General features: G+C 37.9%; 1 non-coding gene and 2 pseudogenes across 1 annotated transcript; all 3 read left to right on the top strand.

Moving 5' to 3' along the window:
* The first annotated feature begins 24403 nt into the window (after positions 1–24403).
* LOC149004870 (amino acid transporter AVT1I-like) lies at positions 24404–60577 on the top strand (annotated as a pseudogene).
* A 2498-nt stretch (positions 60578–63075) lies between these two features.
* LOC149004871 (carboxylesterase 1 pseudogene) overlaps positions 63076–67492 on the top strand; it is a 14259-nt pseudogene continuing 9842 nt past the window's right edge.
* On the top strand, positions 63621–63693 carry TRNAV-UAC (transfer RNA valine (anticodon UAC)). Its single transcript has one exon. It is a non-coding gene; the product is annotated as a tRNA-Val (tRNA).

Consider the following 67492-nt stretch of genomic DNA (forward strand, 5'->3'; position numbering starts at 1 on the left):
ATATATGGATTAAAAAAGAAGAAGCAGAAGAAGCGGCCTCACAGGTCAGTCGTATGGCACATTCAGAGAAAATCACATGTGATATTGGCATAAAAAACCTAGTTAAAATAGGGATATAGAAAATTGAGTTTATTGGGATTTTCTAACCTCAGAAAACCTGAACCAAGTAAGATAATATTTGAATTGGTTGGCGGTTTCTAGGTAATACAGAACAAAAGAGGGGGGAGAGGGGGATAGAAAGAAAAGGGGGTCATCACTTTAATTTTGGGTTTTGATTGGTATAATCTAAAAGAGAAATGGGGTCTTTTATTTGACACAAGGCCAACATGTTTAACTTTTCCATAGAATCTTACCCTCTTCTCCCAACCCTTTTTTATTTTTTGCCCAAATGAAAATAGTTACCCTACGTTATTAGTAGTGGGTCACATCCTTTTATCTTTCTCACCATTTTTTCTCTAGCAAACAGTCTAGGGATTATGAGTTTATTTCTTTTGAACAAAAATAAGCTTCATAATGGATACTAAAAGCTGCAAGAAGAGAGAATGAAAAATGATGCCCAGAAGGTTCATAGAATAGAGTAGTTACTCTTCTTCTTTTGTTTATTTCATAAAAAAAATGAAGAGCTTTTGAAAGCTCTTCTTTTATTTATCAAATACTCATAGGCTTAATGAGTCACTTGCTACATGTGTGGTTAGCTTCGTCATATTGTCGTTGACTGAGGTTAATACTCTTCATGCCTCCTTTCACAGCGTTGTTGGCATTGTTGTTGCTGACGTGGATCTCTCTCTTGTTGTTGGCAATGTCTCTCACACAGCTGGTATTCTCTACAACGATCTCGTTGGCATTGGTTGTTTTCATAAAATCGCTTGCTTTCTTCAAATCTTTCCTTGCAACATCTTTGACATTGTTTTTGCTGCATTGGATCTCTCTCTTACTACTGGCACTGCCTCTTGCATTGTTGATGTCGTCTATGAGGATCACGCTGGTTGTCTTCATCTTCATCCCAACTTCTCCCCTTAGATCTCTCCTCACAACGTCGTCTGCATTGTACTTGTTGTCTTGGATTTCTCTCTTGTTGTTGGCACTACCACCTACACTGTTGGTATTTTCTGCGAGGATCAACCTGATTGTTTATCTCATTCCAACCCCAATCTTCATGTTTCTCCTCACAATGTCTCTTGCATTGTTGTTGCTGCCTCAGATCCTATTTTTGGTGCTGGCAGTGCATCTTGCATTGTTGGCATTATCTATGAGAATGTTTTGGTTATCCTCATATTCATTCAAAATCGTTTCCTCACATTGTCTCATGCCTTGTCATTGTTGTCTGGAGTCTCTTTCTTGCTTTTGGTAACTTATCAAACATGGTGGTATTGCTGTTGAGGATCATGTTGATTATCTACTTCATTCTGACCCCGCTTCTCATATTACTCCTCACAATTCTTGGCATTATTGTTGCTGCCGTGGCTCTCTCTCTTGCTCTTGACAATGCCTTTCACATTGTTGGTGTTGTATATAAGGTTCATGTCTGTTAGTTTCATCATCATATTTACCCCACTCCCCATATCTCTCCTCACAACGTCTCCTACATTGTTGTTGTTAGCATGGGTCTCTACCATGCAATTGGCAATGCCTTTCGCATGATTGGTGTTGTCTTTGAGGATCGAGTTGATTATATTCATCCTTATCCCAACCTTGTTCCTCGGATCTTTCCTCGCAATGACTCCTACACTGTCGTAGTTGGCGTGACTCACCCTCCATGTGAAATCCCCCAGTATCCTAACCCAAAAGTCTGTGTTGTAGGTCCAAGAACTTGGAGTGCTGGTAGAAGGCAATTGTGGGCTATCCAAATAGAGACCATTGGGTTGGAGTCTGAACCAATGGAAATGGATAGGGATAGTAGTGATGTGGGGATAGGAGTATTGTTGGAATTTGGAAGGAGAACTTATTCGAAAGTTGACGGATTCGGAAGTTGGATCAAGAGTTCATTGACGACATGTTTGGAAGGTCCCAAAGATTAGGCAAGACCCTACTGGAATGAGGTTTAGCACCTAGAGCAGAGCCAAAGGGCTAAACCCTCTTGAAACTACTCCTGGAATGAAGTTCCATCGGTGGGTCAATTGGCCTGGTCGCCCTAGTTTACCAACCCAAGCAACCCACTTGGTGCCGTGATGAAAGGGCAGTTTTTGTATCTTGATTTTTGGACTCCTATAAATATGTTTTTCGACCCTAAACATGTCATATGCTCTGTAGCCGTCAGAGGACGTCAGTAAGAGTCAGGGAATGCTTTGTGATGGTGAAGGGTAACGTCAAGATCATCCGTAAGGCTTTCTATGCAGCATTTGCGATATTTTGAGGTTAGTACTCTTCCCCGTCGACCTAGTCATTGTCCGTGCTTATTTACTTCACTACTATTAGACCTTGTAGAGGGTTTCCTAGTACTGTAAAACTTTATTCCTTTATTCCTTGTATTTTTTAGTGAATCCCCACTCACTCAATGTCATCCGTTTTCTTTCCGAATTGATTCAAAAAAGATCTATTATCAATTTATTAGGTTTCTTGTTCCTCTTGAGTTTTTGAATGCCTATTATGTTAGATCATATTCTCTATTAATTTTATAATTTTCTATATGCTTCAAAAGTAGTATAGAGCCCAATCACGTAGCTACCTGATGATCAAAAGTGATCTGTCTGTACTCGAGCATGGGTTGATTAGCCTGGTCTCCAAGGATGACCCAGGCTTGGTACCGTTCAGCCAACCACCCCTAGTCGATTGGCCTAGTCTCCCTAACGGACCCACCTCCGATAGTGTTAGTTTTTTATCCTAATCCGAGGTGGGTCTTTTAGGGTTATTTCTAACTTTTCGCCAACATGTAAATAGGACTATTTTGGGAAGTGTGAAATCGTCCTATGATTCTCTTTGGAAAGTGCAAACTTAATCATGAGGTGAGGATGTTCACATGCATATAATCGTTGTTAAATTCTTGATTAACATAGAACTTGCATATAGATTTGTATGTTGTTGTTTAAGGATTTTACCCTCATCATAATGTTCTGAAACTACAAAATGTTATTGTTTGAATATGATACTTGTGAGTTGGATAGTCTTATGTGAATTTGGACTTGAACTGACGTTGTGGCTTTGCTATTACCTAGGAACCTTAGTGTTGAACATGTAACTTTATTTGCATGTTAGGACATCTATTTGCATGGTTAGGATTACCCCCAAAGTAGATGACTATGCATTGGGATAGGTAATACCCTGACACACGCCAATACTCAAAACAATGGTGTGGTGAGAGAGTGGTGACCTAAACCCTAACCATGGTGATGATCCAAGAGGGACAACCTTACCTCTTACCCGAGATCTAAGATCGGTACCCAACCCCTGAGAGATCAAAGTGACGAGACCTACCTAGAGGAGGCTGGTGTCTTATATAATGCATGTCCACCTTAGAGACTTGGATCAGTTAAAGTATAGGAGCATTCATTCATTGCATTTCATACTATAACATGTTAACTATATATGGATTGTGAATTGAATGACGGATAAATGTATACAAACTACTTGCTGAGTTATTCTGAACTCATTCCTCGTGGATGTTGTTGTTTTTTTTTTTTTTAGATTTTATTGCAGATTTCAATGCTGTGTTTCAAGGTAACAAAATATAGTTGTCCGATCCGTACAATGTACATGATTACGCGGATAACGACTTACATAGTGATGAGTGTGCCGATCACGATTGTGCATACCAGAATTAGTTTGACACATGAGAAGATTGAAACCTTTTGTGATACCGAGACCTCTGAAATACTCTTTTATCATTTGATGAAAGATACCTATATAATGTAACTTTAGGGAGTTTTGACTTAACTTTCTTTCCATCTTGATTATTACTATTTGACTTTGCTTCTGCATTGGTTTTGGTTTTGAGATCCGTTATTATATGATATCTTTCTTTAATTAATAATTGACTTTGATTTATTCTCGCTCATGATTGTACTATTTTGTGGAATGGTGTGTCGATTTGCCTAAAACCTAATTATGTGGTTGTGGATCACTCCCTCGAGTATTTGGGTTGATGGATACCGGATGGGTGGATGTGACAGAGTGATATCAGAGCCTTGGTTTCACAGAAATCCTACCCGCGAAACACAATGGTGGAGCATCATTGAGTCATGATCCGGAAGTGACTCAGCTACACGAGTGAATAATAGGTACATTGAAGAAATAGTTATCAAACCAAACTGAGGCATAAAACACTAAACCTGATAATATACTTTAAGTATGGTGAAACAATGTGCACATTACATAAAAAGGAAAGAAATTCATAACACATAATAAATAAAGCGAGACAAGTACAATAATGACTTTCATTAATCAATTAGGAAATTTTTGGATGTTGCCATAAGTTAAACAAAAATAAAAAATAAAAATTACATCTGATGTCAGTCTAAGTCAAAATCCTCCATTTTGCAATCTATCGTGGCTGATGCTCCTATAATTATGCACTCTACTAATATTCTGTGTGTGTGTAGCTCGGACCTTCTCCTCGACTCGAGCTAGGTGAGCATCCATCTGAGTCAAGCAAGCCCCCATCTCAACCTACTGAGACTTGATCCTCTCCAATGTAGTAAAGAGTCTAGACCAATATGTAGAATCTGTGGGCTGATCTAGAAATGTCTGATGTGATGGACCAGCTACCTCTACCTGTCAAGTCGGGACATCATCTTCCTCCTCCTCCTCCTCTTGCTTATCAACCTGAACCTCATCATCTGCATGAGCACCCTCATCATCCTACTCACCTTAATCATCTATATGGTCCGGTGATGCTACATGTCCCTAAAGGCCCATCATGGAAATCAAACGCCTCCCGATGATCTCACCCAGACTGCGATGTAATACCTCGGTGTCCTCTAAGCTGAAATCAAAGTGATGGAAGATGCGAGTGAGAAGTCGCCCGAACGCAAATGGTGTCAACAACAATGGATTTCCTTCATCTGTTGCTATTGGGGAATGTGAACCCCTCCAACTACTCCTCAAGTTGTGATTGTACAGGATGTTCTGAATATCATGGGGAATATGATACAATGGCAGAACAACCAATTTGATCAGATGATGAATGGGCTCATGACTATGCATGATGCCAACCGTGCTGCTTAAGTGAACCCTAATGGAGCTTGCATATCTGCTGCAGGTGGGAATCCAATCTAACCTCATGCCAAGATGATGAAAATTTTCTTAAAACTTCATGTGCCAAACTTCACTGGTGTGATTAATGATATTTTATTTCCTAATAAGTGGCTTCAGGAAATGGAGAAGACTTTTTGGAATTTGCAATGTTTGGAAGCTCAGATGATCATCTGCAAAGCAGAAGCTTCAACATGAAGCAGATGCATGGTGGAACGCAACCCGACTAGTTTTAGAGGCCTTACATTATAATAACATTACTTGGGATGTGTTCAAAGATGCATTTGTAAGAACTACTTCCTTGAAGCAGTGAAGAATGCCAAAGAATCTGAGTTTATGGCGCTTGTCCAGGGACCCATGAAGTAGTGGAGTACCAACAAAAATTCCAAAAGTATTCTATTTTGCTCCGGAATCAATGAAGGTGGATAGGGAGAAAGCAAAGATATTCTACAAAGGACTCTGACCTTCAATGAAGACATATCTTATGTGCAACCTAGGATTGTGCCATGTGGCATTTAAGTAATCCAAAGGTTACCTAACAAATTAGAGTTTAAATAAAATTCAAATTTATGGGTGGGTTTAAATAAAATTCAATTTTAGTTTAAATTGGATAACCATTGGATTACTTAAATGCCACATGGCACAATCCTATGATGGAATTACAGGGAATTGCAGGGAAAGGAATTACAAAGGATGTGAATCCGAATCTAAGTGCACGGTTGTGAAAAATATTTTTTAAACATTGTTTATTATAAAAATATTTTTTAAAATAAAGAGTGACTTAACTGTTTTTTATGATAAATTTGTCAACAAACAGGATCCTAACACTCTAATCAACTGACTCAAACTTTAAGAAAAAAATTAGAGACCTCAAAATCAAGGTTAGTTGAAGAGAAAATAATAATAATTAAGACAAAATATAGAATAAATACTAGTCAAAATTATATGTACTTCGAATTTGACGTATTCACCTAAATGGGAGACAAAATAATTTAGGAGACAAAATATGCGATTTCAATGGTTACCAGAAAATTTTAAAAAAGCTATTTCTATTTATTTTTATAAAATTGAGAAACCAAATAAATAAAGACCACCACATTCATAACCAACACTTCCAATCAATTTAGCCCTTCATAAAAACAAGATAAGCATCTCAAGATCAACAAATACAAAGAAATAAAAGGAGTCCAAAATCAATGTAAGAAAACTATTCAAAATTTTTAAGAGGTTATGAATGAGAGTTAAGACATTATCTACCAATAATGGCACGTCTCTCCTGTAAAGATTTCAAAGTCAAACCCATCTAGAACTTTAAAATTTCAGTTTTCAGTTGACTTGTCATGTTTTTTGAACTAATATTACAGGAAAAAACTGCGAAATTATTATCCAAACCAATTACCACTACTTTCTCTTCCAAATATTTTACATTGTTAGTTTTGAGGGAAAAGCGATATTGGATATGGGAATGATGATATTAAACCAAACCAATTATCCAAGGAAATAAAATAGAATCATAAATAAATTTCTGTATAGGTATTGAATCTATGATGGTGTTGCAACAAAACGATCAAGGTGTTGATCAAGGTTCCAACACTAAGGCATTCACCCTTTGACAACCTATAAAATTCATTGAAAGAACAGATTAGTTTTCACCCCCTCTTAAAATAATAATCTAAGGATAAATGATTGAAGGAACTAATAATACTGGCATACATATTTCTTTTATTTTATTAAACCTAGTGCTGCAAACTGGCAGGGCTGAAAATGTCAACGATAGCTCCAACCACTGATTTTGCATAAAATTTTTATATTATAAAGAAAATAAAATAAAATAATTAAGTTCTTATTCCAATAATATCAATTCAAAGTTCATAGATTTTTTTTTTATAAATTTGAACAAATTAAATGAAGTTTTGTAAAATTAAAAAAATTTATATTTCTTTCAACTATCAGTAATTTTAAATTCAAAGTTAATAGTTTTTGAGTTTTTTTGTAATGTTCCAAGTTCACTGGATCGAACAATATGTAATATTAGACACTCAAGTGGGCAAATAAGAATTTGGGAACTTAAGTGAAAAAAAAAAAAACTTTTAATTATTGGAATAAAAAAGAGAAAAACACAATGGACTTAAAAGAGGGAGTTACAATAAAACCCTATGTATAAAACACATTTGTTAAGGAATACCTTCAACAAAATTCAACTGCTGTCCAAAACCTATTAGGGCCGACTTTAGGCCTTTGTCAGGTAACAACCCATATAATTGCAATAACTTTGATAGAATATATAGGAAAAAAACCACATTGGGGATAAAAATATATAACATCCCTATAATAAACTGAATAAATAATATATATATATAAATATATATATATATACAAACCTATATATATATATGGTAAAAGAATGAGACTGAAACTATATTTGAATGTTTTACATTTTCGATAATGTCATCATATATACTTTCACGGGGTGAAATCTAAGCAGATAAAAGAGAATTTATAAAAAGAAAAAAAATTGTCAAATATTGATAGATATTTTCTGAGAAATACATGATAAAAAAATGAAGATATTATATGAGATAGAAATTCAAAGATTTATAATAAAAACATCCACATACCAAACAATTTTTTTGTAGTAGGTTGGTTTCTTCCACTGTCTTAGTCTATAGCATTATTGAAGTTAATTATTATAATTCTTGCTTGTATTTCAATATCGCTTATATAGATAGATAAAAGCACTAAAAAATAATGTATGAAATACAGAGAATTAAGGAGCAATTTATATTTATATAAACAATATCGCACCAATAAAGTACACTAATTTAGTGTGTGCTCAATTCATACTTAATACATGCCATACTCACAATAAAATGATGTATGGGTACGAATTTCTTGCTTAATGACAAGGAACTAAATAGTTGGATCTAGTGTACCCCTAATAAAGTTGAGAGTAACGGTAGAAGAGATACAAGTTTGGATCTAATGGTTCAAACTTGCCCTGAACCCGAACTTGGGTTCATGATTATGGGCTTGAGGGCAGATCTAAGGCCTGAACAAGATTGAGTGTTTAACTAGGACCGATCCTAACTTACCCTACTCAAACTTGTCACGCAAAATGGTCACCTTACTCCTATGATAAAGTGGAAATGTGAAAGTTTTTATTTTTGTTAAATCTCAGTTTCAGCCCATCCCATACCTTAGGTATTAAAACTCAAAATCAAGAATAAGGAACGTAAGCCATTTTCTGATGAAATCAAATCCAAAATGGGTCCAATTCAAGATGGTTTATGCTCTAAAGATTATAACTAGGAAATGAATCAATATAAGTTCTAACCTAAAGGACTGAAATCTTTTTTACGAAATAACTTTAAATCAGTAATGGACTGTGGAAATCAAAATCGGTGTCGGTTGATTCATCAATCTTGAATTTTGAGATGTTGTCAATAACCGGAATCCTAACATTCTAATTGACTAACCCAAACTTCCACTTCTACATAGGGGTGTAAATGGATAACCGAAATCCGCTTCCGAATTCGCATCCGCATCTGTTTAGGGGTATCCGAATCCGTCCGATTATTAATAGGATGCGGATATGGTATACCCCTTTCTTACCCAATATTATCCGTCCGATAAAATTATCCGATTAAGTTACTTATTTAGATTTATTATTCTTTTTTTTTTTTTTATATAAATTTTACCTATGATATGTGACTATTTTTCTAGATTTTCTACTAAAATAGCTACCAAAGTTGTTAAATTCTTAAATTTCAAACCTAGCCCTCACAAATAAAAAGATAAAAATGAAAACAGGTAGTCAAAAACTTGTATTCAATCTATATTCATGTTCTTTTAGAAGAATCTACTTAAGAAAATAACTATCCGATTATCATCCGAATCCGACAGAATCCGTCCGAATATAATAGGATGCGGATATGGATATACCACTATCCGATCCGAATCCGGTCCATTTACACCCCTACTTCTACAAGCTAGTGAAGACAAGTTCTGGGATTTAGAGCCCAGAACAACTTTAGGAAATGCGAAATCAGGATTGTGTTGGATTTCAATCTTGATAGATGATAAAATTTTGAATTAATTTAGAGGTGTACTTTTTCAAGTTACTACTCTCATCTTAGATTTTGACTGAAATTACTGAAGAGGTAATATTTTTGAATTTTTTGAAAACCTTACAATAATTCCGAGAACAAAAGAAAAGTTTTGAATCAAAAACCTATATCCCATGAACTAACCACAACAAAATATTAAACAAGTAACAAGAAATACCTTTAATCAGAATTTAACGGATAGAATATGTAAACTTGAAAATCAAAATCTATGATTTGAGAACACTCTTAACACTGAAATTAATTGTTATTTCTCATCATTTTTTGACCATAAAATGATTGAATTCAAAAACTCTTAAATCTGGCCATATGTGCATTTGCACATACATGTTTTACTAATGTACACAGAGAAAATACATAATTCTTGTTTCTTAGTTACTTATTCGTAAATCTATCCAAATGTTAAAATCATCCCATTTAGGTGACCTCTTTAGCATAAATTCTTAAATTCGTTTAAATGTCTGTTGCAACCGCAAAATGCTTCTCCTCTTAACTCGTATAGTTATGATCTCCTTATAACAACGCCATATCAGTTCTTAACCTTAGTTTATAACATTTAACTTTCTTCATCATGATTCTCGTTCGTATTTCAACATCGCATCTGTAGATAGACAAAAGCAGAAAAAAATAATATATAAAGTATAGTGAATTAAGGAATAATTATTTATATAAACAGATATTACAAGTATGTTGGTTTCCTCCAATGCCTTAGTCTATAGCATTGAACTTTGTCCATCATGATTCTCGTTTGTATTTTAGCATGGCATCTATAGATAGATAAAAACAGAAAAAAAATAATATATAAAGTATAGTGAATTAAGGAGTAATTATTTATATAAACAGATATCACACCAATTAAATATTTGCGTAATTCATATTAAATGCATGCCTCACTCAATAAAATGGTCTATGGGTATGAGCTTCATACAACCAACTATTTTTCGAAAGACAAAAAAAGAAAAAGAAAAAAAAAAGATAGATAGGCAATTAAATAGGTGGGTCTAGCTTTTCTCTACAAAAATTGAGTGTAATGGTAGTAGGGGTGCAACTTTGGCCTTGATGATTCAAACTTGCCCTAAGTCCTAAGCCCAAAGCCCAAACCTAGGTTCATAATTCTAGGCTTGAGTGTAGGTCATGGCCGGATCAAGATTGAGTGTTTAAATAAGTCTGGGTTGGATCCTCCACCTTCTACATGGGAAGGAAAAATTTCAATCGCGGTTGGATGTTTGACATGTGTCAAATCTAAATTAAAAATCATCACTTTTAGGAAACTTCAAAAAATATAAAAATCCAAATCTTCTCTCTCATTTCTTAAGAAAAATGACTTTGTATTTAGATTAGATACATGTCAAGCATTCAAGCATGTAGATTGAAAATTTTCCACTCCATGTGAGTAGAAGATCCGGACTCACCCTAACTTCCAATCAATTTAGCGCTTCACAAAAACAGGACCAGCGTCTCAAGATCAACAACTACAAAGAAATAAAAGGAAGCCCTAAATCAGCGTAAAGATATTCCTCAAGATTTTAAGGACGGTCCTAAATGAGATAATACATTATCTACCAATAGCGGCATGTATCTTCCCATGAAGATTTCAAAATCAAACACATCTGGTACTTTAATTTTTCAGTTGATTTACCACACTAGTGGAACTAATATTACATGAAAAAACTTTATCTTCCAAATACTTCACATTGTCAGCTTTGACGGGAGAGTGATCCTGTATATGGGATAATGATACTAAACCAAACCAGTTATCCAAGAAAAGAGATTGGGATCAACTAAAAGATACAAAAAAATAAATAGAATCAAAATAAATTTCTGTGTAAGTATGCTGGTGTTACAACAAAACGATCAAGGTTCCAACACCCAAGCATTCGCTCTTTGACAACCTATAAAATTCATTAAGTGCCTGTTTGGTTACTTGAGTCAGAAGATTTCAAAATTTAAAGATTTCAAATCTATAAATTTCAAATCTATGGAGTCATGGTTCATAAAATTAACTGTTTGATTAGTTTGAATCGTTAGAATGAAATCTATAGATTCATCCTTAAAAAACATTTATGAAGTCATGGTTCAAATGTTTAACATTTTTATAGTAGAGATGAAATCTCTGGATTTCACCTTATACCCATAAATCTTCACGTTTTTAGTGTAAAAATGTAAATCTCTAGATTTCATGAATCTAGAAATTCACACAACCATTTGTGAATCCATAGATTTGAAATCTCTAAATTCATGTAATCAAACAGGCCCTAAAGGAGCGGATTAGTTTTTACCACCTCTTAAAATAATAATTGATTGGAAAAGAATGAACTAATAATACTGGCATACATATTTCTTTTTACTTTATTGAACCTAATGCTGCAATTAGTGGGATGAAAATATCAATAATAGCTCCAAGCACTGATTTTGCATAAAAGATTTATATTTCATAAATAAAATAAAATAAAACAAATAAAATCTTATTCTAATAATATCAATTCCAAACATTAAGCAATATTGTTTCTTTACTTATTTAGTGTTCCTACCGTTTTTTTTTTCTTTTTTTTTCTCTTACAAATTTCCTTTGTTGTCATTATTTTGGATGAAATATAATGCTTCATTTTTTATCACATAATTTTATAAGCAAGTTAGTTCATTTGATTGCATTTTAGTAAATATATTACAATTATTTTATTCAAAACTGGATAATTTATTTTTCTACTTTGGGTATACTGCCAAACGACAAATGATAAAAAGTGTTACTGTACTCAACAAATGGGTATTGAGAAGGACACAGTCCCCAATATTTTGTGACCAGTTATGCATCTCTAGTTATCTACCTAATGTTGATTAACCATTGCTAAAATTGACACATGATTAATGATAAGATTACATATGTGTGTATGTTTCTAATGCCTATTTTATTTGATCTTCATGTATTAATAGTATCCTAAGGATATGAAAGACCAAAAAAAAATGAATTACAGGATTCATTTCCATACTATTTTTTCTTAGTGGAGAGGTCATGGGTTTGACTATTGCGGACAACAAAGCTCTCTTTAAGGATGTAGCAAGGTGCGTGCAAGTTAGCATGGATGAACCTCAGACATAAAAAAAATAAAAATAAAATAAAAAGTCCCCTAAAATAAATTAATTTGATTATTGTTTTTTGAAATTATTAAGGTTTCTATTGTAATTTTAGTAGTCTTACTTGAAAATCCAAAAAAAATTAATGTTGCTAGAGGTTGAGTCTTTTCCTAAAAGGCACCTACATGGTCAATGGGTATCTCTTTTGAAAGGCAAGTTTTGGTGGCTAACAAACGTGTCTTAAGGGAAGAGATATATCCTTTGGAGACAACCTTTAATGGTGTCTTTTACTCTCCTATATAAAGGTGCGCATGATTTGTTATTCTTGGCCAAATATTTTTGAGAAGTATTAGTTTTCTTTAAATTGTGTCATATAAAATGGATTGGTGAACGCAACTTTATGAATCCTTTAGTCCTCAATTACGGAGTGTACCATCTGCGATGGAGGGGTGACTAATTTTGGGGTGAAAACGCATTAAGGACTCGTGTGCACTATTTGGAACGTTTAAATATGTCACAAAAAGTACCGACTATTACCAACATGTTTCAACTCCGCTACTTTTTCGTGTATCATTAGATGGATATGCAATTATGTTTTCAACAAAGAGATCATTCATGCTATTTGAAACGAATTAAGTTTTCATACTTATGATTTTCTTTATTTGTCTTATAAAATCAAGGAATTCCGCGATCGAACTACCAAAATAGCCTAAAAATCCGAATCCTAAGTGATTCTTTTTGGGTTGAAAGGTTAAGACTTCATGGTTTTTATAGACCTAATTCATTGAAATTCCATCCAGTTAAACGGAAGAATTATAAATCTCCAAAATAATACATATGAATATCACAAATAGAGCCATTGCGACATCCATCAAAAGGGCAGTTCCTCACCCAGGAGCTACTTTACCATTTTCTGAATTCAATGGTTTCAATCAGAGAACGAAGCTTCGATGGTTTCGCTTGGTTCGCCGCCCGGCGAACTGAGCGAAATGGCGAATAATCGGCGAGATCTCGGCGAGATCTCGGAGGCGAGAAGTTTTCAGTTTGTTCGGGATTTCTTTCCCTTTCTCTCTTTCTTCTTCTTCTCCGGCAAAACATATCAGATCGGTCTCTTTATCTGTCTCTCTTTCTTCATCTTCTTCTTCTCCGGCAGAAATAGCAGCGGAGCCTGCTATCCACGACTCAAAGAGCAGTAGAAAGAAAGAAAGAAAAAAATTTCTGAAGTTTGGCCGGAAAATCGTCGATTTTCAGGCGAAATTTGGAAGTTCCGCCAGAAAATCGTCGATTTTCCGGCGAAATATTGTAATATCGGGTTTCGACCGCATTTTTGTTTCCCCCTTTGGCGAAACTGGCGAATTTCGCCGAAATTTCTTTCCATGGTTTCAATAACCCCAAACCTGTTTGCTTTGGGCGAGCTTTAGAACTACTCTCAACGCTTTGTGTAGTCATAAATCCTATTGCATTGGTTGAGATCTGTTGACTTTGTATATCATTCCGTTGTATGATTTTCTTTATTTATCCTAGACGATTGCCCATAATATCATTATATTTCCAGCAGTTTCATCCTCTAATGGATTGAAGGATTATTCTTTATCTCATCAATAAAAATATAATTTGTAAAAATTTAATTGAGAGATCGATGATAATCATATACCACATATGTTGGTATCCGCCAATGCCTTATTCTTTTTATTTTGAACTTTCACCATCATAATTTCTTTTTCTTTTTTCATATGAACAACACAAATGTAGGTTAAAGGTTAAAAGCAAAGAGGAAAAAATAGCATATGGATTATAGTAAATACCTAATGATGATGGGTTGTTAATAAGTACCATGCTAGTAAATTATAATGTTGTGTGTCTTTGATTCATTATGAATGCATGCCTTTGTTCACAATAAAATGGTGTGGGAAGGAGCCTTTACTTCGATGACAAGCTACTAAATAGTTAGGTCTCACCAAATGGTTGATTCAGTTAGCAATGATCAAATGTTAAATTTTTATTCTTTTAACTTTAAAATTCAGTTGGAAAAGTTATTCTATTTGAGAGTCCTACCATTGAGGCATGAGATCCATGCATGATTTCAAATATGAAATTTTTATTCATTTGTGATGTGGAGCTATTCCCTTTCTCCCTCCCTTGGTAACTTATTGAAGAAAAAATATGCAAGCTATCGAACTAATAAAATAATGTCGCAGCCATGTAGGCTAAAAATTCAGGTCTACCGTTCACAATATAATGATCGTAAACTTTGTGGACACCATTTTATTGTGAATGAAAACATCATATTATTATGAGTGAAAGACATACTAAATCACCATGGATACATTATTGGAATGATAGTTATTTACATAACTCATTACCTCTTAATTCATTCTAGTCTGTCACTTTATTTTCTACTCTTACCATCTGTATACGAATTGCTAGAATAATGGAAGAATTATGGTGATAAAATCAATGCAATAAGACTGAAGCATTGCAGGACGAAATAATGTACGATAAAAATTAGGGATAATTACTGTTGCCTTCCTGTAGTTTGATTTTATTACTAATAAAACCCTGTTCTTTATGAAATTATTATTGCCCCCTTCCTTATAACGGTGTTAAGTTGCCTTTAAGTTTGAATATGTAATGTCTAATTTGCCCTTCATTAAAATTAAGAAATCAAAAGACAATTCTACCCCATTTATATAACCAGATTAAATGTCAATTTTACCCTAAACTTCATTTATTTTGAATTAATGAAATGGGCAAAATCCAAATCCGATTTGGTTTCCCACCTTCACAAAACTTCATCTATTTTGAATTAAAGAAATGAGCAAAATCCAAATCGGATTTGGTTTCCCACCTTCACTAAACTTCATTTATTTTGAATTAAAGAAATGAACAAAATTCAAATCCAATTTGGTTTCCCACCCTCACTAAACTTCATTTATTTTGAAAATTTTTTTAGGTGATATTCAGTTTCCAATTTGAGTTGAATTCGATTTTCCTTCCTCTTCGGTTTCTAATTGAGTTTTATTCAATCATTCTTCTTCTTTCTTTCTTTCTTTTTTTTTTTTTCTTTTGTTTTTTTTTTTTTTTTTTTTTTTTTTTTTTTTAGAATAAAATGGATTATAGTTATTTTTTCGTCCATAGTTAATTAAGGGTACTATTGTAACTTGACAAAAGGGTAAATAAGTAAAGAGATAAGTATAAGGGTATTTTGGGGGTTTTTGAGAAAATATAAAGATGCCAAATCATCAGTTAACTAATGGAACTTAACGGTAGGGGGGCAATAGTAATTATAGACAAAGTTGAAGGTTGGATTAGTAATTTTGAAAAGTACAGGGGATACAATAGTAATAAAATCAAAGTACAGGGGGCCACTAGTAATTATCCCTAAAAATTAATATGGTAAGTTAATAGTTTTATTATTGATCATTAAATTTTTTATTTTATATGTTACAAATTGTTGTTCCATTGGCCTAAAATGAAGGTGTTGTCATTGTTGGCAACTTAAGTGGGCTTTGATATGGTACAGCAACACACAAAAAGGTTCCAAGAGAAAGGATCCAATTCAAATAAAGAAAACTCAAGAATCCCGTTTTTGAGGGTCTCTGTCCAGTTTTGATCAACGTCTTCATCGGATGGTCATCCAGTGTCCGATTAAGCCTATTTTTGGAGGAGAGCTTCACGACTTCTTGATTTTCAAATCCAACGGTGGGATTGTTCATTGGAGATCTCTAAGTTAGTCCGATTTGTACGTCAAAACACTCCTTGGTTAAGTCAGATAGGAACTTTGAGTTTGATTCAAACTCTGAGTTTAATTAATTTATAAAAGGAAAGCAAACTCCAGCAGAAGAAGATGAAGTTTTGAGAAGCTTGGGAAGAGCGTGGAGGTCGAACCAGAAGACGTTGGTTGGCTTTGGAGATCTGAAGCTTGGGAATAAGAAGTCTTTTGTTTTGCTGAACAAGAAAGAAAGTGAAAGAAAAGGAAGAAGAAGCAGCAGAAGAAAAGAAGGGAACATGGTTGTAGTTACTTACTTTCAAGAAAGATAAAGGGATATTGTTAGCCTGTCTAAAAAGTGCAGCGGAAGCGTGGTGGGCCCATAACCCAAGAGAAACAAGTATTGTTACCATGCATCTTACACAAGTTGAGGTAACCCGTATTCACAAGTTATTGTCTATTATTTTCTAGGTTATGGTTAATGATGAAGAACCTAGATCATGAATGCAATTTGAGGAACTTGAATTATTGGTTTACATTGTGACCTAGCAAGTTGGAGCTTGTTTAGGGGGTTGGGGTTGGTGCCCTTGTCTGAATTGCATTTTAGACTATAGCAAAGATTGGTGTTCCTGGACTGTTGTAGCAGTCAAAATATCTAGGAGTGTATTGAGTAATATACGAAACCCTAGGTAGGGTATTACTCCGTGGATGTAGGCAATTTGGCCGAACCACGTAAAATCTGGTGCATTGCGTTTTTGGTTTATTTTTTCTTTGTTGCACATATTGGAGTGCCTTGATTGCAGAGTGGTGGTACACTGTCTGGTAGACCCAGCCACATTGTGGTGTGTGATGGACGTGTCCTTGTGCAGTTGATAGCTACGAGAATGTTCTAATTAATCTTGTTTCGAGATTAAAGAAGCTTCACATTGAAGTGAATTTTTGAAGACACTGATTCACCCCCCTCTCAGTGTCAATCTGGGAATAACAATTGGTATCAAAACAAGGTTCCCATGAAGTGTAACCACTTCGGGATTTGATCGGAGAGTTTGTAAGAATGGCCACAAGTGAAGGCAGCTCCAAAGATTTTGGGAAAGTTCTTATTTTTGATGGTACAAGATATGTTTTTTGGAAAAGAAGAATGCAGATATACATTGGATATCTAGAGTATGATGTATGGCAGTCTGTGATTAATGGCTATGAAGAACCAGTAGCTCCGCTTATAGAGAATGAGGCAAAAATGGCTTATGCCACAATCTCAGGGCGTTAAATGCTATCATGTCTGGGCTGAATGAAGAACTCATGGCTAAAGTAATGGACTGTGATACAGCTAAAGAAGTCTGGGACAGGTTGATAAGCATCTATGAAGGGGACATCAAAGTTAAGAAAGCCAAACTGCAAATCTTCAGAGCACAATTTGAAAGTCTTAAGATGATTGAAGAAGAAGACATAGACAGCTACATGGTCAAAGTAAATGAGGTTGTAAACTCCATCAGAGGAGTTGGAGAAAAAATTAAAAATTCTGTGATATGTCAGAAGATTCTCCGATCTGTGCTTCCCAAAAATGACTCCAAAGTCTCGGCCATTGAAGAAGCCAAAGACTTGGATACAATCACTCTTGATGAAGTACATGGAACACTTAAAACCTATGAGATGAGAACTGAAAAGGGAAAGTTCACAGAGAAGGAAGCAGCATTCAAAGCAATGAAGAAGCTAAAGGTCAAAGAAGAAAAAGAATCTGAAGACTCTGATGATGAACTTATATCTTACTTAGCTAGAAAGTTTAAGAAATGAACAGGTAAACACAAGGGAAAAGCACATTTTAAGTGCTTCAGTTGTGGTGGAATATGACACTTTGCCTCTAAATGTCCTAAGAGAGGAAACATAGATGAAGAGGAAGAGAGAAATGATAGGAAGGGAAAGAAAAAATTCTTACCAAAGAAAAAGAAAAGTCATTTTAAAAGGAGAAGTGTAAAATCCAGCTTTTACCTAGCCTTGACCCGACCCGGTCATTGTTATGTTTGTAGGTCCAAAGACCCGAAGTGGTGGTAGGAGGGACTTATGGGCCCTACTGGTTGATGACGTAATGTTCGGATTCCGGTTATGGACATTGATGATGCTGCTCCTTCCTTGAGCACATTACCGGTGCTAAGTTAGAATCTGCGCACCGATGAAGAGCGAGACGTTGAAATAGCAAACGGACTCCGTGCATAATCCGAAGGTACTCCCGAAACTAGCCTCTTGAGTGACGTAGGAGAAACCCCATGCATTGCCTTGATAGCCCTCCAAGTCCGCCCTAAAGTTGCGCTTTCGATTCTGCGAGTTGTTTTGGTCGATCTTGGTCGTACCATCGCCAAAGGTATCGCCAACAAGTCCGACGTAAGATTCTTGGAATATTCTTTTCTATTTATTTATTCCTCGAGCGGAGCCCTATTATCGCGTTTTAACATCCGGGCGTGAGAGGCCTCCCAAGACTCCTCCTTGGTGTGGTGAGCATCTTCTTCATCAATCATTGCCAACCACTCATTCCTACTTTCTTGTTCCACTTAAAGGTATGACTCTCTCTCCTAATCACTTTCTCACTCATCTTTCTCTATTTACTGTTGGCCATGGCCAAGGTGCGCAACCTTGCATACACCTTGCCATGAACCTTCTAAACCCCATACAATGATGTTTTCACCGATATGACTATGATTGATTCACCTCATGATCATTGACTACACATTTCCATGATTTATTGCTTACCAACTTGCTTTATTTACCAAAACTGAGATGAAGCTCATGATTAACCTAATCTATACCTTGCATATGTGCTCCATGTTACTTCTAACGATTCCCTACCTAATCCCCCATGTTTTCCCCTAATTTGCATTGAGATATAGCCAATGCCATGATCTACAACTCTTAACCTTAATATGTCAATTTGGGGATTTCCAAATGGACCATTGGATTATGAAAGTTTCTTGATGATTAGTGTCCCCATGTTGTGCTTAGATTATCCTCCAAGTTTCATGTCAATCCGAGACCCGAAGACCAAATCCGGGCAAGAATCCGGGCCGCTTGCGTCCGGTTGATTTGGTCGATACTGTTGGTCGATACTATCGACCAAATGTATCGACCAATAGGTTCTGTCGCCTTTGCCCGCTTCGATTCGTTTGATCTCCGTTGTTCGATTTCTTCTCTACCTTTCATATTGCTTGTTTAGGACTTTAAGACTATTTGGGCCACGCTCTGATCTTGGACCATTCTCTTCTCCGATTCAAGGTAAGGATAGTTATCGATGTAATTACCTAGGATATGGAAATCTTGACTTGGTATTCCTAACCTGTAAATATAGTTTCTATTTCATATTCTTATCGTGTTAGACTTGCTACATATGTCTTTACGGCTTTGTGTTTACATTATATTACTTCAATGTTTTATCATGTTTATCAATTTCAATATATGATGACTTATGTCAATGTCATGAATTGAATGTTTATTATGACGTTGTATCTTGTGAACTGATATGATGAACTTGGGCATGTGATTGCTTAAGTATAACTTGGGATTGAGGGGTACCCTACGGTGCTTCTCGTCCTTGGCATCGGAGGGAATAGTATGGGATGTTCTCCGAAGGTGTCCATTGGCGCTTTCCCGGGTTATTGAATGACATGCATAGGATTTGTCTAGATGTTGGCTGGATGTCCTTATCATATCGGACCCGATTCGGAGGGTATTGAGACCGAATAACCCGTGGTAGTAGTGTGGTTTGTGGGCGCTCAAGACCGGTATCCACTCCGTGAGAGGACATAATTGCATTACGGTTCCCGAAGGGGCCATTTATTGGTAGGGTTACAAATGGCTAGACTTGGGCTCCGGGCACTCAAGACCGGTGAAATGATCCGTGAGAGGGCGTGAGAGCTTCCCGTTTACCATTTGTGGATGACCAATAGGGTTGATGAGTCCGGTGAGTAATATCCGTGACTCTAGTGTGAAGGATACCGGAAAGGATCCCGAGAGGGGAGGAATGGAAGTATCTGGAACTGGCATGATATGATTAAGTAGATGACTTGCATTGGGCTAGGCTATCCCCGACATGCGCCAATACTTAGACCAACGGTGATGTGAGAGAGCGGTGACCGAAACCCCAACCATGGATTTGTCCGAGAGGGATGCGGGACCCAATTCCCCCGGTGGTGGGAGACTACCTAAAGAGTATGGTGCTTGACTTAAGCATGTCTACCATAGATGACCAGCATACTTAGAATAAAGTCATATTGCATTATATGCCTCATATCATCTGCATCATTTTATGATTATCTTGTGGTTTATGTGTGGTGGGATAACTTCCTTGCGAGTTCTTTTGAACTCATTCCTTTCCGTTGCAATATTTTGTTAGGCTATTCTCGGTGGATTACTCCGTGGCACCCTCCCCGGGCGGCCCGGATACCTCATACTACCATCCGGAGGCTGGCTCGTTGAGCTTCGGTGACCATCCGAAGAAGATTACCGGCGTCCGGGGTTGCCCCGGGTTGTATGGGGCGTCATGTTGGGTCTCCATGGTCCTCAACTTTGAAGAAGATATTTTATTATGGAGGAGACTTATGAGTAGTTACCCCTTCTTTGTGACAGGATCTTAGAAGAATTGTAATAACTTTAACTTACCTTTATAACTTGAGACTTGTACTTAACTAAATTTTGACCTCACTTCCGTTTGGTGAAGGAGTGGTTCCGCCCGCCTTCTTAATTTATCCGATTTGATATTTATTTCCGCCTCGATTATGTCGCACCTTATTTCGAATTCCATGTCATTCATTGTTGTTTGTTATTATCTGCTCATGTTGTATTATCGTCGTGTGGATTTGTGGTCCCGAACTATGGATCTTGGGGGGGGGCGGGGCGCGGGGGGCGGGGGGGGGGGGGGGGGGGGGGGGGGGGGGGGGGTGTTTGTGGAGGGGGGGGGGTTGCCCCTCCGGGGGGGAGGGGGGGGGGGGGGGGGGGGCTGGGGGGGTTGTGTTTTTTGTTTGTTGTTGGGGGGGGGGGACCCCCCCCCCCACAAAGATATGATGATTGTGAAGGCAGTTGGGGGGGGGGTGTTTGTTTTTGTTGTGTGTTTTGTTTTTTTTTTTTTTCCCCCAAAGGGAGGGGGGGGGAAAGAGGGGAGGAGGAAGAACCTTTTAAATTTTGGGGACCCCACCCAAGGGGTTGTTTTGTCACAATTAATGAATTGGAACATGTTATAAATGACTCATCATCTTACCTCTCTCTCAAGTGTGAAGAGTGTGAAGAACTTGAGAAAGAAGTTGGAAGGTTAAGATCAGAACTTGAAGGAGAACAAAAGAGGAGTTATTTAGAAGCTACCACATCATCCACTCCAGTTACATTGAACTTTAAGGACAAGACAGTTGAAAATCAAGTGACAGGGACTACTCACTTTACTTCTACTTGGGGAAGAGATAAGGTACTAGATGAGATCTTAAGTGTTCAGAGGTCACCTCATATTAAAATTGGTCTTGGATACTCAAAGGGGGAATGTTCAAATGTAAATAAGATCAATGGAAATAGAAATACAACAAATCCAATGAGTCTTGATGAGGAGCACCAAAAGAATCCATATATTGGGAAGACCAAGCCAAAGATGAGTAAAGAAGGCTATACTGGAGCTTATCATAAAACATTTAATGGTCAAGGCTTTAATGGGTATTGTTATGGATGCAATAGCTTTGGACATAAAGTGGCAAACTGTAGAAGACAAAACAAGGTTGTGGCATTCAACAACATAAATAGATTTGCTCAATTGGATAAGGTTAAAATAGAATGCTTCAGGTGTTTCAAGTTGGGACATATTGCAAGGTATTGTTGGACTGCTCTTCCTTCACAGAAGGAAATAAACCTTCCCCAAAAGCTAGCTCAAAGACATGCACAAACAATTCAAAGAAAATCGAGGGAACCTATTGATGTATCAGATAAAGTAGTTTGGGTTGAGAAAGGACAAAAAGGAAAAATGATAAATTCCTTGGTAGTTCAAACAGCTTTCAAGACTCATAGTAGTGAGGCACCTTGAATTCTTGATAGTGGGTGTTCCGCACATATGACAGGTGACAAGAATAGGTTCTCAAGCCTTGATGTAGTGAAAGGTGGTTCAGTGAGATTTGGCAACAATGATATGGCCAAGATTGAAGGTAGAGGCTCAGTTAAGCTGGATGAAGGAAAGTTAAAATCTAATAATGTTCTATATGTGAGTGGGCTCAAACACAATCTTCTTAGTGTGAGCCAAATCTGTGATGGTGGATATGAAGTTCTTTTCACTAAAGAAGGTTGTGAAATCAAAAAGCCAAAAAATGGCAAAGCAATGGCTTTAGGAACCAGAACAACTGGAAACTTATATGTCTTATCAAACACTAGTGAAGACAGGTGCATGGTGAGTCAAGAGGATGAAAGCTTGTTATGGCATAGGAGATTGGGGCATATAAATTTCAGGAATCTTGCTAAGCTCAGTAAAAAGGAAGTTGTGAGAGATCTTCCAAAGATTAAAAGACCTTGAAATCATGTATGTGGTCCATGTCAAAAAGGGAAGCAAACTAGAGCCACTTACAAGCCCAAGGAGTATCACATATGTAGCTCCCTTGATTTAATTCACACTGACTTATGTGGTCCTATGAGAATAGAAGCTTTTGGAGGAGAAAGGTACTTCATGCTTTTCATTGATGAATGCACAAGAATGACTTGGGTATCCTTTCTAAAAGAGAAGACACAGGCATTGGACAACTTTATAGCTTTCAAGAAGCTAGTTGAAAATGAAACAGGGAAGACTATAAAATGCCTAAGATCAGATCAAGGTAAGGAATATACATGGAGAAAATTTTCAGAATTTTGTAGTGAGCATGGCATAAAAATCCGACATTCAACTGCTAGGACTCCACAACAAAATGGAGTAGTGGAAAGAAAGAATCGAACTGTTCAAGAAATGGCAAGAACAATGCTCTCTGAAAGTAATATATCAAAAATGTTTTGGAGAGAAGGAGTCTACAGTTCAGTCTACATCTTAAACAGGTGCATGGTGGGACCAAATAAATCAAAAACTCCATATGAAATGTGGTACAGCAGGAAGCCAACTGTGAAGCATTTTAGAGTTTTTGGGTCCAAATGTTTCATCAAGAGAAAGGAAGAAAATTTGGGAAAGTTTGATGACATGGCTGATGCCCAAGAGTATCTTTTTGGGGTATTCTTCTAAGAGCAAGGCATAAGGTGCTTCAACAAAAGACTTCAAAAAGTTGTAGAAAGCTCAGATGTGAAGATAGATGAAAATCTACCTCAGCCCAAATTTGTTACAACTGAGGACTCAACCTTGGACAATGTTGAAGACAATGAAGAGTTTGAAAATGAGACTCCACATGGAGTAGAGTCCGATGAACATGAGTCTGATGTTGAACCAGAAAGAGATGGAAGACCAAAGGATAACAAATGGAACAAAGTGCATCCTCCTGATCAAATCATTGGCACACTAGATGAAGGGATACAAACAAGAAAGCTAAAGAAAAAGAAGACTACTTTCTCACTGATATCTCAAGAAGAGCCCAAGTCAATCCATGAAGCTTGTAAAGATGAAAATTGGGTGAAAGCAATGAATGAAGAGCTTGACCAAACTGAAAAGAACAACATTTGGGAACTAGTTCCTAGACCAACTGATAAGAATGTTATTGGCACCAAGTGGGTATTGAGAAATAAAATGAATGAAGAAGGGCAAGTTGTCAGAAACAAGGCCAGATTGGTGTGTAAAGGATATGCTCAAGTAGAAGGGATAAATTTTGATGAAACTTTTGCTCCAGTGGCAAGGTTGGAATCTATTAGAATGTTCCTAGCTTTGGCAGCCTTTAAGGAGTTTAAAGTTTATCAAATGGATGTTAAATCAGTCTTTCTAAATGGTGATTTAGAAGAACAAGTCTACATTGAGCAGCCGGATGGATTTGAAATAGGTGATGATTCAAATATGGTATGCAAACTCAAGAAAGCATTATATGGTTTGAAACAAGCTCCAAGAGCTTGGTATTCACGACTTGACACTTACTTGCTACAATTAGGTTTAAGGAAAGGAACCGTGGACAACAACCTCTATGTCATGGCTGAAGATTGTAGTAAATTGGTAATTGTTGTGTATGTGGATGACATCATCTTTGGAGGTCACTGTGATGAAGTCTGTCAAGGTTTTGCAAGGAAGATGAGTACAGAATTTGAAATGTCCATGCTTGGAGAGTTATCCTACTTCTTGGGTTTACAAGTAAATCAAATGGCAAGTGGCATATTCATATCTCAAATAAATTATGTTAAGGAAATGTTAAAGAAATTCATGATGGAAGATTGCAAACCAGTGGGAACTCCTATGGTAGTTGGATGCAAGTTGAGCTCAAGTGATGAGTCCCCTTCAGTTGATCAAACTCACTATAGATCTATGATTGGGAGTCTCTTATATCTAATAGCATCAAGACCAGACATTTTACAAGCAGTGTGTCTTGTGTCAAGGTTTCAAGCAAACCCAAAGGAGACTCATCAACAAGCAGTGAAAAGGATTTCCAGGCACTTAAAAGGGTCTATGGAATATGGGTTATGGTATCCTAAGTCTAAAGACTTCACACTTGCAGTCTTCTCAGATGCAGATTGGGCCGGAAGCATTGATGACAGAAATAGCACTAGTGGAGGTGCATTCTACTTGGGGAAAAATTTGGTTGCTTGGTATAGTAAGAAGCAAGATTCTATATCTTTGTCTACAGCAGAAGCTGAATATATAGTAGCTGGAACCAGCTGTACTCAAGTGATTTGGATGAATAGACAAATTTCTGATTTTGGCATCAAACGTGATAAAGTTATAGCTATCAAGTGTGATAACATGAGTGCTATCAATATCTCCAAGAATCCAGTGCAACATTCTAGGACCAAGCATATTGATATAAGATATCACTTTTTGAAAGAAAAAGTGATAAAAGGTGAAGTGAGCTTGGAGTTTGTTCCCACAGAAAATCAAGTGGCTAATATCTTCACAAAACCACTGTCCAAACATAGTTTTGAGAGATTAAGAGTAAAGCTTGGGGTTGTGGCTCAAGGGGGAGTAAGTGAGAAAATACATAGAACATCATCTCTCCATAGGTACATAGAACATCATCTCTCCATAGGATAGGAAGGTGCGGTGGGCACTCCTATGGAAGAGTCTATGTAGGGGGAGCTCTATGGTAGGGGGAGCACAAAGCACCCTTTGTACTTGTTGTCAAAGGGGGAGAGAAAAGAGAAAAGGAGGTTGAGTTGCCAACAATCCCAAAGGGGGAGATTGTTGTTCCATTGGCCTAAAATGAAGGTGTTGTCATTGTTGGTAACTTAAGTGGGCTTTGATATGGTACAGCAACACACAAAAAGGTTCCAAGAGAAAGGATCCAATTCAAATAAAGAAAACTCAAGAATCCCGTTTTTGAGGGTCTCTGTCCATTTTTGATCAACCTTTTCATCGGATGGTCATTCAGTGTCCGATTGAGCCGATTTTTGGAGGAGAGCTTCATGGCTTCTTGATTTTCAAATCCAACGGTGGGATTGTTCATTGGAGATCTCTAAGTTAGTCCAATTTGTACGTCAAAACACTCCTTGGTTAAGTCAAATAAAAACTCTGAGTTTGATTCAAACTCTGAGTTTAATTAATCTATAAAAGGAGAGCAAACTCCAGCAGAAGAAGATGGACGTTTTGAGGAGCTTGGGAAGAGCGTGGAGGTCGAACCAGAAGACGTTGGTTGGCTTTGGAGATCTGAAGCTTGGGAATAAGAAGTCTTTTGTTTTGTTGAACAAGAAAGAAAGTGAAAGAGAAGGAAGAAGAAGCAGTAGAAGAAAAGAAGGGAACATGGTTGTAGTTACTTACTTTCAAGAAAGATAAAGGGCTGTTGTTAGCCTGTCTAAAAAGTGCAGCGGAAGCGTGGTGGGCCCATAACCCAAGAGAAACAAGTATTGTTACCATGCATCTTACACAAGTTGAGGTAACCCGTATTCACAAGTTATTGTCTATTATTTTCTAGGTTATGGTTAATGATGAAGAACCTAGATCATGAATGTAATTTGAGGAACTTGAATTATTGGTTTACATTGTGACCTAGCAAGTTGGAGCTTGTCTAGGGGGTTGGGGTTGGTGCCTTTGTCTGAATTGCATTTTAGACTATAGCAAGGATTGGTGTTCCTGGACTGTTGTAGCAGTCAAAATATCTAGGAGTGTATTGAGTAATATACGAAACCCTAGGTAGGGTATTACTCCGTGGATGTAGGCAATTTGGCCGAACCACGTAAACTCTGGTGCATTGCGTTTTTGGTTTATTTTTTCTTTGTTAAACATATTGGAGTGCCTTGATTGCAGAGTGGTGGTACACTGTCTAGTAGACTCAGCCACATTGTGGTGTGTGGTGGACGTGTCCTTGTGCAGTTGATAGCTACGAGAATGTTCTAATTAATCTTGTTTCGAGATTAAAGAAGCTTTACATTGAAGTGAATTTTTGAAGACACTGATTCACCCCCCCTCTCAGTGTCAATCTGGGAATAACACAAATCATATTTGTTTTTCATCAAGTATTTTTGTTGATTTGAAGGACAATTTAAGAAACAATCAATTTATCATTTCTTAAATTTAAATGATTTTATTATATCGTGATTCAAAAACATGATTCTATTCAAATAGAGGTGGATTTCATTGCTATATGTGTGGCAAAAAGAACATAATAATTATCCTCTACAATCTGATCGCATTTTCTTTTTGCACCCCTTTCTCTCCATGCTAGTTATTCGCAATGCAATCACCTCCCTCCATGCCCAACTCCCATCTTTTTTTTTTTTTTTGTTTTTTTCTTTTTCGTTAGTTGATTTTTTAATTTTTTTAGTAAAGAAGACTTGGTTAATGGCCATTTAAGATTAGAGACAAGGGTTGGAGGGACTGGCTAGTGGTCGGGGTGTTTGCTTGAGTTCAAGTGAGAGAGTTAGGTGATTAGGGTTGGTTGCCAGTTAATTAATGGCAAGGGAGGGACGTAGGTGAGAGTACGAGGTAGGTGTTTTATGTATTGTTTATGGTATGTTTGATTTTTCTAAAATTTTTAATTGCCTCTAATATTTCTAATTGGAGACAAGAGCAAAGAACAATTTTTCCAGAGAAAGCTGTATGGTGAGACACATAAATATGAAGTAGTTAAGTCCTACTCTTAATGTTTTCAACTTGCACAAATACTTTATAGATCAAAATTGAAAATCATAGAGCAATTGTCATTTGCTTGCTTGTCATTGATCTAGAAACTCATTCATATGCATAACTTCATTGTGAAGGAAGGGCCACATTGCATTTATTGTGAGTGATCAAATAAAAAATTATTTTATTTTTAATCCTTATCCCATAATCAATGGGGTGACAGCAAGTTTTGGTATGTTCGGAGATATTATTATTGTTGAACCCAATGCCTACATTGCATTTTCAGGTAAAAGAGCAATTGAACAAACATTGAATAAGACAATACCTTATGGTTCACAAGCACCTGAGTATTTATTCCAAAAGGGCTTATGCGATCCAATTGTACCACCTAATATTTTAAAAGGAGTTATGATCAGTGAGTTATTTAGCTCCATGGTTTCTTTCCCATAAATCAAACTTCAATCAATCAAGTAGAGCATTAGTCCAGTTTATTTATTTTGGCAAAAAATTATTTAGTTTATCAAAATGATAAAATCATAAGAAGAATATGATTTTCTTTGGTGACAAAAAATCAAATTCTAAGAATAAATTTCGAATGATTCCCTTTTCTTACAGATTTTTTTTAATCTATATTCATGATTAGTATTCGGAAACCTTAACCTTTCCTTACATCAAATTAGGAATATAAAAGAATTTCACGCTACCTTCGTGCGTATTTCTTACTCATCTATAGAATACAAAGACTAGAATTAAGAAGATATAAAATAGGAATATACAGAACATAAGTATTACATATTTCTAAGTCTCCCAAGAGCCTCATTTTGACTTTATCAAGAATCCTGCTGGATCGAATTGTAATGAATCATTCGAGAATTCATAAGAAAGAACTCCCTTCACCTACCTAAGGATTGGGTGTGGATAGCAAAGGGCATTTAAGTAATTTTATTATCCATTTAACAACATAATCTAACTATGGATAACTTGTCATTATGCATGTGGGTGTCATGTAATTTTTTAGATAATAGTAGTTGGTCATTAGTTTTATCTAAAAAATAGTGGGTGGTGTATAATTTTCTCTTGTTTTTATGAAAACCTTATCTCCTTTTTCTCAATCCCAAACTTCAATGATCTATTCTCAATTTTCATTATTTTTTAATAACTTTTTATTTTGTTATACCAAACTTATTTTTCATTTCATAATTTATTTTGGACAAAAAGTTTCAAAATATTATTCATTTTTTACCCAAATGAATTATTTTATTTATTTGTTCTAATTAGGCAAAATAGAAAATGAAAATTGATACCTTACATTGTAAGCATATTTCTATCTAAGATCGCATAGATCGACTAAAAACACCTTAGTATGATAATGACGCAAAATGATGATGAACATACTTTATTTAGGATCCATTGGAGATGAAGCGCAACGGAATATCTTCTGTTGTCTCCCACTAGGAATGAACTTGAGGTGGAAGTTGATTCTATGATCAACTTGATGTTAGATCTTCTCCTCTAAAATCCTCCCTATTCATTGGCTTGATGGTATATCCTTTCTAACTAATCAGATGTGATTATGATTGGTTAGGGTTAGAGGAGGGACCTAGCATCTATAAATTCGTTAGATCGTCCATCAAGATCTAACTGTCCCTATTAGCTCACATCAATCAATCTATATAAGAGTTTTAGTAACCATATATTACCCATATCAGACCAATAAGAAACCAAATCAAAGTGTAACACAATTGATAAAGCTCATCTTATGTGGAATATTTAATTAATATTCTAACATAAATAAGAAATTTTTTATATGTAGGAGATAGAGACATTATATATATGTCATAGGCAAGAGTCGAACTCACAACCTCTTCACTAAGAGATATTGATCTTAACAATCGAGCAACCCTGACTTGGCCAACTGTATTTTTCAAGTCATTCACAGGGTTCTGATTAGCTGATTCAACAACGAGACGTCCAATGCTCCACGAAATAGCATGCAAGAGAGCCTCCCTGACGCCAATGATTCACAGGGCTGGAAGTTGATACTGCAACAATAATGGAATTGTCATGGGCCCTAACAACAAATCTCAGGCCTGCTAATCCATTTTAAAGGCTAGTATTAGTATTAGCTTTAAAGAAAGGGAACGGTGGGCTCACTTCAAAGGGATAAGCTGGGCTATTGGTACTGCTGAAACTGATACTTATCCCATGAACAGAGGCCGTGCATCAGACAAGGAAAATGATGCATAATGAGTTTGCAAGTTATCAAACAAAATGGCAAACCTTCAACAAAAAATGCACGTACAGGTGGGTATAGGCTCCACCTGTTGTTATGAGACTCATCTCTGGTGTGATGGATCCTTATCTTCTTTGAAATTTGTAACATTAGCTCCTCTAGACATTATCTTCTTATGTTTGAGATGTTTGAGAATTGATACTAAAAAGAGCCTAAGTTAGGGTGTTAGTCAACTATTTAGTTTTTCTTCTTCTCTCTCTTTTTTTGGAGGGGAGAACTATTGTATGTACCACTAGAAAGAGTCAATTTTTGACATCTTCACTGAGAGGTATTAGTCATTACCAACTAAACCAACCTTTTGGTGAGACCTAACTATTTAATCATTTGTTTTTACCCAAAAAAAAACTATTTAATTGTTTATCGCCAAAGTAAAAGCTCGATCCCACACCAATTTAGCGTGAGCAAGGACATGCATTCATAATGAGTCAAGGAGACACAAAATTATAATTTACTAGCTTAGGTACTTAATTAAAACAACCCATCATCCTTAAGCATCCCTATATTTATTTTTTATTTCCAACCCACATTTGAGGTGAAGGAAAACAAAAACAAGAAGAATAAGAAAGGTAAGATGGTGAAAGTTCAAAACAACAACAACAAGGCATTAGAGGAAACCAACATACTCCAAAACCTTATTTGGTATTGATCTATTATCATCTATCTTTAAATTACATTTTATAGATCATATTTTATTGGTGAGATATAGATTCCTTCCATTGGTAAGAGGATGAAACCGAAAATTTTGAGATATAGATTCTTTCAATAATTAATAGGATGAAACCAAAATTCTATCCTATGTAGATAAATTTATTATTCCAAATTTGATCAAAAGTTGTAATATATATTACCAAAATGCAATCAAATGGACTAACCATAAACCATGCATATATAATTATGTGACAAAAAGTAGTATTGTGAAGCATTATACTTCACCAAAGATGGTGCCAACCAAGAAAATCCTCAAGGAAAACAAGGTAGAAGAACTAAATAAATAATTTTGTTTTTTTGTTTTTTTTTTCCCACACCGCCATTGACATATATATCTTACCACTCTACTAATCCTGCATTGACTGATTGCTTAGTGTTGAAAATGGTGTGATTAGAATAATAATTCAATTATTTTATTATATTTTATTTATAAAATTGAACTTCTCCTTTTTTTTTTTTTTTGGGTGCAAAAACAGTGTTTGGAAATGGACAATTTCTTTTGAAGTTAGAAAAGGAAGGCCCATCGTTGATGTTTTCATCCACACCGCAGCTCTTAGGGGCTTTGTTCCCATTTTCCTGACCAAACAAAGATGGTCACTCTGTCGTTGCATTTGATGGAAACAGGAGTTTCTAGTTCTTGACTTCTGAAAAACTTGACTACTCTGTCATCGTTTTCATTGTTCAAAAGACGAGTTTCAATTTCTCCCGACCACGAACACCAACAAATTTTATTGAGAGTTTTGAATTTTCAAGCCTAATTATGTTGATTCCTTTGCTTCAAGTCGAACACCACATCAGTAGCAGCACCTAAGCAAAATCCAAAAACTAGCCTTCAAATGTTTCTATTTTATTGTTGAAAATTGGTTTATCGTTTAAGATAAAAGCTTATCCAACACCCCTTATCCGCTTTGAATAAAATTGTTGTTTACAAAAAAATTAAAAATTAAAAATTAAAAATTAAAAATTAAAAAAAAAAAAAAGAAAAGAAAAGAAAGAAAAGAAAAGAAAAGAAAAAGAAAAGAAAAGAAAGAAAGAAAAAGAAAGAAAGAGAAAAGCTTATCTACATGTCTAAGCGAGTAGTATGAATGGCTTGGTTTAGGAACCTTGGTCATTTTGTTGCAACACATTCAACTGTATATACAAAGATTATGTATCATGTTGTAGGTTGAATACCTTATTTATCTCCGTTGGTGATTTACTTACATAATTTGATTATAGTTTACAAAGTACTGTGTTAAATGAAAATCCTTCAAATCTCAACCTAAGCATGAGTTGGTTTCCTCCGTCTTGCAGGAGAAATTCAAAACCAAAGCTGAAAGCACAAAGTGGTAAGAGAGGGCTAAATTTTTCAGTGAGTTATCCATCTCTAGCTGATATGGCATAGTTCTTGTTGTACGAAGATGGTGAGTTAAGAGGAGTCTTAGCGATTGAAACAGACATTTTAATGAGGTTGATGAAGGACATTTTAATGAGCTTGCTGAAGGTTTGCTGATGCAGTCAGCTGCATGGGATGACTTCAAGAGGCTTTGGACTCAAATCGTTTGATGGTTGAATTCCTCTATTTGCTCAAAGACTCGTAAGGGAGAAGATATGTAATCTTCAAATTATAACAAATATTCTTACCCAAATAACGAATACTTTTCCAGAAAAAAAAAAAAATTACAAGAAATACAAAAAAGTTCAGGTTATGATTGTTTTCCACAGTAAATCATAGATAATTATCCTAAAATAATTCAAACATTTATGATCAATGGATCATCTTGGACACAATCCTGATTTCGTGGTTTTCTTAAGTAGTATCAAATTCATTAGCAGGATGGAGTCAGGATTAACATTGGGTGGCCAAATAATGACAGCTTGGATCATCTCCCCATTAGGGGAACACTAATGTTTTTTCACTACATATTATATAGGTTCATGTGGGACCCACTAAAGAACCCACCTTTGAATTATTTTATTATATTTAGACATGGCTCTCATATATTAAAAATATAGGTAATCATTAATAATGATATTTTTATCTTTACAAAAATATAAGTAAATTATTTTTAAAAAAAAGTAAATTAAAACATAAGAATAGCTAACAAATAAATATCTTATAAAATATTTTTTGTTTTAAGTAATCTTTTTATTAAAAAAAATCTTACAAATTAACATTAAAGAAGGGTGGAAATGATCAATTCAATAGTAAAAGGCTAGATGCAAACCAAGCTAATCATGATAGTTGATTACTTTACAAATTCTAAGTATTCAATTTTTACAATATAAAATCAAATAAAAAGAATAAGACAAAATAATAGAGAAAGAGAGTCCATATAAATTCAAATAAAAAAAATAAAAAATTAGAGAAAGAGCAAGAGAATAACTGATTGTGGAGAAGATTAGGAATAAATTCCTTACCTTTAACTTTTTCAAAATTTCCCTAAATCACGTATGAAAAAAGAAGAGAATTTAGGAATTAAGATTCAATGGTGAAAAACGTTTCGGTAACTTTTGTTCTCCCGTTCTTTCAAGTTGAGACCTCACCTGCCCCATAGCGGAAAGCTTTATTTCCATCAATGAATTTCCTCTTGTTTTCCGTCTGGATCTCCCAAATCTAGACCGAAGTCCCATTCTCTTGCTCTTCTTCATCCTAAGCGCCACCCAAACATGGGAGGATAATCGAATGAATCTGTCAGTGGCAGTGGGGGTGGCAATGAGGTCCAAGTGGGTAATTAATTTAAGTTGCAAAGAAAGAAGGGTTTTGCTGTCTGAGGAGATAAATTGGTGGAGATCAAATGGAGGAGGTGACGACAGATCGAGTCTACTATAACTAGAAAGAAAGGGATTTTGTTGGGAGAGACGAATGCTTAATAAAATGAAGAGGGAAGAGGGAATGGCATCAGTTCAAAGGTTTTTAAGTTTAAATTTTAAAAATCATAGCCTTCTTGAGCTTGAAGACAAAAATTTCAGTTATGAAGCATTATGTAAAAGAGTGTTGTTACTATAAAGGGAACTCACAATTTTCCAGTGTAAACTTAATCTATGGATGCGTGGATCGGGGTAGATTTGACAAGCTAATAGATGAGATTGGCGTGATGCTTGATGGTGTGGCTTGCATGAGGTGTTGTCGACGTGGGACGACAAATAAGGCTATCAGTTGGATGTTTAAAGTGGCACTTAGCCATGAGTGTTCTTCGATGTTTATTCAGAATGCTTCCTCAGATTTGGAGAGAGATTCTCATGGCGGATTGTATTTCTTCTCGTTCTTACTGCTCTCCTTGGGTCATTGACCCGTTTAGTGTAACCAAGGAAAAAACAAAGGAAAAGCCAAACTACATTTAGCTTAAGAAGAAAAACAAGAGAAAGAAAGAGAACTAGACCTTGCATTGAAGAAAAAAAAAAAAAAAAAAAAAACTAAATCTGTGGAGGCTCTGTAGTTTTCTGCCAACTCTCCGCTGCCCAGACACTCCATTCACTCATAATGCCACAAAAATCAAAGAAGTTTAACCCAATGGGATGATGTTCTTCCAACAGCGAAACCATATGGTACAATATGGCCTATGCATTGTGTAGTGTACACTGCCAGCATAACAGACAATTGGGCAAAATGAAAAATAAAACAAAAAAAAAAAAAAAAAAAAATCAATGGAAATTGAATAAAGGGACAACCACCAACTACATCCAACCTTCCCATGTCATTTTATTGTTTCCTTAAATGTTACATTTGTCAAGTGTTACATTTCCATGCTTTTCTTTTCGGGTAGAAACATTTTCCATGCATTTGAGAATAAGGGAATCGGATATGAGTTCTATTTCAATTTTGAATTGATTTCATAAATTAGTCAGTAAATATAGACTCTTTGTCAAAGAATAAGGGATAATTACTGATGTTCATTTGTATTATAGAGAAATTATATATCAAATCATGTACTCATAAAATTATTATTATTCCCCTCACTTCAAATGGGTCAAGTGATTGTCAAGTATTAGTGTACTACAACTATTTTACTTTTCTTTAAATCCAAGCACTATTTATCCTTCATTAAAATTAGATGTATGTCGAATGATCACCATGCCTCATTGCTGAGTCATGGATGAACTATCAGCTTTGGTGTTGATTTCAATTTGTGAAAAAATTATGAAAGGTAAGTTTTTACTACCATATACTAAGGGTAGAAAAATAATTTATTTACAGATTAAATTAGTACTAACCACCACTTGGGATATCTTGCTAAGAAAGATGTCATGTCGTCAAGTAACGGATATCTTGCTAAGAAAGCACACAAAGTATAGATTTTGATAAGTACTTACATGAGAGAAGGTTGTAATATAACTATATTGCAATGGAGCAACAATAAGTATATTATGATTTATTTTAATTGTATCAACATTGAAAAAAAGGAGTTATCCACGGATTTTGGAGCTTCCAAGAAGGACATCTTCAAATCTATAGGAGATAGAGCAGCAAACCGCATTGTAGGATGGAAATTCAAGTTTTTATCTCCAGCAGGCAGAGAGACTCTCCTTAAATCAGTCATCAGCTCTCAATCCTCATATGCAGCTTCCCATTTTTCTTTACCTATGTCACATCATGACCGGCTTCGCAGCTTAATGTCAAACTTCTATTAGGGTAGCACTGCTGAAAATAAGAAGGTACAATGGATCTCCTGGACCAAGCTATGTCGCTCTAAAGAAAAGGGAGGTTTGGGCTTTCGCGAACCAATACTACATAATAGGGCTCTACTTACTAAAGTTGCTTGGCGACTATGGACCGAACCTGAATCCCTTTGGGCCAAATTCATCAAAGCCATATACTTCCCGCGATCCACTTTCCTTGAAGCAACTCAATGCATAAATCTTCATGGGCTTGGAAAAGTTTCTTAATTGGTAATGTTGGTAATACTCCAAAAATAGTTCAATTCAATTAATTGACGGGGAAAGATTCCTTACCGGGATTCGCTTTCCCTTTTGTGAAATATTCGCAGCGGAAGTAAATCTGGATCCACGTTCTCGTTCCACCACCAAATCTCTACCGGGATGATTCCACAATCACTAGGAAAGAGAATAATATCCACAACCCAAATGGTGTGGATTAATGGAATGAAGATCAAAAGCGAGGAAAGGAAAAAAGCTTCCTTGGCCTGCGATTCTAGGAAAGAGGGAGAAAGAGATGGATCCGCCATTTCTCTGAGATAAATCTCATACGAATGAATTACACACTTACTCACTGATGCGGTGGTTACCAAAATATATAATCCTATTTTGTAACCGCCCTGATAGTGAGTTTCCAATTGATTTACCTTAGGGATAATTACTTGGGCCCCCATTTAATTTATTATTCATACTTTTCAAAATTACTAATTCAACCTTCAACTTTGTCTATAATTACTATTGCCCCCCTACCTTGCACAAGGGCAAGTGTTAATCTTTCAATGTTTCAACCCCCAAAACACCCTTTACTTATGTCTTTATTCATTTACCCGTTTATCAGTTAGCACCCTTAATTCAGGGACAAAAATAACTATAATCCGCTTTATGCTTATCCCGATTTAAAAATAAAAGACTTTAATAAAACTCAAATAAAAACCGAAAGGAAGAAAATCGATTCAACTCAAATTGAAACTAAATTCACTAAATTTTCAAATTGGTTAGTGGTGATCCCAATTGGATTTACATTTTGATCATTTATTTATCTATATGAGTTAGTGAAGGTCCCAATTGGATTTGATTTTGCCCATTTCAGTACCATTTTTTTTGTGTATTTTTTTGTTTTTTGTGTCCGTTTTTGATTTTTAATGTTATAGGGCAAATTATTTTTTTTTTTTTTTTTTTTCTTTTTCTTTTTTTTTTTTTTTTTTACATCCACAAGTCATACGGCAAAATGGGTTGTGCGACCGGTGATATACCTGCACGCGTGAGCCCCAAACTAGAAACCTTCCCATAAGGCTAGAATGGCACATCACTCAAAGAAACATATCAAATAAGCATTAGTATAACACAGTGTCTTAGGTTTGTCCAAACTCACCAGACTAAAGGTATCTCGATCCCTCTGAGAGATCACCTTCTTGTCCTTAAAATGTTCACTACCGTAACATCACACATACGCATGGGTTGGCGACCGGCAAACACTTTTTAGGGGGTGCAGTTGAATCAAACCTTTCCTTTTGGGCCCAGACCATCACTACACTTAGGATTGACTCCTTTCCCGGTAGTGCCCCTTTAGGACGAATCAATCATGACCATAGGTAACACCCCAAAGTAGCCACATTAACCCTTCGTTTCATGATGTCGTTGAAAGTCACTAAGAACACTAATGGACCATAAAGTCCAGGACTCACACAATGAGAGGAGCAGGGATCCATCCTCTCATTTCCAATGATCGCTAAGCACACATAGTATGATATACGTGCTATGGTGGAGCATTCTATATACAATAGAACATATGTCCATCTCAACACCATACAGGTCTTAGTCTAGTCGCAACCTCTTGCGCCTAACCTGAGTTTCTTTATTGTCGCCACCCTAGCGCCACATAAAGTACTCAGCACTGCTCCTATAGGCAACATGAATAGTGGGAACATTCATGTCGATTCTCTTCACAATAGATAAACTCATCTTGATTCCAAATCAAGGCGACATCATGATTATGAATTGACCTACACAAAGTCATTCACAATCTGTCTCATCTCTGCTCGCCTCCAAGGCGCCAGAGGCGAATGCTCGTGTGAGTGAGCTATTCTCTTGCCTATTGACATATCTTATTTTATGCTATTAGAACACAATCACACAGAAAATGAATAAAATAAATGCTGGAATGAACTCATATTACTTAATAATAAGAAAGTCTCAATACAAAAATAAGTCACAATCTATGCAAGCCCAAGGATTTTACGTGAGAAATAAAAACATCCTTGGCTATAGGTTTGGTAAGAGGGTCAGCTACCATCTGACTAGTAGATATGTGCTTAAGTACAACTTTCTTCCTTGATGTAATGTCTCTAACAAAGTGATATTTCAACTGTATATGTTTGGTCTTCCCATGATACTTGGGGTCCATGACATAGCTAAGAGCTGCCGTACTATCACAGTAGACAAGGGCAGCCTCTTTGGATGTCATCACAATCCCACTATGTCGAAGGAATCTCCTCAACCAAACAACCTCTTGAACCGCAGGTGAGCATGCCACATACTCTGCTTCCATGGTCGAGAGGGATATACAAGCCTGCTTCTTGCTACACCACGAAATAGCCCCGCCATTCAGCAAGGAAGCATATCCAGAGGTTGATTTGTGCTCATTGATGTCTCCAGCCCAGTCGGCATCACTATAGCCAACTAACCGCAAATCCGATCCTTGGTAACACAGCATGTAGTTACTCGTTCCTCTGAGATATCTCAATATCCTCTTGATCGCTTTCCAAGTGCTCTATGCCCGGGTTTGATTGGTACCGACTAACCAAACCCACCGCATAACAAATATCCGGCCTAGTACACATCATAGCGTACATAAGGCTACCCATCGCACCGGAATATGGAACTCTTTCCATCTTGGTTTTCTCCTTTGGAGTCTTAGGACCCATATCAAGGCTCAAATGCAAACCCTTCTCCACTGGAGTATCAATTGGTTTGCAGTTGTGCATCTGGTATCTCGTCAAGACATTGTCAATATAGGTCTCTTGAGATAAACCCAATAATCTCTTTTGCCTATTTCTGACAATCTTGACACAAAGCACATAGCTTGCTTCACCCATGTCCTTCATATCAAATATGGAGGACAACCATTTCTTAATGGTTTCCAATAGCTCCTTGCTATTGCTAGCCATAAGTATGTCATTTACGTACACTGTCAGAATGACATAATTATTATCAGATCTCTTGGTGTAAACACAGTGGTCTTCCTCAAGCATGGAAAAACCATTTTCCATCATAGCTTGGTGGAAGCGCACATTCCACTGTCTAGATGCTTGCTTTAAGCCATATATGGACTTCTTAAGCTTGCACACTCTGCGCTTAAGTCCATTAGTTTCAAAGCCTTGAGGTTGATCCATATAGATCTCTTCCTCAAGTTCTCCATTGAGAAAAGCAATTTTTATATCCATCTGATAAAGCTCCAAGTCCAACTGAGCAACAATGGCTAGTATGAGGAGAATTGAGGCAAACCTAACCACAGGGGAAAAAGTTTCCTCATAATCAATGCCCTCTCGTTGGGTGTAGCCCTTAGCCACTAAACGAGCCTTGTATCTCTCAATAGATCCATCCACCTTTCTCTTGATCTTGAGAACCCACTTGTTCCCAATTTCCTTTCGGCCTGACGGCAAGTCAACAAAGTCCCAGACATGATTAACTTTCATCGATGCCAACTCTTCCTCTATTGCTTTCAACCATTCCTTTGAGCTTGATCCTGCAAGAGCTTCCTACACGCTCTTCGGTTCATGCTCATTGACTGAAGTCATCACACAGTCGATCTCTTCAGGAGTTACCATGTAGGCTTCATCCTCTATGTTGAAACGTCGACGAGGAACTTGCCCAGGCCCACTACGGCGCAAGTGCATGTCAGATTGCTCACCCTTTGAGGTAGCTATCACATCTGCACTCCCACTCCCACTAAGATCTTCTGGATGAACCCCAGGTTCATTATCCAGAATCTGAATCCCTGGAGTGACAAGACCACTATCTTGTATCTCAAAGAATTTCGATGATTCTTTGTTAACTCTTGAAAGAGATGGAAAATCATTCTCCAAGAATGTTGCATCCCTAGACTCAAGTTCCGTTCTCTTCTCATTCTCATCTAGTCCAATAAAGACATGGCCCTTTGAGTGTTCAGAATATCTCACAAAGATACACTTTCTTCCTCTAGGTCCAAGCTTTCCATATTTGTGAGAAGTCGAGTGAACATATGCTGCACATCCCCATGCGCGCAAGTAACTTAAATCTGGCTTCCTTCCGGTCCACAACTCATATGGTGTGGAAGGAACCGATTTGGTTGGAACTCTATTGAGGATATAGGCAACAGTCAGCAAAGCATCTCCCCAATAAGAGATGGGTAGATTTGCCTGCGCCATCATGGATCTCACCATGTCTAGCAAGGTTCTATTCTTCCTCTCAGCAACCCCATTTTGTTGTGGAGTCCCTGGAATAGTAAGTTGTCTAGATATCCCCTTTTCATCACATAACCCTTTGAACATATCGGAGAGATACTCTATACTTCTATCCGTTCTAAGAGTTTTAATCCTTTTATCTAACTGATTCTCAACTAAGCTCATGAATTTCTTAAAACATTCAAGAGCTTTTGACTTATGAGAAATTAGATAAATGTGACCATACCGTGTATAGTCATCTATGAATGTGATGAAATAAGACTGTCCTTTTCTAGTATGCACATTCATGGGTCCACACACATCTGAATGGATAAGTTCTAAAGGAAGAGAGGCTTTCAAAGCCTTTTCAAATGGTTTTCTAGTTGCTTTTCCTACTAGACTTGACTCACTAGTTGGCAAATCAGATAGTGAACCTTGGCCAAAGAGACCTTCTCTTGCCAACCTATTCATCCTATCTAAGCCAATATGTCCTAGTCTAGCGTGCCACAAATTAGAATCAATACACACAGTATTGTGGCAAACAAAAGTACTACTAGAATTAAATGAATAATTAATTGTATCTAATACAATGAAACCATTATTAAGAAAACTATAACCATAAACTGTATCACCCAGATACAAAACCAAAGAATTGTTTTCAAATACAACTCTAAAACCATGTCTCATAAACCACTCTTGTTTCTGTTCCCACCTCTTACTTTGCCTAGACCGCTGAGGTTGAGCTCTCTCCTTCTTGCGCTCGAAGCCTGCACCCTTACTAGTGCTAGCTTCAGCAGCAACTACTTCAGTGTGAGGAGCATTGGCTAACATCCGATCATCCTCTAGCTCAAGGTGCTTGGCAGCTTGATCAAATGTCTTGACCTCATCAGCATGAGTCAATAAGATCTTCATATGCTCCCAAGACTTAGGCAATGACCTGATGACTGCAAACTTGCTCCTCATCAGTCTTTTGGCGCCCACATGCGCTCAACTCACTAATCATGTTAGACGTGATGGTTATATGCTGCCTCATGGTCTGACCCTGGCGCATCTTATAACCGTCAAAAGTGAGTCCGAGCTGGCGGCCTCTTGTGGTGGAAGTCTCTTCGTACTGGAACTTCACAGCCTCCCACAAAGACTTTGCAATCCTATGCTTCTCAAAACGAAGCATCAGGTCATCCCTCATGGAGCTCAGGATTGTAATCCTAGCTACCCGGTCTTTCCTCTTCCAGGCATTGTAAAGCTCAAGGTTCTTGCAATACTGTGCAGTGGTACCTTCCTCAGGTGGGGTCATGGTCTAGTTTATGGTTTCCAGCATGTTCTGTTCTTCTAGGAGATACTGCACCTTTCGGTGCCAAAGGTCATAATACCTCTTATTCAGTTTATCTCCTTTCGCGAAGTTAGCAACAATGCTCTTGGTAGCAGCCATTTATTCTAAAGACATTACATACTAGGATGAGTTCAACTATTCTAGCATAAAACACAACTCATGCAACAACAAATCACACTAACATAGTCAACCGATGGGATAAGCACTTAAACCAAAAGAGATGCTAAAAAACATTCAATCAAATTCTCATGCAAACCCACATATACTTATACACTAGTTTCATTCTGTGCAAGAAACATGATTGATAGACCCATAATTAAAAACAACAGTTTTATTAAAATAAAACATGCAATCATGTTAAAACTATGAGGTGGTTCACACAGAACACTTCTACCTCATTAGCTCCCACTAGGCCCCATTAGGCCCTCAATGCCCAAACATCACACAGATTGTCGGGCCATTGGTGTCCAATAAGTTAGAAACACATTCTGAACTAGACAGGCCAATATCCAAAAAAAATCCATCTCCCAGACGGATGACCATTTGCCCAGACGGAATTCCGTCTTCTCACACGGATGACCGTTTGGGTCATTGTAACCAGTCTGACAATAGACGGACGTCCGTCTAGTCCACAGTGACCAAAAACGACGTTTTTTTCTTTACAAAAATTCATCCAAAAACACATGAAAAAAATCCAACAATAATTATTACACAAAAAAATTATCATGGTTAATCAATTCATGCAAAAATTCACAAGGGAAAAATACAAGGATCCTCCCATTCGGATCCGAACCCAAAACATAAGGGTTTCCAAAAACCCTATCAATTCTCCCATGGGTTTTGTATTAAACCCTGGATTCTCCGTAAACCCTTGATCCTCCCATTGGACCCATACAATGAAATTAAACAATGGGGAGGAACAAAGAACCGTGGGAACCAATGGCTTTGATGCCAATGTTGGTAATACTCCAAAAATAGTTCAATTCAATTAATTAACGGGGAAAGATTCCTTACCTGGATTCGCTTTCCCTTTTGTGAAGTATTCGCAGCGGAAGTAAATCTGGATCCACGTTCTCGTTCCACCACCAAATCTCTACCGGGATGATTCCACAATCACTAGGAAAGGGAATAATATCCACAATCCAAATGCCATGGAGTAATGGAATGAAGATCAAAAGCGAGGAAAGGAAAAAAGCTTCCTTGGCTTGCGATTCTAGGAGAGAGGGAGAGAGAGATGGATCCGCCATTTCTCTAAGATAAATCTCGTACGAATGAATCACACACTTACTCACTAATGCGATGGTTACAAAAATATATAACCCTATTTTGTAACCACTCTAATAATGAGTTTCCAATATTGCCCTTGGGCATTTAATTTATTAATCATATTAATAAATTCCAACAGGTAAAGAAATTTTGAAAGAAGGGCTGGTATGGAGAATTGGTGATGGATCCTCAATCAACATATGGCATTCTAAATGGGTCAACAGCTTACTAGAATGGTTCATCCAAAGTCCAAGACCCATAAACTGCACAATCCATACAGTGGCAGATCTTTTCGATCCACACACACCCGGCTATGGAAGAAGGATCTTATTGACACACTATTTTTTGCAGCAGAATCACATGCAATCCTACAAATGCGACTAAGCACTTCTACTGAGGCTGACAGATTACAATGGAGTGGGACAAAAAATGGAGTCTTCACAGTTAAGAGTGCCTACCACTTCCTATCTAATAGAAGGGACCACCAACATCAATGTAACCCCTCATCATCCAGAATTTATGAATGGGAAACCATCTAGCCACACATATGGAAACTCATTTGGAAGATCAAAACATTGCCAAAGATAAACTCCTTTCTCTGGAAGTGTTGTGCACAAGGTATAGCCACTGGGGAACAATTGCTGCGAAGAAACATACAGGTTGATCCAAGCTGTAAGCGATGTGGACACAATGTAGAACGTACAGATCACCTATTATTTGATTGTCCCTTCGCTCGTGCTGCCTGGTTCGGGTCCCCCTTCTCACTCAGGACAGCAGATTTGGGAACTCCTAAACTACCTCAGCTCTTGAACCATTGGTTGATGAAAATATTCCCTTCAAAAGCTGAATAGAAAGAGACCCTCTCTTTGTTTTCTTTCCTCTGCTAGTCCCTTTGGTTAGCCCGCAATGAAGTCCCATTTGGATCACGACCCTACACTCCGAAGGAGATTGTTCAACAGACCAATACTTCCTTCTCTTCCTTTGCTGAAGCAAACCAGGGGGTGTTCTCTCCCCATCTTAATCAGGATTATGTTGAACTGATTAAATCCTGGATTCCACCTGTGGCTACCCATCTCAAGCTAAACACGGATGCGGCAGTTCCGTTACAAAGACAACAGCAGGAGGCATAGGATTCATTCTTCGCAATCATAGAGGTATCCCCATTTTCGCAGTTTCTGAACCTGGCAACTTCAACTTCTGTAGCAACTGGGGAGGCAATGGCTATTAAAGAAGGAATCACATATGCAGCTCTTAATGGTTTCCAGCAATGCGAAGTGGAATCAGACTGCCTTCAGGTGGTGAACCTATTGAATGATCCAAGTGCTATTCCTCGATCCTCTAGCTATGCAAACCATCATTGAGGAAATTCGATTCATATCCAGCGACTTCACTTTTATAAGTTTTAGTCACATTTCTAGGGATGCAAACTCAGTTGCTGATTCCCTTGCACAGAATGCCTTGTCCTTAACAGGCCGGACAGTTTGGTAGAATTCTGAATCTTGGCTTCTTGATCTTTGCAATCAAGATGTCTTGTGTAACCCCTGCCTTTCCTTTCAATGATAATCTGACTTACCAAAAAAAAAAAAAAAAAAAAAAAAAAAGAAGGGGAAAAATGAGACCGATGAGTGGGGCCAGGTTTCACTTTGGAGACTTACATTTTCAATTCTTTTAGCTCTAAAATTCAGTCGTAAGAATGGCTCTATTTGACACTCCCACCTTCGAGGCACAGGATCTATGATTTCAAATGTGGAGTTTTGGTTCATTCAATGATGTGGAGCTATTTTTCCAGTCTCCTTGGGTAACTGATCTAAACTCCTAAATAATTCGAACTTAGTCATGAAGAATATAAGATTATTGAATAAAATTTAAGAAAATCCAAAAAATTTTTTTGGGTAGGAATGTTATCCATCCAACTAACATAATAAAGGGTTGGCCCAAAAAAAACATATTAAACGGTTATTAAAAAAATATATGAGTATAGTATCACTTGTAATCCAAGCATAAAGAGAGAATTTTTTTTTATCATTTTGCAACCATGTAAGTATAAAAAAAATGTAGATGCCATTTATGAAGGCTACAATCCAGGCCAGAATTCAGATCATTCACAATATTTGCTCGTAGTTGAACACCCCCATCCATATATTATGAAGGGTCTAGTCTGAATTGTAGCCTTTGTGGATAAATTACATCATTTTATTGTGAATGAAGACATTGCATTATTATGAGTGAAAGACATGCAAAATTATCATGGTTACATTATCGGTGTGATATTTGTTAGTCTGCCCCATTACCCCTTATGATATTTATTTATATAACTTAGTACCCTTTAATTCATTATAGTATGTCCTCTCACTTCTTTTTTTTTTCTTCCATTCTTATCATATAAATACATGTTGGAATACAAGTTAAAATTATGATAATCAAAAATTTTATTTTTTCTGGTTGGGTAAACATGATGATCAAAGTTCAATGCAACGAGACTAAGGCATTGGAGGAAACTGATAAACTACATAAATTTATGAGGCATACTAATAGTTAAATCATGGTTTCTATCTTATTTATTACAAATCTTTCTATTTTCACAAGTAATGAGATTAATCCTAGTTGATTTAAAAGAACAATAGAAGAAAATAATCAATTGGTGATTTCTTATTGGAGAGAAGTAGACTTCTCTCTTAAATGTATAGTAAAGAGTGCTTAAAAAAGATTATCCACTTCAAACGGATTCAATTTCTTTTTTGAATCCTTCTCTCTCTCTCGATGCTCTTCCATGCAAGGGCTAGCTAACAGCCAAGTTGTTTGTTTGAGTTCAAATGAGAATTTTGGTGGTTAAAGGTTTGCTGCCCATGATTTAATGGCTGGGGAGGGACAATGGGTGAGAGAAGAGAAGTACTTGATGTGATCAATAATTGTGTCTAATTTTTCCTTTTTTCTATTGTAGATCCCATTACTATTGTGCTGGAAACAATGAAAGAAACTTTGAATATACCCAACAAGATTATCCGTCCAGACTGAATTGCAGTTAAAGAGAAATAAAATGAAGACAAGGTTGTGCACAATTAGAAAACAAAGAAGTTGGAAGTTAAATTCTACCCTTTAAATTTTTACTTGAGTCATAAACGGATCTTAAGATCATGGCTCCATCGGTTTAAATGGAATCAACTTCTCAAACCTTACAAATCTTTTTGGTCAACGTTAATAGTATATCATGTATTATCTTCATGGCCATTGTTATTTATTTTATATATATATATATATACATATATATATGGATATATATCATATATATCCTATATATATATATATCGGTATACATATATGGGTCTAAATACCAAATATACATATACATATCAAACTAGAGCATAAATATAGATATATATCTATATATATATAACTTATTACTGGAATTATCATTATATCCTTAATAATAAAAATAAAAGAATAAATTTACAATTTTGTCTTTAATGGATAACACCTCTTCATCTGATTATTATTATCAAAGAAAATAAAAGGGAGAATAAATAGAAATCGAAGAGTTAGTTTTTAATTAGAAATGACATTTATATCTATTATTTTATCTTTAAAAAATATTCTCAATATATAAGGGGCCAAATAATGATATTTTACATTTAAGAAGAGAAAAAACTTAGAAAAATTAAGAGAATTAGGGATTAATATAATTTGTTTTTAAATCCGGCCCCGCCCCTTAGTGGGTCTCCACTTCACTCTCCCCTGGTCATTAAGTATATTCAAATTCAAATGTGAAGTGACCAAAATGCCCTTCAAATTATTTAATATAGTATACTAATATATGATTGTAAAAAAAGATAATTGATCATTAAGCGTTAATTATAAAAAATATATATAATAATAATAAAATATATTATAAATAATCTGAAGTGCATTTTAGTATTTCTACGTTTGAAGTTTAAATATGCTTAACAGCTACTAACGATTTAATCTGTCTGATTATTATGATCCACACGAAATATGTTATTCTAAGAGATGTAACTTCAGCTTATGGTTTACAGACTACTAAATACCCACGGCTAAAAAAAGTCTTCTCGATGTGGTACGGTTTCTTTTTGCAGTAATATCAAGTTTGCTACAAAACTCTCCTCCCGCGAACGCTTGTTTCAAATTCTCCCTCCCGCGAAGGTGTATTTTTTCCGCAAAGGATTCCATCGATCTGATCTCAAGAACTGGTAAATGCTCCTTCACTCTTCAGGACGTTCCGTTTCCTCCAATAGTTTCGAAGTTCTGTCAATTGTCACTCTATTCAGTAGAGTTCAGTTTGAAGGAGATTCAATAGGTTTGGAAATTTAGCTTTGTTAGCATTAACTGAAAGAATTTTCCCAATCGGACATCTTGAGGTATGTTTTTCCGTTAACGAGAACCCTAGGTTCAAGGAAAAATCAGCTGACTGCGTCAAATTCTCTTGTAAATGCTTCATTGATTCGATTAGGTCTTTTATCGAGGTCAATCCATTTGCGGTGAGTCCTCCACGGTTAGTTTCATGGTTTGCTTCTGCATTTCCTTTTTTAACATTTTACATGCCATGAATCATCATTTTGAGTTGCATTGATTTGTCTGATTTTTATCATAGATGCAGGCATTACGAATAGATTTGGCGTTGATGCGTCCAAAATCTGCTCAGCCCTTAGATCTCCTCGTGATGTCCTGCAAAACGAAAGCGTCAGATGTGGCCCGACCGCTGGGGTTGGGAGTCCACCTCCGAAGGCTAAGTCAGTTGATGAACTTAATCACAAACGGCTCTGCTAGAAGCGCAGAGCTAAGGAATGAAGAAGCCGGGAAAGGTGATCTAGATAGCGAGATCGCTGATAGTTTAGGTCTATCAGTATGTATCTGAACCTAAGTCTCAGATAGTATTCTTTTCGATCCCCTCACCTTGTATGGTAGTGAGGTTTATATAGAGTGTACCTTCGAATCTCCTTCGTTGGATGCACTTGAGCCTTCTTCGGGTAGTTGTTGGATCTTATCAGTTGGATCCGTTGAGCAATAGACTTCTACTAGTTTGGGCTAGTAGAGGACTCCTGAGATAACCTTTAGGTTATGCGATGATTATCCCTTCGATAATGATTATCCGCAGCCGTCAATTCGAGTCTGCCATCATTAGGGTGATTACCCTAATCCATAAGTAGGATTAGGGCAGGCTTGCAGCTGAATAAGCTTTCTTCTTCAGCAAGCCATCTTCTAGATCCGGTTCGCTCGGGAGCGAGTCGGATCTCTTCGTCTCGACCGGGGTCGAGGGTCGGACCAGGTATGAACCCGGTCTGATCATAATCTCTCCATATCAAGAGCCCCCCAGACCAAGCGTTCGGTCGTTCCCAAGGGCTTGGTTTTTAACTGGGTTCGTCGTCAGGTGATAATCTCTGCGTGCTTCATTAAATGTCATATCACATTTAATGCGGCGGTCACTTTTCCTCGAGCGTTGTGAGTGTAAGGCCACATATCTCCTTGCAGTTGATCTGTCGTGGCTCACGTCATCCAAGCGACGGTTTCCGAACGCCTATTTCGGATTCGTGAGTTCAAACTTTCAAAACGTCTTTCAATCTTGATCGCTGATTTTGAATCAATCTCGATCGTTCAGATTCCCGAACACTCGTGCGGGAGTTTTAAAAGCGGCTCGTTGTCTTCGCAGGTTTCATTCTTCTTGTCCGGAATCTGAACCTTTGTTGTCTCCCTTTCGCCTTCTCGCTCTCAAGCTTCCGCCTCACCTGAATCGTAAGTTTCTTGGTCTTTTTCTTTTTGTAGTTCTCCTCGAAACAAGTAATGGCGGACGATAGGGCTTCTTTGGTACCCAGTGTTGGTAGTAGCAGTGATGCTTTTGCTTCTCCTACTCCCGAACAGTCGGATAGTGACAACAAAACCCTAACTGTCCTCTGGCGCGAGTTCGTTGAAGTTTCTCAAAAGGTTTTGAAAGAAAAACCGAAACTTCTCCCCGTCCTTCTCGAGTCTTGATCTTCCAAGATTGTCGAGTCTTCTAGGCAGCCTCAAACTTCCGGGTCCAATGGTGGACCCGGCTCGTTCCCCTCCATTTACGATGAGGAAACCCTTCTTTCAACTGTCCAAGATTTTGATCTTCCTTCCTCATATCAGGTTAGGGCTCCCCACCCCGATGAGAGGGTTGATTCATCCCTTTCGGGTGAATTTTCTTTGTATATAGATGCACTTGGAAAGCGGGGTTCGCTTTCCCTTTTTAATCCTTTGTTCTCCATGATTCTGAATCATTGGAACATTTGTCCCGAATGCTCCTCCCCAATAGCTCGGCGTCTTATCGTCGGCTTCTTGGGTTTGTGTTTTGAACTTGGCATTATGCCATCTCTTTCTCTCTTTGTACATTTTCATGTTCTTTTTATCTCCCATCCTCCCGGATGGATTTTTCTGTCCAAACGCAATAAGGCTGAACTTGATTGGAGGGGCAGCATCCTTGTCAAAGGAACTTGCCCTTCTAACCACAAAAGATGGCACGAACGATACTTTTTCTGTCGAGCGCCTCCATCAGATCTTAACTTCCCAACCACCTGGAGGAGGTGTACTTCTTTTTCCGAGAATAACCGAGGCCTTCCCTTATCCAGAGAAGACGAAGCCCCATCGGGAAGATCAAATCCATTCCGTGGTATCAAGAGATACATGGATTTGAAGTGGAGTATAACTCCATCCTTCGATCATCGGGGCTTGGCTCATTGTGAGCTTCTAACCACCATCCTTTAATTTGACCGAAGTGATATGTTTTGAATTCGACTCTTGTCCTTCTTCTTTGCAGTGCCTCCAAAAATGAACCCTGAAAGCCTGCGGGTGAAGGCCGCCAGGGCCGTTGTGACAGCCGAGCAACGATCGCTCAGAGTCTTGACCGTAGATCAAGAGGCTTCTCTTCCCTCTCCCGACCCCTCTTATAGGGGTATCGGGAATATCGGGCCCAGCTGCTGATGCTTCGGGTAAAGGGAAGAAACCGATGGTGGAGAGGTCTAATGTCTCTTCCTCCGCCCGAACCAAGAGGAGGCATGACACAATTGATGCTCCCTCCAATAAAAAATCCAAAGCTTCAACGGATGGTGAGGAGGTCTTCACCCCCGAGTGGACCCTGAAGCTGACCGACAGGGTGACTCGGGATCCCGAGAAAGCTGCGGGAATGGAGCTCCCTCGGTCTTGCTCCTTCGATCGCCAGGAATTTGAAGCCCTGGATGACACCTCCCTTGTTAGTCAATCTACAAGGTACCGGTCTTCTTGCTTAGTTATTTTTTCATAATTCCTTATGACTTCTTCTGATATTTTCCGCCTTCCCAGGAATGCTGTGTTGAGCTTTTATCAACACATGGAAGCATTGAGCCGGGTTGGTCTCACCTAGGGGTGTAGGAATACCCCACCCCCCCCCCCCCCCCCCCCCCCCCCCGTTGGGGTATCCGAATCCGTCCGATTATTAATAGGATGCGGATATGGTATACCCCTTTCTTACCGAATATTATCCGTCCGATAAAATTATCCGATTAAGTTACTTATTTAGATTTATTATTCTTATTTTTATAAATTTTACCTATGATATGTGATTATTTTTCTAGATTTTCTACTAAAATAGCTACCAAAGTTGTTAAATTCTTAAATTTCAAACTTAGCCCTCACAAATAAAAAGGTAAAGATGTAAATATGTAGTTGAAAACTTGTATTCAATCTATATTCATGCCCATTTAGAAGAATCTACTTAAGAAAATAACTATCCGATTATCATCCGAATCCGACAGAATCCGTCCGAAAACCGATAGGATATTATCCGAATCCGTCCGAATATAATAGGATGCGGATATGGATATACCACTATCCGATCCCGACCGGCCCTTTAACCCCCCTAGCCTCACCCCTAGTCTCCTTGCTGCAAACTCACGTGAAGAGAATTTGGCGAAAGCCAATTCCGAAATAGACCAGTGATCGCAGCTGCCGTGGAGCTGCGGAAAAAAGCATGAGGAAGAAGTGATCTCCCTCAAGGAGGCCCTCGAAGCGTCGAAGATTCGTGCCTCTGCTGCCGAGCGCGAGGCCAGGAAGCAAAAAGCAGCTGCCACGTTGTTTGGTGACAGGCTTGAATTCAAATGTAGGGAGCTTGAAGAACATCTGAAGTTGGCGATCCCTAGCAAACCCGAGCATATAAAGCCAGAGCTTCAGAAGGAGTGTGTTCGGAAATACCTGAACAGCGTACCTTTCTCCGAGCTGCTAGGTATCTACAACCTTCAAGCTTATCGCCTGGGGCAGAACAACGTTTGGGAGTGAATCCTCGGATCAATCCCCGCCTCGACACTTGCTCCTTTTCGTGAGGTGTGCCACAAAGAGGTCTTCGGGAAAGTTGGTATGGATCTCCCAGACCGGGCTCGGGAAGAAGATGATCCTTTTCCAACCGACCCTCAATATGAGGCATACCCGGGCCGACGAGCCGGCACTTCCAGGAGGAGAAATCACAAGCCGAGTCTCAAGTTGCTGCTGTAGAGGACTCAGCCGATGCCATTCTTGAGGAAGGCTCTTCTCATGATCCTGAGAAAAGTCCTCTCGACCAGGGTCCCTCGGGCAACAATGAAGAAAAGGCTTAGGGAGTTATCTTTTTGTACAGATTTACCCTCTATTTAATGAATAGACATTTTTTTCTCCTGTTGGCCTTTATATTTCCCCGTCTCCTGCCGAAATCTTGCCTTGAACATCAAAGTATTAATGATAAAACTCATCACTTAACTTTACATTCCTCGCCGAATAATAATCTTGTAGAAATATTGTGAAGATGCGTTTCGGGAAGATGCATTAATCTTCCCCACTACTTCATTTATTGCAAAGTCCGCACGTTTCCCTTCTGCGAAGTTCAAACGTTTTCCTGCTTTTGTATACCATTCACTGTTTCCAATGAATCGAAAATACATCCGTTATTTTAATGGCGGTGCGATGATTGGAGGTATCTCTGCATCAGGTGCTTGCTTCCACATGTTTCCATGTGGCATCCCTCCGACCGTTGATCTTGCTTTCTGCCCAGATTTCGAAGCGTCATTTCGATCTAGGTCGTCGATTGTCCTTAGCCTTCAACCGTCGTCTTAATACTCCGAGGCTATTTAAAGCCTTCGTGGGTACTCTCCATCTATCCCGACTTCCGCAAGTTAGATTTGCTAAAGTGCTAAAGCGACCTTTCGTCCTTCGGCTCGCTTCCGTATTCCTCGTACTCCAACAACAGCTCTATCAACTTTTGAACAAGTGAGTTTTTTGATTACTCGTCTCTTTCCCCACTTCCCCCCTGAGTAAACCGCACGGTAGTTATACTTGGGGTTTAGTTTTTGGTTTTGTCGAAGTGATAGAAAACTAGGGTTTCCCCCTAGTTGTTGTCGTTTGTTTCGTAGACTGATACGGCTTGTTTCTTTGCATAGTGGCTCCCAAGATCAACCCGAACTTTATCGAGCAAAATCTTGCAAGAAAATCGTTCGTCGGTGATGGTTGGGGCCAGTGCGGTGGTTTCAGCTAGTGAATCCTCCAAGCGTAGAAGGCGATCGCTGCCGGTGAATCTTCAAGTCGATTCCCGCAGTTTCTATTGATGTCGTCCTTGCGCCTCCTTTGCCCGAAGTGATCGCTCGTCTTTCCCAGGAAGATCTTGATCACTCCGTTGCCGATGGTGCTGCCGGCGCCCGCTGGTGAGCTCTGTTGGTGCACCCCCGAAGGAGACTCTTCGGGCATCTGAGGCAACTATGTTGGCGTCTGATGAAGGTGTGGTCCCAGCAGGTGCTGCTCCTATTTCCAACTCTAGTGCTTGTTTAGCATCCTCCTCCTCTCCTTCCGAGTTGGAGGATTTTGCCACTAGGAAGCGCCGTCGGGTGACAAGTGATGCAGCTCATCCTTCTCTTGGTGTAGCTCATCCTTCTCATCCTTCGCTCGAATTAGTGTCAAACGAGTTTGACAGAGCGTTGGAATGGTGTCTTGCTGCTCGAATGACTTTTGAGAGCGCAGCTTCTTTCCAAACTTCCGGATGAAGTCTTTACGAAGTCACTTGGTGATGTAAGTCTTTCTTCATTATCCTCCGATTCTGAAAAATTACTTTTCTCGCTCCTCATTAACTCGGAAGTTGTTTGCGGGAGTCTTCTTGGTAACTTCCACAACCAAGTGGAAGCAGTTTCTAGGCTCAGTAGGTTGAGCAATGAAGTTTCCAGGCTTTGGGAAATCTCCGAAGCTAAAGATGTTGAGATTGCTCGCCTTCGGAATCTAGCTTGGGAGGTAGCAGGAGAAAAAAATTCGATGATTGGTCGTCTTCAGTCGGACTTGGATGATGCCGGGGAGAAGATCCGGCGATCGGAGCGAACAATTGGAAAGTCGAGCCAAAGGATCTGAAACGTTACCCGAAAGGCAAGCTGTCGTTCCTTTGCCCGAATCCCTTCCAACCGATGTTCGCAGAGCTGCGTCTTCAAGTATTTACACAAGAAGCCCTTTGTTGATATGCTGAATGCTTATAACTTGCGGGCGTACGGGATGGTGAGAACGAAGTATGGGAATCAATATTAAGGAAGGATCCTCATTTTGATACGGTTCCCTAAAGTGCTGTTTGCCATCCTGAAGTATTTACCGACACGGGTATTCCTCCTCCCGACCGGGCCAAGGATAAGATTGATCCTCCACCTTCCAATCCAGATATTATGCATTATCCGGAAGATTCTCCTGTTTATTCTCCCCGGAAGAAGTCGGTTATGACGAGCTTGTATGCGAATGCGAGTTTGGTCGAGGACCATACTTCTCCCGGGCAAGCTGGACAAAGAGTATGAAATTGCGAAGGATTTTATGCATACCGAAATATTTTTGTATCCCCACCAATGGTTGACTCATATGTTTGTTCTAGCAAAGTCGCGTTGATCTTGTATAACTTCTCAACAGTCACCTATGATGACTTTCTTTTTTGACCGAAGATTGTATCCAGCTCTTGTAATTGTTTTGATACTGGCCTCTTTGGATCTTTTGAAGAAATAAGAAATTAACTTTATCTTGAACTTTGCTAGCCACTTGAATCGTTGTTGCATTAGGTCTTAGTTGTTTGAAACAATGCCTTTACTTAAGGATTTCCGGAGAAATACAATAAGTCTGAGAAGGAACTCACTCGGGTTTTAAACCGATGCCTTTACTTAAGGATTTCCGGAGAAATACAATAAGTCCGAGAAGGAACTCACTCGGGTTTTAAACCGATGCCTTTACTTAAGGATTTCCGGAGAAATACAATAAGTCCGAGAAGGAACTCACTCGGGTTTTAAACCGATGCCTTTACTTAAGGATTTCCGGAGAAATACAATAAGTCTGAGAAGGAACTCACTCGGGTTTTAAACCGATGCCTTTACTTAAGGATTTCCGGAGAAATACAATAAGTCTGAGAAGGAACTCACTCGGGTTTTAAATTGATGCCTTTACTTAAGGATTTCCGGAGAAATACAATAAGTCTGAGAAGGAACTCACTCGGGTTTTAAACCGATGCCTTTACTTAAGGATCATTAAAAAATTCAATAAGTCTCGAAGGAACTCACTCGGGTTTCAAACCGATGCCTTGCAAAAGGAACTCACTCGGGTTTTCATCCGATGCCTCGACTTAAGAAAGTTCGAAAAATTTCCATAAGTGTTGAAGGACCCACACGAATTTTCATTCGATGCCTTATAGTTGGATCTTGTTCTTGAATGTGGTGTATGATGCCCCCCAATCAAAAGATAGTTTGTTGAAAGCCAAAAATTGCATTGATTGAGTTGAAAATGATTACATCACGAACAAAATTGAAATCATCCTCAAGGATAAAACTTTTTGAGATGCCTAGCATTCCACGAACGATCCAACTCTTTCTGGGTATTGATGTTCTTCAGCCTGTAAGCTCCTGAACCGACCGGTTTCACAACCATATAAGGTCCTTCCCAGGAAGGGTCCAATTTTCTTTGGTGACGCGGGTCGGAAGCTAGGGTGTTTCTCAACACCAAATCTCCGGCTAAGTACCGACGATTCTTCACTCGAGTATTATAATGAGACGCTATCCTTCTTTGATAATGTTGAGTTCGTGCTATTGCCTTTGCCCGAACTTTGTCCAACAAATCAAGACTATCAAGCAGTCCTTGTTCATTTGCTTTTTCCTCGAACTCATGATCCCGTAATGTCCCCGCCATTATCTCCACTGGTGCCAATGCTTCGGATCCATATGCCAACCTGAATGGAATTTCTCCTATGGGTGTTCGAACCGTAGTTCTATAAGCCCATAGTACATTATGAAGTTCTTCGACCCAAGAAGCTTTGTCAGCTTCGAGTCTTCTCTTTATTCCTTCCAAAGAGCGTTCGTTTAGTAACCTCTACCTGTCCATTGCTTTGGGGGTATGCCACTGAGGACATACGATGCTCGATCATATATGTTCCACAGAATTGCTATGATTGTGGACAGTCGAACTGAGTACCATGGTCAGTGACAATAATCTTTGGAATCCCAAAGCAATATATGATTGATTCAAGCACAAATTTCTCCACTTTTTTCTCGAGAATTGCTGCCAGCACCGGCTTCTACCCATTTTGTGAAGTAATCAATTGCTACTATCGATATTCCCGTCCGCCTGATGCCTTGGTGAATTTGCCCATGATATCAATTCCCCACATTGCAAAGGGAATGTGATTTAGAATTGAAGTCATAGTTTCCGCCGGGCGCTTCGATCTCGTAGCATGAATTTGACAGTTACCACATCGACGAACGTACTCCATAGCAGCCTCTTGGACCTTAGGCCAATATAACCCAAGTCTCAGAATTTTGTGAGCCAGGGCTTGTCCACCCATGTGAGCTCCACAAATTCTTTCATGAACCTCAGCCAAAGCTGATTTTGCTCCTTCAGGGCCTAAACATCTCATAAGGGATCCAAAGATAAGATCTTTTGTATAGTCTCCCATTCCGAATGACAAATCTAGTTGATCGAATCTTGGTCAACCTCGCCTCTACCGGATCCTCGGTAATTTGTCATCCCTTAGATACTCGATTATTGGATCCATCCAAAGAACGTTCTACTTCAATATAAGAAATTTCTTTCTCATGATAACTTGGAAAAGTTATCTCTTCAATGTAGACCGAAGGGTCTAGATTCTTTTCCTTGGCATTGGCTAGTCGGGATAGCTCATCTCCACCATCGAATTTTCATTCCTCGAAATCTGAGATATCTTCAAATTCCGAAATTGGTTTTGAAATGCCTGCACTATCTCTTGATATTTCTGCAAGCATGGTTCTTTAATACCATACTCCCCCTGGACTTGGTTGACTATAAGTTGAGAGTCACTATAAATAGTAACATCTGCAATAGATAATGCTTTTGACAACCGAAGTCCTCGCTATCGAGCCTCATATTCCGCTTCGTTATTACTTGCGTCAAATGCGAATCTCAAAGCATATCGAATAATAAATCTGCTGGACTTTTTAATAGAATTCCAGCTCTGCTCCATCTTTATTACTCGAACCATCCACATATACCTCCCAAGTGGTTGGTATAATGGGATCCTCAATGGTGGGTTCCACTGGTGCGATAGTTTCTACTACAAAGTCGGCTAATGCCCGAGCCTTGATTGCAGTTCGGGGCTTAAGGCTCACTTGGAACTCGCTGAGTTCAACCGACCGGACACCATCCTTCCGGACTTAATCAGGTTTGTTAAGAACTTTACTAAGAGGAAAAGTTGTAAATACCTCAATTGGATGAGCCTGAAAATATGGCCTTAGCTTCCTGGCGGCCATCATGAGAGCCAGAGCCTGCTTCTCAATCTGTGAATATCTTGTCTCCGCATCTAGCAACACGTGGCTTATATAGTAAATCGGCCACTGTTTTTTATCTTTTCCCGAACAAGTACTTGCACCGACCGCCGAAAGGGACGTCGCTAGATATAGCTGTAATATTTCCCCCTTCTCCGGTCCAGGCGGGCGATGGTTGTCCAAGTGCTTCTTTTAATTCCTCGAAAGCTTTCTGGCACTCTTCAGTCCACTTTGCTTCCTTACTGCCCTTCAGGTCTTTAAGTCTCTGTCTCTTCCCAATCATCTCGAACTTCTATAGGCAGGGCAGTTACCTTCCTCAGGCCCTCCTTGTCTTTTAAATAGGCAACATAACACTGCCGAGAGATCTTCTGGTCAGAGGAGACTTGACCAATTCCCATATCAGTCGGGAATTTTATCTTCAGGTGCTTTGTCGAAACAATAGCACCTATCTTGGATAAAGATGGTCGTCCGAGGATCATATTATAAGTGGCGGTTCCCGAACCACCAAAAAATTGATTCGGACAGTTGTTTCCTTAGGAAAACTTCCAATGGATAAATCCAACTGAACCGATCCTTCTGCCACTGCAGATGACCCTGCAAAGCCATATAGATGTGTGGATGAAGGTTTCATCAAGTCCTGATCCACCTTCAATTTTTGATACACTTCGTAGGAAATTAGGTCGATTCTGCGGACCACATGTATCAATCAAAACTCTATGCACTTCCCGTCGTGTAATCTCTACCTTGATGACTATAGCATCATCATGAGGTAAACAAACATCTCTTTCGTCTTCCTCGCTAAAGGTGATAGAATCTTCACCATTCAGCTTCTTCCGCTTCTGCGTCTCTCCGGTTCCAACAAATTTGGATTTTGTTTTCAAACTCAGGAGTGATTCGGGCTCTGGTCCCCTGAAGATGGTAAGGATCGGTGACCGAGTAGCTTCAATCACCTCCTTGCCTTTCTTAGACTTCGGGGCCTCCCTCGATCGTTCCGAACTAACCGAACGATCCCTTTTAGGAGCAGCTGCACGTGGCTCACGTGGCTCCTCCCTTCTTCTGCTAACGAAACGGGACAGATGTCCCTGAAATATCAATCTCTCAATATCTGCCTTCAGATGACGACAGTCATTAGTATAATGACCATAGTCCTTGTGGAATCGGCAATATTTTTCCCGATCCTGCTGCTCTTCGGGTTTCAAAAGAATTTTAGGCGGCCACTTTAAAATATTTTTTCTTTTGAGGATATTCAAAATATCAGCCTGAGGAGCATTCAATGGAGTGTACTCACTTTTACCGGGGGACCTTTGGCGCCAAGGCTGAGATTTTCCAACCCGATCACGAACATTTTTCTTTGGCTTCTCGCTCGTCAGGAGCCTTTTGTTCCTTATTGGAGACTTTATTATCCCCTTGGCGCGCATCTAGAATCTCCATGACTTCAGCCTGCTTCGGCATCTCTCGTACCAACTCAGCATAAGTCGCAGGCATATCCCGTAGTAATAACTCCGGGAGTTTCCGATTAGTGAGTCCCGTGAATAGAGCTGTTCTGGCTACTTGTTCATCCAAATTTTCTATCTCCATCGTCACTTTGTTGAATCTTTTCAGAAACTCTCTAATTGATTCGTTTTTTCCTTGTTTGACAAGAAACAAGGTTTCTTCCGTTTTCTTGACTCCGTATTCCACTCGGAATCGCCCTATGAATTGGCGCGCCAATTCATCAAAGTTTACGATCCTTCCAGAGGGGAGGTTCGAAAACCACTTTTGTGCTTGCTCCGATTAGAGATGAACCAAAAACCACCGCATAAAATTTCATCGAATTACCCGAAACCGCCATGGTCTGGTTGGTAATAGCCGATGTGAGCTGTTGGATCTCCGGAGCCATCGAATGTTGAGAAGGTAGGCAAACGAAAGTTATGGGGAAACCGATATCCCGCAATTGGCTCGGCAAAGGGAGTCTTCCGAATGACTGAGTAAATATCCTCAGTTATTCTTCCCTTAGTCAACTGCCCTAATTTCTCATTGATGTTGGCCAATTCCTGACCATTCTGGGTCGGGTGATCTTCAGCAATATGATCACGACCTCGATTAACACGATCATCTCGTGCTACTTGATCATCACGAACAACCCGTCCTTCCCGAGCATTCCTCTAGTCGCGAACTGCTCGATCATCACGAACGGTTCTTCTGACAGTGGGTGAGTGAGTTCTTACCCCTGTATCCAACCTTGTGTTTGAATCAGTTGTACTCTCTTGTGGTCTGTCGAACCGATCGTCTCGCCTTGGTTGATCATCGATCCTCCTAAGTCCTCGGTCTCCTTCACGGAAATTCTGATCGATATTCCGGTCTTCAACCAATCTCTGGTCACGTGGCAACGCACGTCTCCCTGAATCGCGCTGATTAGGCCCTTGTGGTAAAACCACTCGTCTGGTGAGCATGCGGAGTGCTTGGCTCACCTCCAAGAGTTGAATCTTTACCCGATCCAATTGATCTTGGATTGTATCGGGGAGGAGGATTACGTCCTCCCTGGCCACCATCTACCTCGATAGGATTTTGGCTTTCTGGGGAATATCTCGGATTATTCACTCCAGGGATCTGAACACCGAATTGCGTTGTGTAGCGGCTGCTGCGGTTGCTGATCTAGTCACCATGGCTTTTCAAGTTGTTTCCCACAGAAGGCGCCAATTGATGCGTCCAAAATCTGCTCAGCCCTTAGATCTCCTCGTGATGTCTGCCAAAACGAAGCGTCGGATGTGGCCCGACCGCGGCGGGTCGGGAGTCCACCTCCGAAGGCTAAGTCGGTTGATGAACTTAATCACAAACGGCTCTGCTAGAAGCGCAGAGCTAAGGAATGAAGAACCGGGAAAGGTGATCTAGATAGCGAGATCGGCGATAGTTTAGGTCTATCGGTATGTATCCGAACCTAAGTCTCAGATAGTATTCTTTTCGATCCCCTCACCTTGTATGGTAGTGAGGTTTATATAGAGTGTACCTTCGAATCTCCTTCGTTGGATGCACTTGAGCCTTCTTCGGGTAGTCGTTGGATCTTATCAGTTAGATCCGTTGAGCAATAGACTTCTACTAGTTTGGGCTAGTAGAGGACTCCTGAGATAACCTTTAGGTTATGCGATGATTATCCCTTCGATAATGATTATCCGCAGCCGTCAATTCGAGTCTGCCATCATTAGGGTGATTACCCTAATCCATAAGTAGGATTAGGGCACGCTTGCAGCCGAATAAGCTTTCTTCTTCAGCAAGCCATCTTCTAGATCTGGTTCGCTCGGGAGCGAGTCGGATCTCTCCGTCTCGACCGGGGTCGAGGGTCGGACCAGGTATGAACCCGGTCTGATCATAATCTCTCCATATCAGGCGTTGATTCATTATTATTCCAAGAATTCTCTCTGAAAATTTATAGCTAAACCCTAAACAAATAATCTACGGAATATCCATATAATCTTAAAAAGGGATTTCCATTTTATTTATTTATTATTTTCGTATTGATCCAATTCTAGATGAACTGTAAGCTGAAATTCCATTACTGTGAACGGTTTATCAGGGATTGGGATATTGTCAGTTCCATATGCACTGTACGAAAATACTTTCTTTTTCTCATTGCCAATGCAACTTGCTACACAGGATTGCAAATTCGTAGGTGCATACGAAAGAGGGATGGTTGAGCATGATACTTTCTTTTTCTCATTGCCAATGCAACATGCTACACAGGATTGCGAATTCGTAGGTGCATGGATGTTGATAGACGCTTAAAAACTTACCCTGAAATCGCTGAAGAGGATTTTTTGCATCCACAAGGATTCGATACCGGAACCTTGCTTAAGCGGACCAAGCTGCTAACCACTTGGACCAACCCCCGTTGGTGATATCAGTTCTAATGTATGCAGAGTTGTATTTAGTTGCAACTAGATTCTTGATATTAGAAGGGGATAATTTATATAATCTCTTCCCAAATATAGTCTCAGATGTTGCAAAATAAGATTTGGAGGAAAAGAATGTTTACCATACTTGTTTGTCTCATAATTTTGCCTTCTGTGTGGTTGAAAGACACTGGGGTGTTGGCTTCGTTTGTTTATCATTTGCTGTGTTTTATGGACTGGAGCAGTTGATGGAGTTGGGTTTCATAGAAAAGGAAGGATTTTGAATTTGAGTGGTATTCCTAGTTTCCTACTGCTATTAGCTTATATGCTTTCTGATACTGTGGTCATCTAGTCTTCCCCTCCATATATATTTCTATGAAGCACCAACAAAGCAAGTCTTCAAATCAAACATCTTCCCGTTTGTAGTTCTATTTGTAGCTTTTCTGTCTTTTAATGGAATAGTATTTAGGGTTCTAATTGAACATGTTCTTTGCTGCATGTCTTTGGTGAATCCAATAACCAAGTATGCATTGAAAATAAGCTTCCAAGTGACAAAAGGTAAAGATACATACCTTTTGTCAATACATTACACCAATTGTGTCTGCTATTGAGAATAAGCTTCCATCTAATTATAAAAATAAGCCCACAAGCCTCATGATTCAGAGTTCTTACTGATAACTACAGTTATTGTGGCCTTGATTGTTCCATTCTTCAGGTCTCTAATGGCACTTGTGGGAGCATTTCTAGGCTCCACCATTTCAGTTATACTGCCATGCATGTGTTACTTGAATATTTCACGAACTCTTGGATTGATTTCTAATGTTTCTCAAATATCCACATAGTCATACAGCTCTCATTATTTTTTGTCTGTGGTGGATGGGTGGGTTGGTTCCTGCTTTGTTCAACAATGTCTAAATCAGGTGTGTCAGAACTTTCTGAAGCTGCTTCTTTGAATGGGTTTCAGGTGGCCTACGGTGGTTTTAGAAATGCATTGAACCTTGCTGATTCTATGGAGCTTCTTTGAATCTTTGCAGTTGAGATAATGGTGCTGCGTGACAGATACATTGATCATGGTTCACCAAAAGATCAGATTCAATAAATTTACTTCTGAACACATGTCTCGAACTGTATTGTGTCTCATGGGAAGGGCTAAAGGCACACTTAAGCTGCAGTGACTAGAAATAAAGATGTAGGCAAAAAGAAACCAAATAGTACCATTGATTTGTGTTATCTCTCTTTTGGTGGGTTGTCATGTTGTTTGAGAAATTCCATTGAAACAAAGCTAATTTGAGAGTATGCTGTGCCTTTTAGATGAGAAAAAAAGAAGTATTATTTGCACACACAAAAAAATTTTATTTACAGGAATTTATCTGAAAGAATTATTTACACTAAGGTAAGGGGAAGATGGTGGGTGGATCTATTGCTTAATGCATAATGGAAGTTATTAGGAGTAATGAATGCAGGGGCGGAGCCAGGATTCGACGACAGGGTCGAATAATAATTACAAAATTTCTGGTACTAATATTTAAAAAGAATACTACCCAATAATAATTCAAAATTTTTATTAGATTCTTAGAAAAAGAACAAGTGAAAAGCTATAGAACACTTCTCTAGTATCAACATCATAATGGAACTGGACGATATTTGAGATCGTGAAAATTCTCAATGATTGATTGTGTACTAATTTTCTTCACAATATATAAAATCATAGAATCTGTGAGAAAATTATCTTTCATCATGTTCTGCAGTTCAGTTTTGATAATTCTCATGACAGAAAATGTTTGTTTTGAAGTTGTAGTAAAAATGAGAAGAGTAATAAAGAGTGTAATTAATTAATAAATAAGTGAGCAGACGTCAGATCTTGTTGTTTTCACCAATCATTGACACAAACTACTGATAGTTGACATGTTCTGATAATCTGAACTTTTGACTACATCAACCATATAGTGTTGCAATTGTGCTTTTTCAAGTGCTCTCTCTCCTACTCAGCAAAATCTTAGGAACAATCTATAGCTGCAAGCTTGCAAACATCATGAATTTGAAATTCTCACATCCATTTCTAGGATCCAAATAAGAACTAAGAGTAAGCAACTCCATAACATAATCATTGAATCTGGTATTTAGCTCGTTCAACTTTCAATCAATTATAACATAAAAAATATTTGTTTAATAATGGTGTTCAACTGTAAAATCATCTTGTTGATGGGGAGTTCAACCTTTCTTTCCAACAAACTAAACATTCATGTCAGAAACATCAATGCTCTGCTTTTAACAAAGAGTAATCACCTTACCCAAAAGCCCCTCCCATCCAACATTTTGCATTTCTTGGATAAACATTTTTGTAGAGAACACAAAATGAATAGCATTTAAGACGTCTTCAAATTTCTGCTGCAAAGCTTGACAAAGCTCAAGAAAAATATTTAATTGACAATTAAAAAATAAAAGTATTTTAAATAAAAAGAAGAACGGAAAATATTTGTCACGAAAAAGCAGTACATGTACAGAGTTTTTTTAGATAAAAAAAAATAAAATGCTTTGATTAAGAGAAAATAAGATAAAAGGTTAATGTAAGGAACATGCAAACCCTTTGTGTAATGTTGTAAGATTCCACTCTAGCAATGAAAGAATCCTAACAAATTATAATAGGGAACCATATCTTAGGTATTCATATAATAATTCACGTATTCAATTATTGAAGTATCAACCAAACAAAAAGAAAATTTTATAATAAATGATTATTGGGGAAATGATTAGACATTTTCACTAGTGCATGTATTTTAATTGCTTAACCATGCAGATCTCTTATGTTTTAATAAATATATATCTATTTTTGTATGTTCAAGATATCAACACGTATAATGTCGCATAGCTCGTTGTCTGTCAATAATATCTTATAATATCATATAACTACATGAGAGTTTGAAGTTTTGACTACTGACCACATAAAAGTTGTTAAGATTTGAAAACCTTCCGATGATCCATCTCTCTCCTTCCTAAGCTCATGAAGATTCGAAAGCATTATTATGATTTAAAAATGTGTTACAAATAGGATGAATTTCTTTACATCTTGTTGAATGGGTTTCTTATTTTAATAGACCTTATAAATAGAAAATTTATATGTCTCATATAATATATAGTCTTTTTATTATCAAACATATATATATATGAATGGTTGAATATTCGAAAGACACATGGAAACTGAGGATGGGTCACATTATAAATCTAGATGATTCCTTGGAAGAAATGTTTGAATCATTCTTTCATGTGACATGATTAGGGGCATCAACCCACTTAATTCGTTCACATTTAGGAATAAACAAATTTTATCAATTTAGGTATTACAATCTTATGTTCATCATAATGGGGTTAAAAAAATTAAGTGAGATGTTTGATACAGATCTGTGGTCCATGGAGATCTTTCATTGTTAGGCCAAAAAAAAAATTTCTTTTAATGAAAGGAAGATTAATTTAGAGAAAAAGAAAGGGAAATATAATATATTTGTAATAAACAAACCCAAGGATATGGAAGTTGAAGCTAATAATGCTGTTGTACATGGCATTGATAAGGTCCTTTATGTTAAGAAATTAGAGGTAATGTTGATTTCTTAGAAAATGCCAAAGTTGAAGCCAAAGATTAGATCGAGAAGCTTCATTTGAAAGACCCTCTTAAGTCTTTGCTTGGTATACCAAGAAAAATCACCATGTTAATCTTAATCTTTCTTTTCACCCACAACTTGTTTAGAAAAACATATTCCAAATTCATTAGTACTCCTATGGAAGTTTCTTTCTATCATTTTTCTCTTTATAATAGTACTAATTGCTCCCTCATAATGACTTCTTGTTTAGTATTATTTTCATTTCATTTTTTCGGGTTTAATTTTTTGTTTTAGAACAAGGTAATGTATATTTTACTAGAATTATAAGAAATGATACATAGTAATGTTACAAATAAGAGAAACATCTTTCCTGAATTTCTTCACATATAAAACCATGAAGATAATTAGAATTTTGTTTGAGAGAAAACTCAATTGAGAGAGAATTCTTTCTCACTCAAAATTTTCATGTTAGTTGCTGTGGTGTAGTGGTTATCACGTCAGTCTTACACACTGAAGGTCTCCAGTTCGATCCTGGGCAGCAACAATTTCTTTTTGTCAAGCACAAGCTGGCCCAGATGAACCTCATATACATATATATTATATTTTGAATTACAATTTGAATATTTGAACTTGAATTACAACTTGTTTACAATCAAACTCTATAATTTGTTAACACTTTAACCATGACTCAAACTTTTCTTGATCAGATGGAAATAAGATCAATTGATGATAGAGTTACTTATGGTGAATTTGAATTTAGAAGCTTATCCTTTATACTCCCCCCAAGCTCATTGGTTGGGGACAGATAGTGAGCTTGGATTTTTAAATTTTGAATCTCAGAGTAGATAGGCCTTTGCTGAGAATTTTTTGTGACTTGGTCTCTTGCGAGAACTAATCGGATTGACAAATTTTTTGTGCGACTTATTCACGAATAAAATGATAATCAATTTCAATGTATTTTGTTCATGCATGGAAGATCGGATTAGCAGCGAGGTAAGTAGTTCAAATATTATTGTAGTATAGAGTTGGTGCAGAAGTAACATCTCGAAGTTCACGTAGTAGCTAACGTAACCATATCAACTCAATAGTAGCATTAGCAACCCCTTTGTATTCGAACTCTATAGAAGAGCGAGCCACAATGGGTTGTTTCTTGAACTCCAAGAGATCAAGTTAGGGCTCAAGTAGACATAGTAGCCACTTGTAGATCGTTGATTAGTAGTTGAACTGGCTCAGTCTACGTCACTAAAGCTAGTGACAAAGATATTAGTGTTGGGCCAAAATAGAATCGCATTAATGGCAAATTCTTTACCAATGGATGCAATGACAGAATTAACCTCGGACGAACTAGATCCAGTGAGGACAATATCGTTCACATATTCAAGAAGATAGATTGTTTGATGTGTTAAAACATGAAAAGCTAGTGTTGTGTCAAATGAGGGCTGTGAGAATCCCAGAGAGTGAGTAAGTCATTGTTAAGCCGATGAGACCATGCCCTAAGGGCCTATTTTAAACCATATAAAGCTTTTTGAAGGTGAAATACATAAGTAGGCCTCTCTGGATCAATGAAACCCTATGGTTGAACCATGTAAACCTCTTCAGATATTAAAAATGCATTTTGAACATCTAATTGGTGAATAGTCCATCCCTGGGCAACTGCTAGAGATAGAATCAAGTGGATGGTAGTAGGTTTGACAACGTCATTGAAAGTGTCAAAATAATCAACTCCTTCACACTGATAAAATCCCTTGGCAACCAAACAAGCCTTATAATGTGAAATAGATCGAGCCATCACAATTTCGTTTGATTATGTGAACCCATTTATTCTAATCAAATTCATGAGGGGCTGATGAGGAACTAGACTCCAAGTACCATTACGGAAGAGAGCATCAAATTATTCGCTCATAGCAAGCCTCCATTTGGGGTCTTTACTAATAGTGGTGTATGAGGTGGGTTCGGTTTCAGGATTATTGTCAGGAGAAGTGGCTAGGAGGTTTAGTTTAGAGATGGGTTTGAGATGACATGTTTTGGATTGGGTTTGCTCATGGTAAGGTTCAAGTTGAGTTGGTTGGGTTATAGGTTAAGGTTTCGGGTGGGTTATGGGTTAGGGTTTCAAGTGCAATGAGAGGTTGAGATGGAATTTCGAAAATTTCAAAATTTGAATTTGAGTGGCAAAGGAGAGTTCAAAGTTTCAATTTGTATTAGAAGTTCGAGTGGGTGGGAAATATCAAAATTTTAATTTGAATTGGAATTTCAGGTGGGATGAGAGATTTCAAAATTTGAATTTGTATTAGAAGTTCAAGTGGGTGGGAAATATCAAAATTTTAATTTGAATTGGAATTTCGGATGGGATGAGAGATTTCAAAATTTGAATTTGAATTTGAATTTAAAATGAGATTATTAGTAATAATTATGGTGGGATTGGAGTGAGATGGGGAAGGGTGGATGGAGGTTGAGTTGCACAGGGAAACTTGGTTTCATAAAGAATTACGTGTCTAAAGATGTATGATCGGCCAAGAGTTGGATCATAACATACATACCCCTTGTGTGAATTGTTGTATCCAAGAAAAATACATTGCTTGAAGTGATGTTAGAGCTTGTTTTTGTTATAAAGACGTAACCAAGGAAAATATGCACGTTCGAAGATTCTGAGAAATGAAAGATTTGGACATCTGTGAAATAACACTTGAACGGAGATTTATTCCCAAGTATCGGTGTGGGCATTCTATTTATTCCCAAGTATCGTAACCAAGGAAAATATGCACGAGCCATAAGAGTGAGATATGTTTCTACTATATGTCTATAATTCCATTATGTTCTCCCATTTTGTTTAGAATTGTGTGGCATAAGTACTAATGGAATATACCACTCTCTTTGAAAAAATAATCAAAATATATCATATTCCTTGTCACTATCAGATTGAAAATTTTGAATCTTGGAATTAAAGACATTGCTACATAATAATATAATTGCTTGAATATTGAAAGTGCATCAGAATGACATACAAGTGGAAAAAGCAATGTAAATTTCTTGTAATCATTCAAGAAATAAATATAATAACTATAACTCTATGTAGATGGTGATAGGAGGGCCTCCAAATATCAAAGTGTAGTAACTGGAATTGAGATATAGTCCTTGATTTATTCAACTTGAAAGATAACTTATGCAATTTTCTCATCTAGCATGGGACATACAAAACTAGTGAAGAGAGGGTCCTGAGGATCGTGTGGACTGTGGTCATAGGCTAAGAAATCGATGCCAAGTTAGAATTTCGTTTGAGAGAGAAACTCAAATGAGAGAGAATTCTTTCACACTCAAATTCGTGAGTGGGAGATGTATATTAATATCATTTGAATTACAACTTGAATGTTTGAATTTGAATATGAATTACAACTTGCTTGCAATCTAATATGGAGAAAATATAAACGAACCTAGTTCAATCTTGGTTCGACCCTCGACTCCAGTTGGGACGAAAGGAATCGACTTGCTTCCGAGCGAGCCGGGTCCAGGAGATAGCTTGCTGAGGAAGAAAACTAACTCAGTCACAACCATATATATAATCAACCTAAAGGTGGCTAGCAGTATTTGGCGGCTGTCACTCATCTCTATTATATGGATAACTACCATATAACGATCGTATTATCAAAGGAGTCATCTACTAGTCAAATCTAGTAGATATCTATCACTTAACGGATCTATCTGTTAAGATCCAACGACTATCCGAAGAAGGCTCAAATACATCCAACAAAGGGGATTCGAAGGTACACTCTATATAAGACATCACCAACCCACAAGGTAGAGAATGGACGAACACACATACACAGATACATACAATCTGAATCGTATTCTCGTTATTCATTCCTAAGCTCTATGACCCAACAGAGCTATTTGTGATTAAGTTCATCAATTGACTTAGCCTTCGGAGGTGGACTCCCAATCCCAGAGGTCGGGCCACATCTGACTTTCGTTTTTGCTGGTCATTCTCAGGAGATCTAAGGGCTGAGCAGATTTTGGATGCGTCACAATCAAACTCTACAACTTGTTTGTAATTAAACTCTACAGCTTGTTGACACTTTAATCATAACTCAAACTCTTCTAGATTGGTTGGATATAAGATCAATTGAGGATAAAGTTAGTTACAATGGATTTGAATTTGAATTTGAATTCAGAAGCTTATCATTCACAAAGATCATCAAGAAGAAATTAGACTCAATTTGAATCTCATGAAGCACTAGAACCCGGCTAGCTAGATAATCCGTACATCCATTGATTTCTTCAACTTGGTGTGTAAACACATCTGTAAAACCTGTTGCACAAGTCCAAACTGTCATGTAGCATTTCCTTTG

Source organism: Hakea prostrata, chromosome 9 (assembly GCF_041222555.1).
Source record: "Hakea prostrata isolate BN-2017 chromosome 9, UWA_Hpros_2, whole genome shotgun sequence".
NCBI lineage: Eukaryota > Viridiplantae > Streptophyta > Magnoliopsida > Proteales > Proteaceae > Hakea > Hakea prostrata.